General features: G+C 44.5%; 1 protein-coding gene and 2 long non-coding RNA genes across 3 annotated transcripts; 2 read left to right on the forward strand and 1 right to left on the reverse strand.

Annotated features, from left to right (window-relative positions):
- Nucleotides 1–6,819: 6,819 nt before the first annotated feature.
- On the reverse strand, nt 6,820–8,114 carry LOC311310907. The gene is made up of 3 exons (XR_014630519.1): nt 8,017–8,114; nt 7,567–7,650; nt 6,820–7,345 (listed from the first exon to the last, which is right to left on the reverse strand). It is a non-coding gene; the product is annotated as an uncharacterized lncRNA (long non-coding RNA).
- Nucleotides 8,115–15,823: 7,709 nt separating this feature from the next.
- LOC311311546 lies at nt 15,824–18,963 on the forward strand. The gene is made up of 7 exons (XR_014630547.1): nt 15,824–15,963; nt 16,114–16,269; nt 16,693–16,849; nt 17,657–17,823; nt 17,939–18,072; nt 18,524–18,652; nt 18,851–18,963. It is a non-coding gene; the product is annotated as an uncharacterized lncRNA (long non-coding RNA).
- A 3,221-nt stretch (nt 18,964–22,184) lies between these two features.
- On the forward strand, nt 22,185–26,204 carry LOC311311608 (uncharacterized protein; the record flags this gene model as incomplete). Its single annotated transcript, XM_084441358.1, has 9 exons — nt 22,185–22,324; nt 22,463–22,618; nt 23,039–23,195; nt 23,962–24,128; nt 24,244–24,377; nt 25,148–25,213; nt 25,435–25,473; nt 25,761–25,896; nt 26,128–26,204. Exons 5-9 carry the CDS (start codon nt 24,297–24,299, stop codon nt 26,202–26,204), a joined length of 399 nt encoding a protein of 132 aa, XP_084297484.1. The 5' UTR covers nt 22,185–22,324; nt 22,463–22,618; nt 23,039–23,195; nt 23,962–24,128; nt 24,244–24,296.
- Nucleotides 26,205–72,089: the final 45,885 nt, after the last annotated feature.

The following is a 72,089-nucleotide window of genomic DNA, read 5'->3' on the forward strand; positions in this document are numbered from 1 at the left end:
TTCAACTCCTTCATACTTTGAGCTACAGAAACCATTCAACTATCAAAATGTTCAGCTTGTTAAGGTCTTTATGGGATATCTTTCAGATTTTTAATATATTTTATACTTTTCAAAATATTCCGCTTTTCTCAAACAAAATTTACAATGGAAGTCTATGGCAGACCTTGAAACCCCTTGTCAGCTTTGAAACCTATCTCCTCCTTCATTTTTTGTGCTAGAAACCTCCTTCAAAGTTTAAAATGTTCAGGACCTTTAGCTGAGTAAAGGATCTATTCAGATTTTTGAAATTCCTTGTAGTTTTTATGTAATTTAAGTTTGTTTTGGACCTTTTTTAACATTGAAGTGGATGTGTGGAATGTTCAGTATTTAGAGTGTGGCAGCCTGTGTTTTGAAAACATCTACACGTTTTGTAAACTGCTGTTGCTCCTACAGTTTTAACAGCTCATACACATATTCTACATTAAAACGTTCACACAACTGTGCTGATTCGTACAATGTAAGTATCTACGCCGTGTGACTTATAGTTTTCTCTTCATGACAATTTGTTCGGCAACTGCGCTCTCCATTGAAATGTATGGGCCCACCCTCTAACTTTTGAGCTGCTCATTTTGCATTTTTACCCTTTTTCTAACTCGTCGCCATGGCTACAGTTTTTAAGCTACACGGACAATTATATATACAAATGTTCAGCATTTTCTCAGGATTCCTAGGGTGTCAATATCTAGGCTGTGACCTTCATACTTTTTGAGGGAGAGCTGTCTGAAGCCGGCATGCCTTTCCATTGAAGTGAATGAGAGGATGCTCACAGTGTCAGTTGAGATTTGAATTTGGAGACACGCGCAGGCTCTCTGTACAGGCACCCTTTTATGACTATTGTGGCAGCATTCATATTCCTTTCTTCCATCCTTCCATCCTTCCTTCCATCCTTCCTTCCTTTCATCCATCCTTCTTTCCTTCCTTCCTTCCTTACTTATATTCAAAGAAATATTCAGAATGACACTTTTTCAGGCTGTAAACTCATATTAATATATTTTCTCCTCTTTCAGCTATTGAACTCAATAAAACTATGAGTTATGATGAGTGGTCTAATCCAATTTTGAGTGTAGTACTAGCAGTACTTATAACAAACACCTACTGCTTTTCACTACTACTGCTTCTAACCTCAACTTCCATACAACACCTCCACATCTACTGCTCGGCCCCGGAGTGGGCTATAGACACATGGTGGGATGAGGGGTGCATGGGGATGGCCTGGCAATCACTGACCTGCCCCCCACAACCTCTGACCTGAGGGGGCGGAGTCTTGCCACCACGCCACTATCCACGCCACCGTCCCAACATCTCAGACCCTGAGTTGGATAAAGATGCAGTTTTCACGGTTGGGTGCATGTGGGTGGCCCGGGGAGCAGTACACTCTCCTCGACCAGCTCTGACCTGAGGGGGCGGAGTCTCGTCTCCACGCCACTATCCACGCCACTGTCCCCACATCTCAGTCCCTGAGTGAGCTACAGACACGGCTTCACTGTTGGGTGCATGGCAATTCCCCGGATGTCAGTGCATTGCCCCCGACCTGCTCTGACCAGAGGGGGCGGAGTCTTGCCATCACGCCACTATCCATGCCACGGACCTCACAACACAGCCTCTGAGGTGGATAGAGACACACGGTCCTCACTGGTGAAGGCAGGTGGGTAGCCCGGCACGGCCTACACTGTCCACGACCAGCTCTGACCCAAGGGGGCGGAGTCTCGCCACCACGCCACTATCCACGCCACGCACCCCACAACTCAGACCCTGAGTGGGCTAAGGACACAGGGTCATTGCCGGTGGGGGCAGGTGGGAGGCCCAGAGCAGCGTACACTGTCCAAAACCGGCTCGGACCCAAGGGGGCGGAGTCTCGCCATCATGCCACTAATACGCCACGCACCTCACAACACAGCCTCTGAGGCAGCTAGAGACACACGGTCTTCACTGGTGAATACAGGTGGGTAACCCGGTGCGGTCTACACTGTCCACGACTGGCTCTGACCCGAGGGGGCGGAGTCTCGCCACCACGCCACTACCACGCCTCGGACCTCACAACACAGCCTCTGAGGTGACTAGAGACACACGGTCTTCACTGGTGAAGGCAGGTGGGTAGTCCATTGCGGCCTACACTGTCCACAACCGGCTCTGACCCGAGGGGGCGGAGTCTCGCCACCACGCCACTACCACGCCTCGGACCTCACAACACAGCCTCTGAGGTGGCTAGAGACACACGGTCGTCACTGGTGAAGGCAGGTGGGTAGTCCGGTGCGGCCTACACTGTCCACAACCGGCTCTGACATGAGGGGGCGGAGTCTCGCAATCACGCCACTATCCACGCCACGGACCTCACAACACAGCCTCTGAGGTGGCTAGAGACACACGGCCTTCACTGGTGAAGGCAGGTGGGTAGCCCAGTGCGGCCTATACTGTCCAAAACCGGCTCTGACCCGAGGGGGCGGAGTCTCGCCACCACGCCACTACCACGCCTCGGACCTCACAACACAGCCTCTGAGGTGGCTAGAGACACACGGTCTTCACTGGTGAAGGCAGGTGGGTAGCCCGGCAAGGCCTACACTGTTCACTACTGGCTCTGACCCAAGGGGGCGGAGTCTCGCCACCACGCCACGGACCTCACAACACAGCCTCTGAGGTGGCTAGAGACACATGGTCTTCATGGGTGGGTGCATAGAGACTGCCAAGAGGTCACTGTACTGTCGCCGACGGGTTGTGACCCAAGGAGGCGGAGTCTCGCCACCACGCCACTATCCACGCCACGGACCACAGAACTCAGCCCATGTGGGCTAGAGACACACGGTCTTCACCGTCTGGTGCATAGAGATTTCCCAGAGGTCACTGTACTGTCCCCGACAGGCTTCCAAGCTTTTAAGCTATACATTCCATCATTTATTCCATCTTTCAGCTTTGACAGTATTACTCTATTGCTCATCTTTCAAGCTACAGGCTCAGTTCAAAGCTTTAACTACTCAGGCTGAAAAGTTTAAAATTATTCAAGTTCTTGGATTCTTTAGGTAATGCAATTCAGCTTCCTATTCTGACTGTTTCACATTTCAGTTAAGTCTCCAGGTTTTTAAGCTTCCAAGTTTTTAGCTATACATTCCATCATTTATTCCATATTTCAGCTTTGACAGTATTACAGTTTATCTTCCAGCTTCTGTTACAATATATTCAAGTTCTTAGCCTCTTTAGGTAATCAATTCTGACAGTTTCACATTTCAGCCAAGCTTCCATTATTTCAGCTATACATTCCATTATTTTCCATCTTTCAGCTTTGATAGAATTACACCTTATCTTCGAGCTTTTGTAGCAATGTTTTACATGTTTAGCTTCTTTAGGTAATGCAGTTCAGCTTCCTATTCTTCCAGTTTCACATTTCAGCTAAGCTTCCAGATGTTTTCAGCTTCCAAGCATTTTAACTATACATTCCAGGAGTTATCCTATATTTCAGCTTTGAGAGTATTACATTTTATCTTCCAGCTTTTGTAACAATGTATTTCATTTCATAGCTTCTTTAGGTAATGCAGTTTCAATTCTGCCAGTTTCACATTTCAGCTAAGCTTCCAGGTTTTCCAGCCTACAAGCTTTTTAGCAATATATTCCATCATTTATTCCATGTTCCAGCTTTGACAGTATTACAGTTTATCTTCCAGCTTTTGTAGCAATGTATTTAAGTTTTTAGCTTCTTTAGGCAATGCAATTCAGCTTCCAATTCTGCCAGTTTCACATTTCAGCTTCCAGGTTTTTCAGCTTCTAATCTTTTTAGCAATACATTCCATCATTACAGTGTAACAGTTTATCTTCCAGCTTTTGTAGCAATGTATTTAAGTTATTAGCTTCTTTATGTAATGCACTTCAGCTTCCAGTTCTGCCAGTTTCACAGTTCAGCTAAGCTACAAGGTTTTTCAGCTTCCAGGCTTTTCAGCTTCCAGGATTTTCAACCATTCAGGTGTGATGCATTTGACATTTCAGATTTTTCACATTCATGCATTTTCAGCAATGCTTTTGCTATTCCGTTCAGCTGCTCAGCATTCACACGCATTTTCTGCAGGAAATGCAATTTTCTAGTTAGTGTGAATGCTTTAGAGCATTCACACTATTGTTATCCAGTTCTTTATAGTTTATTATTATTATTATTCTTACTTCTTCTTCCGTACGTTTTTTGGCTCTCTGTAGCTCCTTCATCCTTTGAGCTATTTAAACCATTCAAGTATCAAAATGTTCAGCTTGTTAAGGACATTATCGGAATCTTTTCAGATTTTTTATACCTTTTATACTTTTTAAAATATTCAACTTTTTCAACAGTTTTTTTGAATGGAAGTCAATGGGGGAGTTTTGAAACCTTCTTCAGCCTTCAACTCCTTCATACTTTGAGCTACAGAAACCATTCAACTATCAAAATGTTCAGCTCTTTAAGGTCTTTGTGGGATATCTTTCAGATTTTTAATATCTTTTATACTTTTTAAAATATTCAGCTTTTTCAATATTTTTTTTACAATGGAAGTCTATGGCTGGACCTTGAAATTCTCTTCAGCTTTGAAACCTATCTCCTCCTTCATTTTTTGTGCTAGAAACCTCCTTCAAAGTTTAAAATGTTCAGGACCTTTAGCACATTTAACGCATTCAACAGATTTTCAAAATTCCTTATAGTTTTTATGTAATTTAAGTTTGTTTTGGACCTTTTTTAACATTGAAGCGGATGTGTGGAATGTTCAGTTTCTAGAGTGTGGTAGCCTGTTTTTTGAAAATATCTACACGTTTTGTAAACTGCTGTCGCTCCTACAGTTTTAACAGCTCTTACACATATTATACATTAAAATGTTCACACAACTGTGCTGATTCGTACAATGTAAGTCTCTAAGCCGTGTGACTTATAGTTTTGGCTCTATGACGATTTGTTCGGCAACTGCGCTCTCCATTGAAACGTATGGGCCCACCCTCTAACTTTTGAGCTGCTAATTTTGCATTTTTACACTTTTTCTAACTCGTCGCCATGCCTACAGTTTTTAAGCTACACGGACAATTATATATACAAATGTTCAGCCAGTTCTCAGGATTCCTCCGATGTCAATAGCTAAGCTGTAGCCTTTATACTTTTTGAGAGAGAGCTGTCTAAAGCCGGCATGCCTTTCCATTGAAGTGAATGAGAGGATGCTCAGTGTCAGTTGAGATTTGAATTTGGGGACACGCGCAGGCTCTCTGTACAGGCACCCTTTTATGACTACTGTGGTAGCATTCATATTCCATCCTTCCTTCCTTCCTTCCTTCCTTCCTTCCATCCTTCCTTTCTTCCATCCATCCTTCCTTCCTTCCTTCCTTCCTTCCTTCCTTCCTTCCTTCCTTCCTCATAGTTAAAGAAATATTTAGAATGACACTCTTTTTCAGGCTGCAAACTCATATTAATATCTTTTCTCCTCTTTCAGCTATTGAACTCAATAAAACTATGAGTTATGATGAGTGGTCTTATGATGAGTGGTCTAATCTATTTTTGAGTGTAGTACTAGCAGTACTTATAACAAACACCTACTGCTTTTCCCTGCTACTGCTTCTAACCTCAACTTCCATACAACACCTCTACAGCTACGGCTCGGCCCCGGAGTGGGCTATAGACACATGGTCTCCAATGAGGGGTGCATGGGGATGGCCTGGCAATCACTGACCTGCCCCCAACAACGTCTGATCTGAGGGGGTGGAGTCTCGCCACCACGCCACTATCCACGCCACCGTCCCCACGTCTCAGACCCTGAGTTGGCTAAAGACGCAGTTTTCACGGTTGGGTGCATGTGTGTGGCCCGGGGAGCAGTAGACTGTCCTCGACCGGCTCTGACCCGATGGGTCAATAGTCAATAGTAGCACTCACCTCAACTTCCATACCAACGCACCCACAACTACTGCTCGGCCCCTGAGTGGGTAGAGAGAGACAGTCTTTGCCGGGGGGTGCATGGGGATGGACCGTGTGTCTCTGACCTGCTCCTCACCAGCTCTGACCCAAGGTGGTGGAGTATCGTCACTATGAACATCACGCACCACACAACTCAGCCCTTGAGTGGGCAAGAGACACACGGTCTACACCGGTTGGTGCATGGAGATTGCCCAGAGGTCATTGGACTGCCCCCAGCCCGCTCTGACCTGAGGGGGCGGAGTCTGGCCACCACGCCACGGACACAACAACTTAGCTCTTGAGTGGGCTAGAGACACATGGTCTTCACCGCTGGGTGCCGGTGGGAGGCCCAGAGAGGGCTACAATGTCCCCGACTGGCTCTGACCTGAGGGGGCGGAGTCTCGAAACCACAGCAATATCCACGCCATTGGCAAATCTTAAATTTTTTTATTCTAATTTTATTTTCAATTCTCTTTTATCATATATTATCCTTCCTACCTTATTTTCTTATTTGTATAAATAAATGTTTTTATTCAAGATCCAAAATCTGTTTATAAGCCAAGTATATGGTTAACACATACTAGGAATTTGACTAAAATAGGAATATACTAGGACGAGGACACATACTAGGAATTTGACTAGGGTTAAGGCATACGCTGTTGCAGATGATATTGGACATGGTGCAGGACAGGACAGTGCAAAGACATAACAGTGCATATCAGTACAAAATGTATTATTTATTCATTTATTAATTAAAATGTATTCATCTTTTCTTATTCTGTAAAGCACTGTGTGCTACATTTGCTTGTATGAACATGTGCTATATACCGTAAATAGAATTGACTTACTTTATGGTTTAGACACACAGTCTAAACCGGTGCGTGCAGGGGGTTGGCCCGGAGAGGTTTAATGGCTTAACACATCATCCCTTTGACATTCTTACATATTTAATATAAAATCTCGAAGAGTTTAAGATGGCCGCCACTCGACAACAACTCAACGTCACAAACACGAAGTGAGGTCTAATTACTTATTGCATCATCCCTTTGACATTCTACAGTATCAGTTGGGATTTTAATTTTGGGACACAAGCAGGCTCTTATACAGTAGGTGCAAGCACCGTTTTTATGAATACAGTAGTAGCACTTATATTCCTTCCTTCCTAGAAAGTACTTTTGGATGGTACTTTGGGACGTAAGATCCGAGACACTGTCAATCAACTCTGACTGAGGAGGCAAATGCCATAATAACATCATCTTCATGAGGTTGCTCACAGGAAGAGAGCCCGGCCATAGACTTGTACTTGCTCTGTTTTCATCCAGATCTTCTGCTGCTGGGAACAGGTCCACTGACTCGCATCCTGGTCATAGCCAGAAAGTTTGGGAGGAGGGCTGGGGTAGGTTGAACTGCCTGGTAATGGCTGACCTGGACGGAAAATAAAGATATTTTTAGTTATAACTATAACATTGTGTTTGTGATTGTAACTTACACTCACTCACGCACGCGCGCGCGCGCGCACACACACACACACACACGTGTGTCCATCTGTCAGTCTGTCTGTGTATGTCCGTCACAGATGACATGTTCATGAGAATACTGTATCGGCTAAATCAACAAAGAAATAACATTTATAATTCTCTACTTACCATCAGAGAAGATGCTGTCTTCCCTACAGATACAATAGGTGTGGGTACGTTTTGGGATGAGCACTAGGGGCTTCACACGTGGACCTGTTGAAAATATGAGTGGATGTTTATAAAACGTATACCTAGCCAGCTAACTAAAGTTAGCATTGCTTTGCGGCGTTCTAGGCAGCATGCTAAACAAAGCTAACGTTACCAGCCTATCAGCTATCATTCAGAACCGATCCGGACATTACGAATTTAATATTATTAATCAATTGCTTGGCGTGACTGCGTGGACTTTACAGAAGCAAAAGGATGGGTTTGCTACAGTAACGTTAGTGAAATTATAGCGAACGAGCAGACAACTAAACTATCACTAATACTAAAATAAAAAAAACTGTAGACCCACTAACGTGCAGTCGGACATTTAACTAGCTAATGACATCAAACTTCTTTCAGAACACATCTCACCTTCTGTACTTGACGGTCAGAAAAAAAAAACATAGCTAATACCCAAGGAATCACATTTTTGGGGACGCTTAGCCTACTTCTTCTTCGTTATCTTTTTCTTCTTCTGTGGTTCTTTCACGGCAGTTTGCCTTCTTCTTCGTTATCACAAACGGCTTACCTCAAAGCCAATCGGGACAGCGCCAGAAGCTCATAGACACCCACTTTGTGGCCAAAAATAGACAAGTGGATGCTATCTAATCACAGTTTGCATTGCAATGTCATTGAACAATGAAAATTGAATGTGAAGTGTTTGAATCTCTCAACTCTCTTAAGTTCAATGAATGTGATTTATCATTACTGGTGCTTCTTTCTCATTTTCCTGGTCTCCCTCTGCTGTTGACTTCATGTGATGTGTCACTGCGATGCTCTCAGCCACCAACAGTAGGAGCCTGGACACGATGGGACCTCTGGAGCACCTGGAGCTCCACGGCCTGTATGAAGTGTCTCTCCTCCTTTCATCTTCCCAGATGGTGTTTCTCTGGAGGTGGTACAGTCTTTGCTGAGCTCCTCTGCTTGGACCTACAGCATTTTCATCCTCCCACCCTCTACCCTCTCCTCTGCGCCCTGATGGAGCAACGGAACCCAGTCCCCTGGGTTTGGCCAGCTGACATCTCATGATCCGCGACCTGGCCAGTCACCTAAGGTGAGTCACACCGATATCAAGCCTTTTTATCTGGTCATGTACTGAAGGTGTAAACAATCTGATTATAGGTGCTACTTATACTTGTATTGCAAATCACATATGATCACAGTTAATATATGAGACTAAATGAATGATCAAGCACCTCTTATCTCTCTCAGACATAATACTGTAGAAGAGAACCTGAAGCTCACAGAAGGACCTCAACTGTATGGCCCCTGAGCTTGAAATACAGGTGCGTGCACACACACACACACACACACAGAGAGTTTAACATGCCATTTTTATTTTATTTAATAAACAACAAAAACAATAACATTAACATTAACAAATGATTCTGCACCTTAAACCTGTTGCAGGACAACAATTTCCCCATCCTCTATGTGCACCTTAACAGGGTAGGGTGCCTCTGGCAGCTCCAGCCCCCCCACCACGCCCTCCCAGAGATCCCTCCTTATTTTTCTCATGCTGTCATCCAACAGGAGGATGGTCAGCATTTTATCATCGTCCTCATCTTCCATCACTCCAGCCACCTGGATGGTTTCGATTTTGACCTCAGTGCTCTTCTGCACCTAGAAGAGGGCAATCAAACATAGGGCTCAGCGTACAGATTAAATTCATACTGTTTCATTTCAAGCACTTTTTCTCCATATTTATTTTTGTGTGCTATTTTCAAGGACAAATAAGCATATGTGACGGACTTCATTCTGCTCCGTTGTTTTTGTCACTAGTTCCTTTGACCCATGTCAAGGGTTTGTCCAGGGTGGGAACATGTGACATTGCGCTCGCAAGTCATATGTGCTAATAACTATACCAAGAGAGATATCTGACTCGGCAGGGTCGTTAGCACATCCTTTATAGTAGGGGAGTGAGTTTCACCAGCTGCTCGCTACCACCACCTCGGAGGACTACTCACTCCACGAGGGTTTACGAGGACTCACCTTTCACTCGGTTACACAGAAGCATTGGTTAGTCAAAGGTGTACAGTTAACTAAGACTAAGATGTCCCTTGTGGACCAAGCTGATGGGTAATGTGAAATTTGTGCACATATCCCAAGACATTTTTGAAATCCCCATTTCACCACATTTACAATATAATAATTTACCTCAATTTCTGTCCAGGTTGTGCTCTGGGCCACATATCCATATGGCCCATTGCTCCCCTTCAGGTGGGACACGCTCACAATGGCGTTGAGGGGTGCCTCAAGGAGGATGGCCTCCCTCCAAAGGGAGACAACCACCCTTTCTCCGTCCTGAAAAAAGTATTATTATTTTTTTAAGTGTTGAGAAATTACTTAAAATTTAATGACAACATCACCAATGAGTAGGAAATTGGTCAAGGGTAAAAATAAAATCTAAAATATCTCAAACTCACCCTTTCACATGGTATTAATACATTTCAAAAAGGTTAAAAAATAAATGGCAAGATGCTTTGTTATTAAAAGAGTCAGATAAAATTGAAGTCAGATTTCTTTCTAAAAACATATATTTACCTTATGGAGAGTCAGCTTTCGTAAGGGGTATTCCTCCTGGCTCCCCCTGATTTTTAGAACCGAAGAGAGCTACAACAAACAGCAAGAAAATACATAAAGCATTAAGATTACATGTACTCAAGGCCTGTACTCAGCACACTGTTAAAACTATATAAAATGTATCTTGTTAGCATATGCAGTACCATCCCCCTACACCTACAGGCCTATTACATATCTCAAATACATATAATGGAAATACTTCCAATTTAATAACGAACGGCACTTTGGATCTTTTGGTTCTACTGAATTTTTGCAGCCAAAACGTTGAATAGGATGCAGTGTTCATTAATCTGTGGCTCTAACGTGTGGGGTACATGCATCAAATCAACTCTAAAAGCCAAAAGTGTAGTTAAAGAGACCTCTAGCAAGCCAAAGGGAACATGTCTTTGGAATGAGAATTTGAAAAGCCAGCCCACATTTTGACGCAGTATAAGGCTGTATTTGGGAATGAGATCTAACCTCTATGACACGTCCCTGCAGGGACATCAGCCTCCCCGTCACCTTGTCCTTCAGAGGAAGGAGCGGGGAGGCTGGCTTCAGGAGGGCCTTGGCCTGGGCCTCAAGGTCGTCAGGTACAGCCACCGGGGCTGTATTAAAGACCATTGTGGATCTGGTGATCCAAATCTTTTTCTCCTGGTCCTGGGAGGTCTTGATGGTGTATCCTTTAATAAGGTAGCTTTTCCCAGTCTAATGAGATGAAAGGAATACAGATGAGCTAGATGCATGAAGCCAACTACAATAGACTACAAAAGATAGACTGGTTTCTACAGATGTTGATGATTGCCAACAATTATGTTTTATAGGTATGATAATGAAAGAGTAAAAACCTGCAACTTTGAAGATTGATCTTCAAACAGAGTTATTTTTGACACTGTTTGGCCATCTGAAATGGCGCAGATCTTATTCGTTTTGGTGACGTCAGGGTGGCAAATCTCTTCGCTCCACCTCCAACGGACCACCTTCTTCTGCATACTCTCTGCCACCACTTTGACCACCACCGTCGGTGGGCGTTCAAAGGGGTGAGAGGCGGTGCTCTTCAAAACATTTATCAGAAGGGCCATGCTGAAAAATAAAAGTGAAAAAGATCAGCAGTGTTTCCCCCCCCACACCACCCCCAAAACACACACACACACACACACACACACACACACACACACACACATCTCTTGCTGTTGTAATAGGCATGGGTGCAGAATTAGATGGGGACGCTGGTGATAAGCTATTATGACTTCATTAATGGGGACATGTCCCCATCAATATTCAGAGACTTTTGAATAGGCTATATGTAATAGTGTATATAATATTTATAATAATATGTCAATAGTCTAAGACAGGAAATAGAGAAGTTAGAGCATGTCTAATTTCAGGAAGTACTGGAGTTGTGCATATAGCCCATTGTCTCCAGCAATAAATTGGTACACAAGCGCTTAACAGATCCCCTCCTCTACTAGTCCCGCCCCCTAGCCAAATATCACCAATAGGATTGGCTTGACATTTCTTGCTAACACACGTGAGGCTGGCTGTAGTATGTGGCTGATTCGCAGCAAGTCCCCCCCCCCCCCCCAGTTACTGTTGCCCACAAGCTGGAGCACATGTCAACTGAACAGCAAACACTCTCAATCATTCTCTCAAGGATTCCTGACAATACCGCTGTATTGTTGGCTGTTATTTGCCAAAAGCCACTACTTTGTGTAAGAGAGCTCTACAGAAAGGCATAAACTATTTTACACGAGGAAATGTCCATGAGATTTGGATTTCGGATGGAGCAGATGACTACATAAGAGTTGATGCTAGGTGTTGGAAATTTACGTTATGCGGAAGGAACAAACGCCACAGAAAGTCCAGATTGAAATTTATCAGGACAGAATCATTGAGTCTAACTGCACATGTAAAGCAGGGTGAGTAAGTTAGTGACATCCATTATTAGAAAATGGTTAATGTGTTTAAAATGAAGATAAGACTGAGAATGATCTGCTAGCTACGGGCTAGCTACTGTATATCAAGAACTAACGTTACTAGATTCGTAGCTTTTTGTGTCGGCGCTGTTGTAAACTGATGTGTGGCGGGAGGTGTGGAGTATGTACAGCTTGTTTTCTTATAACATTATGGTACAGCAGCCTGCAGGTCTGTTTTAATGGTGTTAATGACATGTTAGAATAGTGTTCACTATAACGGTTAAGGCCGTTTCAGACGAGGAGCGATATCCGCGCATTGTAATTAATTTTCAACGAGAGAAGCGAGCGGACAATTTGGGAGCCGCGGACAATCTGGGGCGGAGCGGCAAGCAGGTGCGACCCCGTGAAATTGTCGAGCCTGTGCTCGTTTCGTGCACACGCCCGCCCGCGACAAGAGCTGAATTGTAGTCAGCTTTCCCTGCTGCGCGCAGGACGCGTGCGTCCCCCGCTGATCCGAGCGAGAACGCAGGCGGAATGTCGCTCCCCGTCTGAAACGGCCTTTATGCTGCGTTCACACCAGAGCGGAAACCGCAAGGTTGCGCCGCGTGGTTCACCCTGATCTCGCCGCAGAATTCGGAATTGCATCGCAGATCGGCGCACGCATATTGAAATGTGGGGGTCACCGCGCGAATCCACCGCAAAGGTTGAGAAAATCCAACTCTGGCGTTTCGCCGCCGGCAGTGGTTCGCCCGTGCCGCGCCGCCTGATTTGCTTCGTGCCGCCCAATTCGCGCGAATTGTATAGACTTCCAATGTAAACTCGCTGCAAGAATCGGCGGTGAATCGCGTAGGTGTGAACGTAGCTAGCTGTGGTGTAGCAGTAGTCTATACAGCTGTAGCTGCTAGATATGAGTAGTGAACTGAATGGGCTACAAAGTTGTCTTCACATTCAACTGTGTATATAAACGTTTACGAGTAATTTTCGCCTAACCTAATGGCCTTTTTCCCCTCACAAACGATTCGTCCAATGTTAACCTAGCCTTTATTCATTTGAACCCGATGGCTCTCACTTTTGAATACAATTATTGTTAATACTTTAATTGACTGACTAGAAATTATAGCGGCATACACCTTTGTGATACCAGGGTTTTTCCTGCATAGAGAATTACGAGGCGGCAGCCTCCGTCAAATGTCGTGCCGCCTCACCTCTCGACAAAAAAACACTGCCAACCTGTACACATTTTGCGTAGCAAGTACAAGTACATTTTTTTCAGTGATTTATGTAGTACATTTTTTATCTGTGCGACCCCGAAATACAATTGGGAGCATTTGTGCGAGTGCACATAATTGTCAATGGTGCGACCTTTTTTCCCACAGACGATTCACTAGCTAGCTCACTCGTGAAGCAGTGCTGGTACTAGGCGAAAGCTCTCGACTTCACGAATGCATCTGAAGTCAAGTTATCAAGCTCCGGTTGTCAAACAACAGACAATGCTTTCTCTATGGCAGTGTGGAGCCTCTTCTCCATCCATTGACATACAACCTGAACCCCCACTTACAGTACCACCACCGCCTCATTCTGAGCCAGGAAAAACCCAGAATACTCACTTGTCAAGCCGCTCTTGTTCTTCAATTGGAATCTAAACAGAGATTGTGGTTAGAAAGGTTTCTGGACATTTTATAGCAGTCATTCTTAAATACAGATATCCCCTATACATGAAGTGGTCAGTATAAAATGATTCTGTAGAGTATAAACATTATTTGATAATGTTAGAGGATTTTGGTTTATGAAATATGTTAAATTACTCCTGAAATCTTACTTAAAGATTATAATACAGTCAAAATATGCTCCCAATATACTTAGAGGCGCATTACTTTATTCAATGTCACAGAATTAACAAAGTAGACTATTTTAATGTCAAATTATTTCGTGACAGCTTACCTGGAATTGAGTCTTCCTGGGAGCAGTCTTCCTTCTGAAGGGGAGAAAGTGACACTTGGAAGGTTTAACCGAGCGTCTTTTTCTCTCGTGCGCGTTATTAGTGGAGCGTCGACGCGCTGGTGGCGGCAAAATAGCCTATGTTATAGGCCTTACCGAGCGTCTTTTTCTCTCGTGCGCTTTATCAGTGGAGCGTCGACGCGCTGGTGGCGGCAAAATAGCCTAGGCTATAGGCCTGTCGGGAGCAAAGTGGTTCAGCCTCTCTTTTCTGCAAAGTTCAACTGGTAATTTCACTACAATTTGCTAATTCAGTAGTGTTTCACTGTGTTGATGTAGTCTGCTGTCGCAGTAGCCTAATGCAATGAAATAGCCTATTTTAAGACTGGCTGATGTCTGTCTGTCTGTCTGTCTGTCTGTCTATCTATCTATCTATCTATCTATCTATCTATCTATCTATCTATCTATCTATCTATCTATCTATCTATCTATCTATCTATAATCAATATCGACTCAGAAGGCAAGAACACCAGCATGTCGCCACCTGACGCCCACCTCAGCTTCAGTTAACATGATCTTACCAGCATTATAGTGTATAGTCTAACCCATTTCAAAGCCACAGTGTATTGATCGTTTTGCTCAGCATTAAGGTCACTCTTGTAGGCACTGGTTCACAAATGACAAGTGTTTGTGATCATACTTGATTTGTAGTACTCACACTAATTATTGTCATCCGACAGGCCACCAGAATCCGTATTCAAATGATTAATATTATTCAAAGAAAAACGGAATCAATATTTTACTCTTAACAGAGCTGGTTAATATTTGTTAACTATTGTAGTTGGCGCTACTCCCTCTTCATTTGTATTCCTTGCTTCTCAGAGTGGAAAAGCATACCTGTTGCGGAACTACGCGGTGAAGCTAGGCGAACAGCCCGTCAATGATAGAGACACCCTGGTGTTCATTCCAGTGTTTGAGGTGGAGGTGAGTGATGGTCAAGGTCAGCTTTATTTATAAAGCACGTTTAAAATCAACAGAAGTTGCACCAAAGTGCTGTACAATATATAAAATAAACAAAAAACAAAGGCAAGATGATGAGGCTAAAATCACGTGCGGTAACAATGCTGGCTCAAACGGCAGTCAAGATATCATTCTTGGTACTGATGGCATCTTTTAGTTCAGTAGTAGTTGAATAGCTTGTATGAAGATGAATACCCGGCTAATACACCTTTGCACACTCTACCCAGTGTGTGTTAATGTCTGCTGGTCCTAATCACAATCAATGTGACTCAGTAAAGTGATTTTACCACACCGTAGCTTCTCTCCCAGCACCACTGATTCCTGTGTTGGAGTTTATTAACTAGTAGCTGTGATGCTCTGCTCTTCTGCATGCTTACACTCCAACTCACTTGACGGACTGCCCCTCATCGTGATGTTGAGTCCTAAAGACTGGTGTTTTGTGTATTCATGTTTGATAAGTGTATCCACCCAGAGTATGTTCTAACTTGTCTGCACAGGCTGTCGGACTGTTTGGATGGTGAAGCAGACACGGTGATGCAGCGAGCTTGGGGAGACTGAGATGAAGCAGACAACATCCGCCTTGAGGCGCTCAGCTCTGCCCACCAGCTGGACCAGCTCAGAGTCCATGAACCGCACAGACGTAACACCACACAGGCACACACAGGTAACACGATCACACGCACACATACACACGTCTTCTGAGCTATGGTGTTGACTAACAGCTGTGTTCCCCCTGGGACAGATGGAGAGGCTGAAGGCAGAACGACCGTCTGAAGCTGGAGAGTCAGGGCTGCAGCCAGTCCCAGTCCCGGGCCGCTATCTCTTCCTCACCTCTGCACCACACACACCTCTGGCCCTGGGCTGAGTTTCCCAGAGGCACTAAGCGGTAAGAAGAACGCCGTAGCTTACGATGAACGTAGCGCTTGGATGCCTCTGGGGAAACTCAGCCCTGGACTGTCCCAGCACAGCGTTAACCTCACCTGTATCTATCTATCTATCTATCTATCTATCTATCTATCTATCTATCTATCTACAGAGATCAGCTGAACGTACCTTTGGGGGGAACATACCTTGAGGACATCTACATCAACCATTTAAGATACAAGACCAAGGCCAACAGGATCTTGAAAGACCCCAGCCACCCAGGCAATGGACTATCTAGAACATCTAGTGTATATAGAATATCTAGTAGGTATGTAACATAACCACATGCCCAGTGTATATAGAATATCTAGTAGGTATGTAACATAACCACATGCCCCCCCCCCAGGATTATTTATTATAGCAATAGCATGTACACAACTCACCCATCAAGCAACAGCGCTGACACGTGCGTTATGAGCTATGTGACAAAACCAAATTAGAATCAATGATTTGGTTACGAGTGTCTGAGAGTGCTAGTTGGGCTGTGCCATGCCGTTTGTTGATTCAGAGCGTAGCAAATAGCTATGTGATGATAATGCCTCCGATTGCTTTTAGCTGAACTACATGTTATATCAGATCAATAATACTGGTGTGATTACTTGCTCAGGTGCTTACCCTTTCCTCTACACCTGAGTCGGCTCAGTTATAACATACAGTGTGCATATTCTTCCCATATCTGTTTCTCCTACAGCAGAACCAGAGACCATCTGAATTGTAATTAGGAACAATGTGATGCCATTTTGAAGTCAGTGCAGCCCTTGAGCAGCTGGACTCTTCAGAAGCAGCACCTGTCTGTGTACGATATTGTATCGACCAAAAAGGCCTGTGAACAACTCTTAAAATAACAGGTAACAGGTAGGCAATCTAATCCCTTGGCTCCACTGCATCCGTCAGTGTCAACCATCAACCATCAGATGCTAAGGAAATGAATCCATTGTAATTAATGACAGCAGCTCCACTAAGACAAGATAATGTGTTTTTGTGTCTGAGAAGGTGATTGGCTGCAACCTGTCTTCCCTCGACACCCTGCATGACTCTGCCTGACCTTGTCTGTTCCTTCACACTGTTCCTTCAGACCTTGCCAGCTCTGCTTCACCAGACACGCGCCTTCTAACCCCTTGGCTCCACTGCGTCCGTCAGCGTCAACTGTCAGCGTCCATCAAAAATCAAGAAATGAACCTAGTAGATTCTCTTAATGTCGGACGCAGGCATCAAACGCAACGGCTGCAGTGGAGCCACTGTTATTAATTACAATAGATTATTTTCCTTAGCGTCTGATAGTTGATGCTAAAGGACCCAGTGGAGCCAAACCGTCCGAGTAAGTCATGAGCATCTCATCTGCATGTATAGCAGTCTCCAGAACGCTCTGAAAGAATGCATACTGACACCCTCTATATCACTTAGTAGTAATAATTTTATATACTCGCACTACATCCTTAAGCGTTTGCGTTTAGAGCACATGCTCAAGTCACCGTCTCCCTAGTGTTCTCTCTTCACCTCGCTCTCTCCTCTCTTAGTGACTGACTAGCTCTCACTTGCAATTTTTCATAGATCTTCTCCTCCACTCTCCCTCGCTTCCCATGCCTCTTACTCTGCGGTTTCATTTTGGGAGCGTATTCCTCCTTACACATCCTGTATGTATTTGTCTTCCACAGATGCAGAGCTCCTTCTTATTCAGCAAGAATAAGTATCCCAATTCTGCCTCCTCCAACTCCAACATTGAGGAGAATACTGACTCCTCCCTGCCCTCCTCCCTCAAACTCTCCCACAACAGATCCACTCCCTCCAGCCACATGCTAAGGAGCACACACTCCAACTCACTGTATGGACTGCCCCTCATCATGATGTTTTTGAGTTCTGATGACCTGTATTGGTTCATTCATGTTTGATAGTGTATCTGCCTGATGAGTTGGAACTGTGCGTGTCTGTCTGCACAGGCTGTCGGACTGACGAAGCGGAGACAGTGATACAGCGAGCTCAGGAGAAGAAGATGAAGCTGACAACATCCGCCTTAAGGCGCTCAGCTCTGCCAACCAGCTGGACCAGCTCAGAGTCCATGAACCGCATGCAGGTAACGCCACACACACACACACACACACACACACGCACTCTTAACTACATTAGTCATTTAGCTGACACTTTTATCCAAAGTGACTTACTATAATCACATTTAACATAGGAAAGGTCAGTGTACTACTAATTGCCAGAACTCACAAGTGCATCTCATTTTTTAATACAAGAGACTTGGAGCATAATCTAGTGCTGAAAGCAAAGTGAAGAATAGCAAACTAAAAATGCAGTAGGTGCTTAAGAGGGAGGATCCTGGCTGTTGTGCCAGTGAGAGGGAGAGAGAGAGAGTGTGTGTGTGTGTGGATGAGGACAGCAAATGGGGAGAGGTGAGACAGACCTTGAGGTCGAACATGTGACTCTCAGCCTCCTTCTGTAACTCGAGTCTGTCCTATAGCTCAGAGTTTAGAAGAGGAGAGAGGACTACTGCCTGAACTAACGGTTTGCTCTGTCAGGCCTCTGCCTATGAGAGTCACTTCATTGCCGACAAGAGCTGCCAGCTGCCAGACAGATCCTTCCACTAACTAAGGCTATGAAGAAGTGTACATTCCTGCCCTCAAACCCAAGTCTTCGCTGAAGATGAGGTGTGTCTAAAAAGCCAGAGATGTTTGTGGAATGTCCCTGCCCTCTCATGCCTCTTATGACTGTTTCATTAGGTGCTTTTCTCTCTCCCAGCACCACTCATCCCTGTGTTGGAGTTTATATAAATGTTAGCTATGATAACACCTCTCCTCCCCCGTCTGAATTATTGTACCTCTGTTCTTCTCTCTCCCACTTCTCAGGTGAGTGTGAGCGCCTCCATCGAGAGTGCTGACGAGACATTCCATAAGCTCCTGTACCTGAAGCAGGTGTGTCAACCAGGGAGGAACACATCCAGATCACCATCACAGCCTGCTACTGTGTGAGTATCCCACACACCACCACACAACTGTGTTTCTAATGCATCTTGAATGCCTGGATTAGCCCCTTTATTTATCACTCTCTGGCATCTATGGGAGAGAGAGAACTCCTCTCTCTGTTTCACTTTCTCCTTCTCTCTCTCTCATGCTCTGCCCATGGGCTTGACCAGCTGACATCACATGATTCACCACCTGAACAATCGCCTAAGGTGAGTCACCCCGACGTCAAGGCATTTTATCTAATCAGGTACTGAAGGTGTAAGCAATCTGATTATAGGTGCCACTTGCAAACTCCTTAAGGCCCACTATTACTCCACCCTCTAAATCTGCAATAATCTCTGTCTGATGGACCTTACTGTGGCCTCCCATCCTAAACATAATTATTGTAGTGGGGACTGCAACATCCTACCCTCCCTAGCACAGTAAGTGGCATCACCCACTAGCTCACCTGTTGAAAAAAATAAACAAACTCTCTGAGTCTTTGTCTTTCTGGTAGCAGACATGGAGTAGAGATGGAGTGAGCAGCAGAGAACCAGTCCCCTGTATTTACCGTACGATGGGAGCCCAGACATTGGTACCACCTCCTCTGGCTGTGCTGAAGAATAACCGGATGGCCCTGGACTTAAAATACAGTACACACACACTCCTCCTTTCTTACACCATGCCCTGTAGCCCCATTTATCACTATACACCTGTACACGGTCTTTGTCAGTATATCCCTGTAAATGAATTACCAAGCACTGGAATCATGTCAGTCACAGCTGCCTGTAAACAGTCTACTATGAATCACAGATTGTACTTCTCGTGTAATTGTACATTTTTTATCTGTGCGACCCCGAAATACAATTGGGAGCATTTGTGCGAGTGCACATAATTGTCAATGGTGCGACCTTTTTTCCCACAGACGATTCACTAGCTAGCTCACTCGTGAAGCAGTGCTGGTACTAGGCGAAAGCTCTCGACTTCACGAATGCATCTGAAGTCAAGTTATCAAGCTCCGGTTGTCAAACAACAGACAATGCTTTCTCTATGGCAGTGTGGAGCCTCTTCTCCATCCATTGACATACAACCTGAACCCCCACTTACAGTACCACCACCGCCTCATTCTGAGCCAGGAAAAACCCAGAATACTCACTTGTCAAGCCGCTCTTGTTCTTCAATTGGAATCTAAACAGAGATTGTGGTTAGAAAGGTTTCTGGACATTTTATAGCAGTCATTCTTAAATACAGATATCCCCTATACATGAAGTGGTCAGTATAAAATGATTCTGTAGAGTATAAACATTATTTGATAATGTTAGAGGATTTTGGTTTATGAAATATGTTAAATTACTCCTGAAATCTTACTTAAAGATTATAATACAGTCAAAATATGCTCCCAATATACTTAGAGGCGCATTACTTTATTCAATGTCACAGAATTAACAAAGTAGACTATTTTAATGTCAAATTATTTCGTGACAGCTTACCTGGAATTGAGTCTTCCTGGGAGCAGTCTTCCTTCTGAAGGGGAGAAAGTGACACTTGGAAGGTTTAACCGAGCGTCTTTTTCTCTCGTGCGCGTTATTAGTGGAGCGTCGACGCGCTGGTGGCGGCAAAATAGCCTATGTTATAGGCCTTACCGAGCGTCTTTTTCTCTCGTGCGCTTTATCAGTGGAGCGTCGACGCGCTGGTGGCGGCAAAATAGCCTAGGCTATAGGCCTGTCGGGAGCAAAGTGGTTCAGCCTCTCTTTTCTGCAAAGTTCAACTGGTAATTTCACTACAATTTGCTAATTCAGTAGTGTTTCACTGTGTTGATGTAGTCTGCTGTCGCAGTAGCCTAATGCAATGAAATAGCCTATTTTAAGACTGGCTGATGTCTGTCTGTCTGTCTGTCCGTCTGTCTGTCTATCTATCTATCTATCTATCTATCTATCTATCTATCTATCTATCTATCTATCTATCTATCTATCATCAATATCGACTCAGAAGGCAAGAACACCAGCATGTCGCCACCTGACGCCCACCTCAGCTTCAGTTAACATGATCTTACCAGCATTATAGTGTATAGTCTAACCCATTTCAAAGCCACAGTGTATTGATCGTTTTGCTCAGCATTAAGGTCACTCTTGTAGGCACTGGTTCACAAATGACAAGTGTTTGTGATCATACTTGATTTGTAGTACTCACACTAATTATTGTCATCCGACAGGCCACCAGAATCCGTATTCAAATGATTAATATTATTCAAAGAAAAACGGAATCAATATTTTACTCTTAACAGAGCTGGTTAATATTTGTTAACTATTGTAGTTGGCGCTACTCCCTCTTCATTTGTATTCCTTGCTTCTCAGAGTGGAAAAGCATACCTGTTGCGGAACTACGCGGTGAAGCTAGGCGAACAGCCCGTCAATGATAGAGACACCCTGGTGTTCATTCCAGTGTTTGAGGTGGAGGTGAGTGATGGTCAAGGTCAGCTTTATTTATAAAGCACGTTTAAAATCAACAGAAGTTGCACCAAAGTGCTGTACAATATATAAAATAAACAAAAAACAAAGGCAAGATGATGAGGCTAAAATCACGTGCGGTAACAATGCTGGCTCAAACGGCAGTCAAGATATCATTCTTGGTACTGATGGCATCTTTTAGTTCAGTAGTAGTTGAATAGCTTGTATGAAGATGAATACCCGGCTAATACACCTTTGCACACTCTACCCAGTGTGTGTTAATGTCTGCTGGTCCTAATCACAATCAATGTGACTCAGTAAAGTGATTTTACCACACCGTAGCTTCTCTCCCAGCACCACTGATTCCTGTGTTGGAGTTTATTAACTAGTAGCTGTGATGCTCTGCTCTTCTGCATGCTTACACTCCAACTCACTTGACGGACTGCCCCTCATCGTGATGTTGAGTCCTAAAGACTGGTGTTTTGTGTATTCATGTTTGATAAGTGTATCCACCCAGAGTATGTTCTAACTTGTCTGCACAGGCTGTCGGACTGTTTGGATGGTGAAGCAGACACGGTGATGCAGCGAGCTTGGGGAGACTGAGATGAAGCAGACAACATCCGCCTTGAGGCGCTCAGCTCTGCCCACCAGCTGGACCAGCTCAGAGTCCATGAACCGCACAGACGTAACACCACACAGGCACACACAGGTAACACGATCACACGCACACATACACACGTCTTCTGAGCTATGGTGTTGACTAACAGCTGTGTTCCCCCTGGGACAGATGGAGAGGCTGAAGGCAGAACGACCGTCTGAAGCTGGAGAGTCAGGGCTGCAGCCAGTCCCAGTCCCGGGCCGCTATCTCTTCCTCACCTCTGCACCACACACACCTCTGGCCCTGGGCTGAGTTTCCCAGAGGCACTAAGCGGTAAGAAGAACGCCGTAGCTTACGATGAACGTAGCGCTTGGATGCCTCTGGGGAAACTCAGCCCTGGACTGTCCCAGCACAGCGTTAACCTCACCTGTATCTATCTATCTATCTATCTATCTATCTATCTATCTACAGAGATCAGCTGAACGTACCTTTGGGGGGAACATACCTTGAGGACATCTACATCAACCATTTAAGATACAAGACCAAGGCCAACAGGATCTTGAAAGACCCCAGCCACCCAGGCAATGGACTATCTAGAACATCTAGTGTATATAGAATATCTAGTAGGTATGTAACATAACCACATGCCCAGTGTATATAGAATATCTAGTAGGTATGTAACATAACCACATGCCCCCCCCCCCAGGATTATTTATTATAGCAATAGCATGTACACAACTCACCCATCAAGCAACAGCGCTGACACGTGCGTTATGAGCTATGTGACAAAACCAAATTAGAATCAATGATTTGGTTACGAGTGTCTGAGAGTGCTAGTTGGGCTGTGCCATGCCGTTTGTTGATTCAGAGCGTAGCAAATAGCTATGTGATGATAATGCCTCCGATTGCTTTTAGCTGAACTACATGTTATATCAGATCAATAATACTGGTGTGATTACTTGCTCAGGTGCTTACCCTTTCCTCTACACCTGAGTCGGCTCAGTTATAACAGTGTGCATATTCTTCCCATATCTGTTTCTCCTACAGCAGAACCAGAGACCATCTGAATTGTAATTAGGAACAATGTGATGCCATTTTGAAGTCAGTGCAGCCCTTGAGCAGCTGGACTCTTCAGAAGCAGCACCTGTCTGTGTACGATATTGTATCGACCAAAAAGGCCTGTGAACAACTCTTAAAATAACAGGTAGGCAATCTAATCCCTTGGCTCCACTGCATCCGTCAGTGTCAACCATCAACCATCAGATGCTAAGGAAATGAATCCATTGTAATTAATGACAGCAGCTCCACTAAGACAAGATAATGTGTTTTTGTGTCTGAGAAGGTGATTGGCTGCAACCTGTCTTCCCTCGACACCCTGCATGACTCTGCCTGACCTTGTCTGTTCCTTCACCAGACACGCGCCTTCTAACCCCTTGGCTCCACTGCGTCCGTCAGCGTCAACTGTCAGCGTCCATCAAAAATCAAGAAATGAACCTAGTAGATTCTCTTAATGTCGGACGCAGGCATCAAACGCAACGGCTGCAGTGGAGCCACTGTTATTAATTACAATAGATTATTTTCCTTAGCGTGTGATAGTTGATGCTAAAGGACCCAGTGGAGCCAAACCGTCCGAGTAAGTCATGAGCATCTCATCTGCATGTATAGCAGTCTCCAGAACGCTCTGAAAGAATGCATACTGACACCCTCTATATCACTTAGTAGTAATAATTTTATATACTCGCACTACATCCTTAAGCGTTTGCGTTTAGAGCACATGCTCAAGTCACCGTCTCCCTAGTGTTCTCTCTTCACCTCGCTCTCTCCTCTCTTAGTGACTGACTAGCTCTCACTTGCAATTTTTCATAGATCTTCTCCTCCACTCTCCCTCGCTTCCCATGCCTCTTACTCTGCGGTTTCATTTTGGGAGCGTATTCCTCCTTACACATCCTGTATGTATTTGTCTTCCACAGATGCAGAGCTCCTTCTTATTCAGCAAGAATAAGTATCCCAATTCTGCCTCCTCCAACTCCAACATTGAGGAGAATACTGACTCCTCCCTGCCCTCCTCCCTCAAACTCTCCCACAACAGATCCACTCCCTCCAGCCACATGCTAAGGAGCACACACTCCAACTCACTGTATGGACTGCCCCTCATCATGATGTTTTTGAGTTCTGATGACCTGTATTGGTTCATTCATGTTTGATAGTGTATCTGCCTGATGAGTTGGAACTGTGCGTGTCTGTCTGCACAGGCTGTCGGACTGACGAAGCGGAGACAGTGATACAGCGAGCTCAGGAGAAGAAGATGAAGCTGACAACATCCGCCTTGAGGCGCTCAGCTCTGCCAACCAGCTGGACCAGCTCAGAGTCCATGAACCGCATGCAGGTAACGCCACGCACACACTCACACGCACTCTTAACTACATTACAGTCATTTAGCTGACACTTTTATCCAAAGTGACTTACTATAATCACATTTAACATAGGAAAGGTCAGTGTACTACTAATTGCCAGAACTCACAAGTGCATCTCATTTTTTAATACAAGAGACTTGGAGCATAATCTAGTGCTGAAAGCAAAGTGAAGAATAGCAAACTAAAAATGCAGTAGGTGCTTAAGAGGGAGGATCCTGGCTGTTGTGCCAGTGAGAGGGAGAGAGAGAGAGTGTGTGTGTGTGTGGATGAGGACAGCAAATGGGGAGAGGTGAGACAGACCTTGAGGTCGAACATGTGACTCTCAGCCTCCTTCTGTAACTCGAGTCTGTCCTATAGCTCAGAGTTTAGAAGAGGAGAGAGGACTACTGCCTGAACTAACGGTTTGCTCTGTCAGGCCTCTGCCTATGAGAGTCACTTCATTGCCGACAAGAGCTGCCAGCTGCCAGACAGATCCTTCCACTAACTAAGGCTATGAAGAAGTGTACATTCCTGCCCTCAAACCCAAGTCTTCGCTGAAGATGAGGTGTGTCTAAAAAGCCAGAGATGTTTGTGGAATGTCCCTGCCCTCTCATGCCTCTTATGACTGTTTCATTAGGTGCTTTTCTCTCTCCCAGCACCACTCATCCCTGTGTTGGAGTTTATATAAATGTTAGCTATGATAACACCTCTCCTCCCCCGTCTGAATTATTGTACCTCTGTTCTTCTCTCTCCCACTTCTCAGGTGAGTGTGAGCGCCTCCATCGAGAGTGCTGACGAGACATTCCATAAGCTCCTGTACCTGAAGCAGGTGTGTCAACCAGGGAGGAACACATCCAGATCACCATCACAGCCTGCTACTGTGTGAGTATCCCACACACCACCACACAACTGTGTTTCTAATGCATCTTGAATGCCTGGATTAGCCTCTTTATTTATCACTCTCTGGCATCTATGGGAGAGAGAGAACTCCTCTCTCTGTTTCACTTTCTCCTTCTCTCTCTCTCATGCTCTGCCCATGGGCTTGACCAGCTGACATCACATGATTCACCACCTGAACAATCGCCTAAGGTGAGTCACCCCGACGTCAAGGCATTTTATCTAATCAGGTACTGAAGGTGTAAGCAATCTGATTATAGGTGCCACTTGCAAACTCCTTAAGGCCCACTATTACTCCACCCTCTAAATCTGCAATAATCTGTCTGATGGACCTTACTGTGGCCTCCCATCCTAAACATAATTATTGTAGTGGGGACTGCAACATCCTACCCTCCCTAGCACAGTAAGTGGCATCACCCACTAGCTCACCTGTTGAAAAAAATAAACAAACTCTCTGTGAGTCTTTGTCTTTCTGGTAGCAGACATGGAGTAGAGATGGAGTGAGCAGCAGAGAACCAGTCCCCTGTATTTACCGTACGATGGGAGCCCAGACATTGGTACCACCTCCTCTGGCTGTGCTGAAGAATAACCGGATGGCCCTGGACTTAAAATACAGTACACACACACTCCTCCTTTCTTACACCATGCCCTGTAGCCCCATTTATCACTATACACCTGTACACGGTCTTTGTCAATATATCCCTGTAAATGAATTACCAAGCACTGGAATCATGTCAGTCACAGCTGCCTGTAAACAGTCTACTATGAATCACAGATTGTACTTCTCGTGTAATTGTGAGTTCTGTCCCAGCTAACAGCCTCTTCACAGGGTCTTCTGTGTTTCAGGACCACTACAGCACCAGTCTGGGCAGGTCTGCGGGCACACCGGCTGTACAGTGCTGGAAAGAGACGACCTTCTATAGCATCACCTTTTAAACATACTTAATGGATGAAATAAAATGTTTTATTTGCGCTACGTCAGTGGTTTTATTTCATGTCATGTCAAACTGTCTTATCTGTGCGTAATGTTATATAACATAGCCCAGGAGTTTCATTCAAGTTGACTGCAGATTCCTGCTCTACAACATCAGGATGCCCCCCTTTCTCCCTGAAGAAACGCTGCAGGTGATCATCCAGGCTCCTGTCGTCTCCCGCCTGAACTACTACTACTCCCTCCTTGCTGGGGCCCCGGTGTCGGCCATCAGACCCCTGGAGCTTGTCCAGAAAGCTGATGCTTGTCCCACACAACTTCACTTCATTCCCTACACTGGCTCCCTGTAGCAGCTCACATCCAGTTTAAGCCTCTTGTGTGTTTGTACTCCGAATAACTTGAGTGACAATGTGAATATGTTTGTGGAGCTTCAGAGCTCATACACTGTAGTTGGGAATGATTGAAAAGTCACACATTGATTTGACCTATTTTAAGACCTATTGGTCTGTTAAATTGATTTCTTGTGTCATTATTGAATTGTATTATCCTTGATGCTTTGGCAATATTGTTCACCTGACATTCATGTCAATAAAGCATATTAAATTAATTAGAACTGTTCATGAATAAAAACAAATACCAATGTATTCATATATGTACTTATGTATATATCGTTATATATCCAAATGCATTCATTATATGTAAAGCAAATATGAAATTAGTTTTCATGCATCAATAATCAGACTTGTGTTTTTTTTTGCCCTCGCGCAAGCTCAAGGTACACGCTAGGTAGACGGGTTCATTCGTCACATTCCGGTGTCATGGTGAGTTGATGTTGGCTAACGCTAGCTAGCGAGTTACACTCAATGTTCAACTAATAACGTCAAATAGGCGTATTTTTTTATTGAAATTAATTAGAAAAGTCGAATATTTTATATTGTCTGATTATTGACAAGTGACAAATTGGCTTGCTAGCTATTTTAAACAAGGGACGTTGGGTAACGTTAGCTAGCTAACGCTAACTGCCGCTAACTGCTCAACGTCCGTTGGTTTTCAAAACGAGACGGATACTGCTTTCTATAGGATAAATTAGCTATTATGCCGTTTGATTATCAAATTAGAACATTTACCCTGTGAGATTGAAGCATACATTCGCTATTTAGGGCATTATGAGCTAATTGCAGTCTATTCTATAAACAACATGTCAAGAGACCGTCACTGATTGCTTAGTATTGAGCTAACGTTAGCGACAGCTGTTTGCTGGCGTGCAGGTTAGTTCTAACTAGCCTAACGTTAATAAGACGTAGCTTGTTTATGGAATAGTCTACAGACTGCAGATATAACCTAATATCATAAATGGCGAATGTACCATTCAATTCCGAAGGTTTAATGTAGGTAAGTTTCAAAGGATGGTCTTAAAGTGTACAGGCCTATCAGAATAATGCTCACGTACGTAGGACGTGAATGCAATTGGTCCCATTTAAAGGTGATGTGTGTCTCAATGCTCTTGTTTTATATTTCATAGATTTGACTTCCTGAAAGGTGTTTCGAAGCGAAGAGGTGAGAACATAAACCTTTTGCTTTCTGTTGCCATAATCCTAACTATTTAATGTTGGGAGATTATATTTCACTCTAATACTCTGTGGCTGTCTCAGCCCTGCTGGTCCAGGGCTTTTAGATGCTGCATGTTTGCAATTTTGTTTTCATACAGCCAAGTTTAGCCATTAAAATACATTAGAGCTGAACTTTGAAGTTGATTTGATCTTCCCATAGTACCACAATGAACATAAAGGCTAGCGCCCCCTCATGGACAGCATAAAACACTATTACCACTATTAGCATTTCAGTGTATTGTAGTAGTTGCGCTAACCTGTGCACTTTGTTGTTGCCTCTTTTCTCTTTATCCCCATGTTTGACAGTGACTCTGGTAAGTTAACCATTGTGGAAGATATATTTTGATTATACAGTTGTGGGTAAGGCCTGTAGAGTGATGAGGTGATATCGTCATTTTGGAAATGCAATTTTCTATATGACTTGAGTCATATGAGTGTTTTAACTTTTAACTGCAGTGTGGGAGTCTCTATTAACCACAATGACATCAGACCTCACCACTCTATGTAATGTCTTGTAATTGGTGTCAGTAGCTTGGTCAGTCATGGTACAACCATATAAGGTCATGTACATATAGGATAGGTTATGGTTTAGCTAATTAATAGCTTAAGGAGTATTGAGAGAACTGTTTGTTTTATTCACCATGTTCATATATGGGATTTGGAACAAAATCTCTACTAGCGGTTCTCATTACTTGTTTTGCATTGTAAAGATCAAGAGATGGAGGGGACTTAAATATTGAGACACTCACACTCACTACAGAAACACTCTAACATTCACTATTGAAACACACTCACCACTGAAACAATCACCCATACTGAGACACTCAGACATACTACTGAAACACATACTCTGACAGTCAGACATAGTACTAAAACCAATCACAATCGTGTAGGGCGGAGCTAAGCCCTGTATGCAACAACGTTTGCCAGCACACTGGAGACAATAGACAATATTGTTGAAATGGGAATATTCTTCCATAAGCGGTGGGCAAACATGCAGGAATGTCCCTGTTAGATAAGATCAAGAGATGAAGGGGACTTAAATATTGAGACACTCTCACATCTACTAGTGAAACACTCTTACATTCACTATTGAAACACTTTCACAGTCACCACTCAAACACTTACATTCACTATCGAAACTCTCACAGTCACCACTGAAACACTCACACATACATACAGTACATACTGAGACACATTCACACCAACAATATATTAATGACTCTCTCTTTCTCTCCCTCTCTCTCTCTCTCTCTCTCTCTCTCTCTCTCTCTCTCTCTCATACAGGTGTACTGTTGCCGTTGCTTCCGTCGCTGCTGTTGCTACTGCTGCTACTGTTGCTACTGCAACCACAAAAACAGCTTTTCTCAAAGCTTTCTACTTGACAAGCATTCTATCTTGCTGAATCTCTCTGTCCCACTCTATCTTTTTTTACAAGACATCTCCTTTTGACAAGCATTCTATCTTGCTGAATCTCTCTGTCCCACTCTATCTTTTTTTACAAGACATCTCCTTTTGACAAGCATTCTATCTTGCTGAATCTCTCTGTCCCACTCTATCTTTTTACAAGCATTTACAAGCCTTTACAAGCCTTTACAAGCATTTACAAGCCTTTACAAGCCTTTACAAGCCTTTACAACCCTGTTTTTGGAACCCTGTTTGAGAACCCAAGTTTGAGAACCCAATTTTGAGAACCCAGTTTTGAAGAACCTCTCTTACCAGCCTTCTGTTTACAAGCATTTCCATTTACAAGCATTTCCATTTACAAGCATTTCCATTTACAAGCCTCTCTCTCCCCTATTCTGTTCTTTTCTATTCTATTCTATTCTATACAGAAGTGAATTGAGAATAATATAATTAATTTTTAATCTGAATAGCCACAGATTTACATTCTAGATTGTATACAGTACACTGAATTAGTTAATTACATTACTTTTCAACTTGTTTGTACTGAATTGTATGCTTTATAACTAAATACAAAGTCAAAACAATACAATCTGTTGCTTTCATATATTTCATAAGTACACTAATTGTATCTGATCTACATATACAGTGCATATAATTTATCTTTTTGATCAGAATAGGCATACATACACATATTGTAAAGACACATTAAGGCTGTGTTAATTTTCTGAATCCCAGTTCTAATTACTATTCCTAAGTGCTTTTAATTACTAAAAGCAGACAGCTTTAATCTATCTTCTGAACCTGCTACACAGTAATCTTTATCACTAATATTGTGTTTAACATTTTGGTTGTGTACAACATAAGTAAAACATTAAGATTTGTGGTTTTGGAGCACAACAACAATGCCAAAGAAGTGTAAGAGGTCCCAAGCTGCAAGACTGCGCTGCCAACAGTCAACTGAGCTTCACTGTGCAACAACTGAACAGGAAGAATGTGCTGGTCCTCAGAGCCCTGGAGAGGTCAAGGTGTCTGCAGTGTCTCGTGCTCAGAATGTAACACAGGGAAGTCAACGTGACGCATCGTGTGTACCACAGGTATCTTATGCAGACATTGTAAAGAGAGGACTGCACAGTGATGATCCGTGTGTACCAGGGCCATCTCATGCTTACCAGGTAAACCACAGAGGTCAAAGTGATATGTCATGTCGACCACAGGTATCCCACGCAGACAGTGTTACAAGGGGACGTGATGATCCATGTGTAGCAGGACCTTCTCATGCAGACTCTATAAACCTGGGAGATCAGCCTTCTGTAAAACATGTCCGTGCATCCCGCAGCCAGGATTCTCCTAGATACGGCCCATTTAGAAATACCCAGTGTACATGTAATTCACTAACTTTCCTTGCATTCCTTCATGAGAATGAAAACATCACCAGAGCAGACCTCGACCTCGTTTTGGATAAGGGTGATGTAATGTATCAACACGCCAGGAAAAGGTTTCCTCAACACATCTTTTTGACTACTGACGAGCTACCCCATGAAGCCCCAGCACGCAGGTTTACACACCATGTGAACATGGAACACCTTTCCAGATATGGCTCATTAGGAGACCCTCTACCTGGAGCTGTAGATAGCTTTCTGGACCTAGAGGCAGGATTGAGCTGCTTGTTATCAGATGTGCAGTATGCGTTGCTGTTGATGACAGGGTTATGTATTGCCGTATTCAGAACCAGGACAGGCAGATATGGCTTCTTTGACCCACACTCTAGAACAGCTGATGGTTTGCCCCTCCTCCCGGGTTCACGCACTAGTGGTAGGCCTACTGCTGTCATGCTGACATTCACACATCTTAGTGATATGATTGACAGGCTCATAAAGTATCACAATATTTTGGGCACACAGTCCTCCTGTAACTATGAGTTGAAGCCTGTGGAGTTTTACAATGTGAACAGAGTCAACCTGAACAATGCCATCCCAGACACAGAGAGTCGGCCTACAACTCACACTGCTGCTTTATCAACTGCTCTTCAAAATGAGTCAAGCCTGAGCGCTCCAAAGGTAAACACTGTTGACTCTGATGTATGTGAAGTATTATCCACTGATACGGAACCTGAACCAGAACCATCAGGCTTGAATTCTGTCACGTCACATGACACTCCTCAAAGTGAGTCAAACTCAACTGCAGCAAGGACAAACACTGATGCCACAGAGGGAATGTCCACTAACACCACCTCTATACCTGTGAGACACGAATCAAACTTATCTGCTCCACTGATAAATACTCTTGCCAGTGATAATGTCTTACATGACATCTCAAGTAAACTGTCAAAACTTACTAAACAGCAAATGAAAAAATTTAAAAGGAGACAATTGCTCTCTGAAAAGGCATCCCAAAGAAAGGAGAATCAAAAAATGAAAGAAAAGGAAAAGTATGCTTCAAATGAAACGTATAAAGCAAAGAAAAAATCTCTCTCAAGAAGGAAATATTCGAATGAAGAATTTAGACAAGGAAAGCGAGAGTATGTTACCAACCGCTATCGTAACAATTCTGAATTACGACAAAAGAAAATAAATAATATAGCAACACGTTATAAAGAAAACGTTGACTTTAGGCAGAGTAAAAAAATATATATTAATAACAAATACAGACAAAACATTGATTTTAAGCAGAGAAAAATGCAATATATTACTAACAGGTACAGACACAATGTTGAATTCAAACAGAGACAAATGCATTATATTACTAACAGGTACAGACACAATGTTGAATTCAAACAGAGACAAATGCATTATATTACAAACAGGTACAGACACAATGTTGAATTCAAACAGAGACAAATGCATTATATTACAAACAGGTACAGACACAATGTTGAATTCAAACAAAGACAAATGCATTATATTACAAACAGGTACAGACACAATGTTGAATTCAAACAGAGACAAATAAAGTACGTTACTAACAGGTACAGAGACAATGTGGATTTCCAGCAGAGACGAAACAAGAGGCAGCGATCTTATATCACTCAGCGTTATGTACATGACCAAGCATTCAGGGTGAGACACAGACAACTAATGAAACAGAGAATGCGAGACAGGTATAAGAACAATCTTGCATTTAGGAGTAACATGAAATGTGCAGCGAAAATAAAACATAAATACAGATGGATACATAGACAAACACGTGAGAGTGACAACCCTGTGATCAAAGAGGCCATATCTCTTTTCAGATCAAAAATAAAGGCCGGCCCCACTTATGTGTGCACTGTCTGTCATAAGGCATCATTTCCAAACCAGGTACGACCCTGCACAAGGTCATATTACATAAAAAATCCAGCCGTGGTTGCAGCATGCCTGACAGGAAAGTATGTCCATGAGTGTCATGATGACTGCAGGAATGAACAACAGTGCAAGGTGCCTGATGAGAGAAGGAGAGAGTGGATTTGTTACACCTGCCATAATCATCTAAAGAATGGAACCATGCCAACCCTCGCTGTGGCAAACAAGTTAGAGCTCGCCGACATCCCTCCTGAACTGTCTGATCTCAACATACTGGAGAGACATCTCATAGCCAAATGCATTACATTTGCAAAAATTATTCCTCTTCCCAAAGGCCGACAGAGATCAATCCGCGGTAACGTTGTTTGTGTCCCATCGGAGGTACAGGAGACAGTCAATGCTCTGCCCAGACTGAGAAGTGAGTCTCAAGTCATGAGAGTAAAACTGAAGAGACGGTTGTGTTACAGAGGTCATCAGCTGTTCCAGACTGTTACCTGGTCCAAACTAGTGCAGGCGCTGCATAAACTCAAACACATTCACCCACAGTATGAGGATGTAACTATCAGAGATGAGGCTGAGTTATGTGATCCAACACTTCCCGATGATGATGATGATGAGGATGATGATGACGATGATTATGATGAAGCTGATTTGATGGAAATTGACAGGTGTGAGAGCAATGCACTGCGTGAGGCAGAAAAGGATCCTGAAAATGAGCAACAAAACAATGACGTGCTGCCTAGTGATGACGGTCAACCTCAGGAGCAGAGAGATGATCCAGAACAGGAGGGTGACATGCCTAATGGAGGTCTTGCTCTAGAATCATGCCTTCAGCCACGTGATGTTTCAGAGGAGATATTATGTTTTAGTGAAGGAATCTACTCTGTTGCCCCTGCAGAAAGGAATACTCCAGTCAGCTTTTTCAGAACACCTAAGCTAGAAGCCATGTCTTTCCCTGTTCAGTTTCCCACTGGTCAAAACACACTGGATGAAAAGAGACCCATTAGATTAACACCTAGTAGTTATTTCAAAACAAGGCTTTTCGGTGTCGACAATCGGTTTGCCAGAGATACAAACTATTTGTTCTTTGCACAGTTTGTGACTGAAATACATTTGGCCACTTCCAGCATGACAATACAGTTACGTAAAGGAAAACCTTTCACCAGAGATGGACGCAAAATAACTTCTGGAATGTTACAAGACCGACGTGAGGTTGAGAGACTGGTGAGAAATAAAGATGCAGTCAGATTCATGCAGCCTCTGAGAGGGACACCAGCCTACTGGGAAAAAACAACCAAAGATCTTTTTGCCATGATCAGACAGTTGGGAAGTCCTACATTCTTTTGTACATTTTCTGCAGCAGAAATGCGTTGGCCTGAGGTGATTGAGGCAATAAAAACTCAGCAGGGTGAGGAGGTTAATTTTGAGGATCTTGACTGGTCCACAAAGTGTGACATACTGAGAAGCAATCCTGTGACAACAATGCGCATGTTTGATAAACGTGTTGAGGCCTTATACAGAGATTTAATCTTGTCTCCTGCGCAGCCCCTTGGCAAAGTTGTTGACTTCTTTTACAGAGTGGAGTTTCAGCACAGAGGAAGCCCGCACATACACTGTCTCATATGGGTAGAAGGTGCACCTGTGTTTGAGCAAGATGATGACCAGACTGTATGTAATTTTGTGTCCAAATACATCACAGCCCAGCTACCCGATCCACATACACAACCTGAACTGTATAAGAAAGTAACAGAAGTGCAAATACACAGCAAAAACCACACAAGGACATGTTTCAAAAGTCTAGGCTCTGGATGCCGTTTTGGATTTCCCAAACCACCCTCCAAAGAGACAATGATAACAAGACCTGGAGATGATCCGCTTGAACTGGAAACAGCTAAGGAAAAGCTTAGACCACTGAACCTGCTGTTGAATCAACCTGCCGCCGCCTCCCTGAGTTTAGAGCAGCTACTGACTCAATGTAACTTAACACTCTGTGATTATGAGGGATACCTGCAGATGATGAACAAATCCAGCGTACTGGTACTGAAACGTGATCCAAAAGACTGCTGGGTAAATGGATACAACCCCTATCTACTCGATGCTTGGGACGCTAACATTGACGTGCAGTTTGTACTCAATTATTTCAGTTTAATACATTACATTTGCACATATATATGCAAAAGTGAGAACGCTGTAAGTGAGTATCTTAAAACACTGATTCTGAACTCAGGAAACCGGGAGTATGCCAATGAATGTGATGAAATGAGGGAGATTATGCAGGCTTATTCCAAAAAGAGAGAGGTCAGTGCTCAGGAGTGTGTGACTCGTGCATGTGGAATTAACATGAAGAAGTGCTCACGCGGTGTCATATTCATACCAACAGATGACAACCCACTGAGAATGAGTCGCCCCATGGCATACCTAGAGAGCACAACATCAGAAAGTGACAATGTGTGGGCGACGTCTTTGACAGACAAATACAAAGCCAGACCTGAAACACCAGAGTTTGAGGAGATGTGCTTGGCTGATTTTGCCTCTACTTGCAGAATTGTCTATGGCCGACAGACAAAAGGTAAAAATGTTTTGCCCCTGCTGAATGACATGGGATTTGTTCAAAGGAGAAACACAGACAAGCCCGCTATCATCAGATATTATCGCACATCACAGGAGAAATATCCCGAGAAGTATTATGGCACATTACTGAAACTGTACATTCCTCACCGATCAGACCAGGAACTGAAAAGACCGTCTTTACCCACGTATGAGTCATTCTACAATGGTGGCTGGGTTCAACTACCAGGTTCTAACTATGGAGAGTATGTCCCACACGTTGTCAAACGAAACAGAGACAAATATGAGAAAAACAGTGAAGAAATTGAGAATGCAATGGAGGAGTTTGAACAGAACAGAGGCGCGATTGATGAATGGTGTAATCTGGCGCCAGAATCCGAAGCAGTGAGGTTGGAGTGTATTGAAGAACTGGAGGCAAGAGAGCCAGATCATGAACATGTACAAGATAATGTCCCAGAGTACAGTAATCAGGCTGCTGCAGCAACAGAAGTCAGAGCCATCAGAGAGCCCCCTGCAATAGACCCCACACTGTTACGCCACATGTATCAGAATCTCAATCAGAAACAAGCATGTGTATTCTATGCAGTTAGAGACTGGTGCATAAAGCGCGTCTGTTGCCTAAATCCAGAGCCGTTTTTTTATTACATAAATGGTGGTGCTGGAACAGGAAAGTCACATCTCATCAAGTGCATCTATTCAGAGGCATCTAAGATACTGTGCAAGCTGCCGAGACGTGCTGAGGAGGCTGACATATCAAACCCCACTGTCCTGTTGACTGCTTTCACTGGAACTGCAGCCTTTAATATATCAGGTACAACACTGCACTCTCTTCTCAAGCTGCCGCGAAGTCTAAAACCTCCATTTCAAGGACTTGGTAACAAATTGGATGAAGTCAGATGTGAACTTTTAAATGCTGAAATCCTTGTCATTGATGAAGTGTCCATGGTGTCAAAACCCCTTTTTGCCTATGTGGATGTCAGACTCAAGCAGATCAAAGGCAGCCAGAGTCCCTTTGGAGGTATGTCAGTCATAGCTGTTGGAGACTTTTATCAGCTACCACCTGTGAGACAGTCCAAGACCCTCTGTGTATATGACCCACGTGAGCTTGACCTCTGGCAGGAATACTTTCAGATGATAACTCTCACTGAGATTATGCGTCAGAAGGATGATGTCGCCTTTGCAGAAATGCTGAACCGCATCCGCGTGAAAGACAAGTCACATGCGTTGTCTGAAGCAGACAGAGCTTTACTGTCACAGACCATCACCGAACCAGCACTTTGTCCAACTGACGTCCTGCACATTTTTGCAACTAATAAACAAGTTGATTCACACAACTCTGCAACATTGGCTGTGCTCCATTCTCATATCACCATCATTGATGCAGATGACTATAAAAAGGACCCACACACCGGCAGAATGGCACGACAAGTCAAACCATTTAAAGGAGGCAAAGATGATTTACCAGATACACTCAACGTTGCTGAGGGTGCTCGTGTCATGCTCACCAGAAACATAGACGTGTCTCAGGGATTGGTGAATGGATCGTTCGCTACACTAGTCAGGGTAGTAACCTCTGAACGAAATGGTTTTTCACACGTCACTATGCTTGGGCTCAAAATGGATGATGAAACGGCTGGAAGGAATTACTGTAACAGAGTACCAGGAGGACCCAACAATCTAGTGTACATTGAGAGAGCAGAGGATAATCTGAAACAGAAAGGAGTGGTACGCAGACAGTTCCCTATAAAGCTTGCCTTTGCTTGTACAATACATAAGGTTCAAGGTATGACAAGGACATCAGCTGTAGTCTCGCTTAAACACATTTTTGAACCCGGCATGGCCTATGTAGCTGTCAGCAGAGTGACCTCTCTCAGTGGACTGCACATCCTGGATATGGATGAGAGAAAAATATATGCCAACCGAGAAATCACTGCAGCCCTAGAGACCATGAGACAAGTCAGCTTGGACCACATGATGCCTCTTCTTCACATCAAACAAACATTAAACAGACACGACACTCTGACCATCGTTCACCATAACACAGAAGGATTGCCATCTCATGTCAGTGACATCAAGAGCCACTATGAACTGTGTCTTGCAGATGTTTTGTGTCTCACAGAAACCCACCTACAAGGCTCCTTCGTTGCACAGAGTCTCCATTTAGAGGGCTACAACATGTTCAAACGCAATAGACACCTGTCCTACACCAATTTTCCACAAATAAACAACATAGGTGGTGGTGGAGTTGCTGTTTATGTGAAAAACCACATTAGAGTGTGTGAAAAGCGGTACATAGATAACGTAACTGACCTTGAGTTTTTGGCTTTGAAGGTTGAGGCCCCAGTGAGCGCATTGATTGCAGCCGTATACAGACCTCCAGACTACAGTGTGAGATCATTCCTGTCTAACCTGGGAAGCCTTTTGGACTCATTGGAGATCATGGATTGTCACCCCATCCTTGTCTGTGGCGATTTCAACGAGAATCTCTTCTCCAACGCACGTAAGCCAATACTTGAGCTGTTTCAGTCCAGGGGATATGCACAACTCATCACTGCTGCAACTACAGAGAAGAACACACTGCTAGACCTCATTTTCATTTCCCAACCACAGCGTTGTCTCCATTCTGGTGTAATGAAAACCTATTATAGCTACCACGACCCTGTATACTGTGTAATGTCCTCCATCAGTTCATAAAGAAGTCAGCTGAGTTTTAGAGATAAAGAGAAAATGCAAATGACTTGCGAGTAAACTTAAACATTTTCAATATTAGCTTGTTTAGCTGGTCTACTCAGTATGTGATATTTTACAATTCAATAAAAATGAAGGCTAACTTATATAAAGCAAGACATATTTGACAACAATTGCTTCAAGCAAAACTTTGTGGAATTTTGTCTAAAAAAGCATAGTTTAAAGTATTAAAATATTCAGATTCAAATATAGATTAGCAGTTTAACAAGACATAGAATGAAAGAGCATAGTTTAACAGATATTGTTTAAAAGAGTACTTTGACATAGCACATTATATCACAATTTATCAGAAATGTAGTACAATATTCTTAATGCATCCAAAGTAGATAGATCCTCCATTGCAGCAGGCCTCACTACCTGGCCTGCTGCCCCAGCCTCGCAGAGTGAGGGACATAGAGGCTGGGAGGGAGGGAGGGACGGATGGAGGATCTAACTAATATAAAGCAAGACATATTTGACAACAATTGTTTCAAGCAAAACTTTGTGGAATTCTCTCTAACAAGGCATATTTTAAAATATTAGATTAAAGTATTAAAATATTCAGATTTAAGTATAGATTACCAGTTTAACAAAGCATAGAATGTAAGAGCATAGTTTAACAGACATTATGTAAAAGAGTACTTTGGCATAGCACATTTTAATAGATCACAATTTATCAGAAATGTAGTACAATATTCTCAATGCAACCAAAGTAGGTGGATCCTCCGTTGCAGCAGGCCTCACCACCTGGCCTGCTGCCCCAGCCTCGCAGAGAGTGAGAGACATAGAGGCTGGGAGGGAGGGAGGGATGGACGGAGGATCCCACCTCACAGCAGAAGTTGACTCGGTCACCCACCTCAGCACAGAGGGGCTGCTAAGCCTCTTCCCAAGCTACCATTCGAGGTGGAACTGTCCCCAGCCCAGTACAAGCCCACATCTGTACCAGCAGCCCCCAGACGATCAAGAAGTCGTTTCAAGGTACAGTATGGAATCCAAATAGAAAATTGTGTTTTATATCATTGCCACCAAATTTGTGTATGTTCTTGGTTGTTGTCCTTGGGATGCACTCTAGAATAATGTGTCTTGTTACAGGTTGAGGTCAGTGATGAGAGAGGACCAGAGGCCCAGGTGGACCACCAAGAGAAATTGTGTTGGTGTCAAAGAGCCTACCTCCATCAGGGCAGCCTGCATCCCCCAAGCCTTCCCCAGAGCCCCCTGCAGAGAAGGCCAGGAGGCCCGCCAGGGGCACGATGAGAACCCTGCTGGCTCGGTCCTACTCATCTTCCAAGGACATGGGGGCTGTGGTGTCCCCTGCTTCCCCAGCCCCAGCCAGGAGGGGGCGGGCCCAGGAGCCACACAAGACTGTAAAAGGATTCACAACACCACTGCCCTCCTGCCTACCAGACAGTTTAAGCTCTTCTACTGCTCTCCTGCTGCAGAGAGGTTGCCACACCATGACCCCATGCTGGCCCTCCTCAATCTTCAGACTGTTATGACTTTATTCCTGACAGAACAACATTGACAAAACACAACACTGGAATTGCAAGCAAAATGGACAGGTTACCACACCCCCGCTGCACGTCCTCATATGAACTTGACAAAACACTTAACACCACTGAAGCTAAATGCACTTGCAATGCTTTGTAGTTTGTAGTTTGGTTAGTGGAGTAATCCTTTGAGGGTATAATCAGTCCCTGACTGGTCCGGTCACAATGTAATTTCTGGAAGTATTTTTTTATTTTTCATTTCAAATCTTTATACTTGTAAAGCACTGAGGTTTCCCTCATTTACAGTGTTGACGAGACACAAATATTAGCTGAACCAATGCAAAGATTACTAGCCTCAATCATTGCCTGGCTATTGACACAGGTTTGAAGCAAACAAAACAAACCAGAAACTGCTAATGATGGCATTCATGCCATTGCTGATGGACACAGCCAACTATGGTGATTATGACATTCATACCAAGTCAGTTTCCTACAATAGGCGGGTATGGAAGGCTGGTTAGCCAATGACAGGTAAAATCCCACTCAAACTTTTGGGACAACCTAAGGCAGGCACAGTCACAATTACTCAGCCAAAAAGTGAAACTGGTATCCTACAATAGGCGGGTATGGAAGGCTGGATAGCCAAAGACGGGTAAGATCCCACCTTCAAACTTTTGGGACAACCTAAGGCAGGCACAGTCACAATTACTCAGCCAAAAAGTGAAACTGGTATCCTACAATAGGCGGGTATGGAAGGCTGGATAGCCAAAGACGGGTAAGATCCCACCTTCAAACTTTTGGGACAACCTAAGGCAGGCACAGTCACAATTACTCAGCCAAAAAGTGAAACTGGTATCCTACAATAGGCGGGTATGGAAGGCTGGATAGCCAAAGACGGGTAAGATCCCACCTTCAAACTTTTGGGACAACCTAAGGCAGGCACAGTCACAATTACTCAGCCAAAAAGTGAAACTGGTATCCTACAATAGGCGGGTATGGAAGGCTGGATAGCCAAAGACGGGTAAGATCCCACCTTCAAACTTTTGGGACAACCTAAGGCAGGCACAGTCACGATTACTCAGCCAAAAAGTGAAACTGGTATCCTACAATAGGCGGGTATGGAAGGCTGGATAGCCAAAGATGGGTAAGATCCCACCTTCAAACTTTTGGGACAACCTAAGGCAGGCACAGTCACGATTACTCAGCCAAAAAGTGAAACTGGTATCCTGCAATAGGTGAGTTAGCCACAACCTAAGGCAGACACAGTCATGATTACTCAGCCTCAGGATAGCCTAAAACATGATCACGATTACTCTAGACTGGTGAGACTATCCTGACCTCACAAGCCCACATTCTGTTTCTCTCCACAGATTAGTCTGGCTTTCCCCCTATCTAGAACAATTTCCAGAAATTGCTTTGTGACCGGACCAATCAGGGGCATACAGTGTCTTAATACTTTTTAAATTGTGTTATATTTAATATTATTTTTAAATTTATAAACCAAACATTCATGATCATTTTAAATTATTTATATACAGTTTTTTGTTATAATGATTATTCATTTAATTTCACTAAATTAAAAATTTAAATATGAAAACATTTCTAAGTTAATATTTTATTTTAAACAACCACTTTATCTTATCAATTTATATATCATATCTTGTTTTGTTATTAATGTTGTTTTCTTTTTTTGCATTTTCCTTTATTATTATTATTATTTATTATTATTATTATTTATTAGTTTTTGCAATGCACTATTTACTGGTCTCTCTTGATCTCTTTTAACTGACTAGAAGAATGAGCACATCTCTCCTGTTTTAGCTGAACTGCACTGGCCACCTGTTTCTTTTAGAATTGATTTTAAGGTTCTTTTAAGCTTTTGCTTGTGGCTACCTTCTTATTATAGTGTTTCAGGCCAAATTTGACTGGTCTGTTTTAACTGCTCTTATTAACATAACAAACCATAAATCACCACCACATTGTTTCACACGTTAAAAAGGCATTAAACAAAATGTGGTGATGAGTTATGGATTTTGCGTTTAATTAGAGCAGTTAAAACAGGCTTAATCTTTTCACACCATGAAATATTCAGAATGACAATCTTTAGGCTGTAAACTCATTAATACCTTTTATTTATTTATTTTTACTTTTTGTACAGCTTTTCAATTTATGAAACTATAAGTCACCATAGTGGTCTAATACATTTTATAATCTACTGTATAATCTTTTTTTCTTCTTTTTTATTGTATTTTATTTTAGATCATTAGATATTATATGTGACTTTTTCTTCTGATGTAGCTAATTCTTAGAAAAACTACTTTCTATGTTCAGGTCATCATTTACAAAATGTAAGACACAACTGGTAGGCTGCTCAATGATGACTTATGCTTATGTATAAATATACTTTTCATGCTTTATACTCATTTAGATATTATTCAAACCGTTTAAAAATTATTTTGTGTATATATATGTATATATATATATAAATATTTTTTCTCATTAATAGTACTATTATGCCTGTTTTCACACCGCAAGGACACATTTTCTTCAGAGGGGTCAATAAACAGAATTTAAACAACTTGCAAGCTAAAGGCTCAGTTCAAAGCTTAAACTACTCTATACGTATATAAGTTCTTCTTTAGGTAATGCAGTTAAGCTTCCAATTCTGACAGTTTGAAATTTCAGCTAAGCTTCCCGATTTTTCAGCTTCCTGACACAGTGGAGATACAGATGCATTGTAGGTTTCACAAAACCAAGTTTCAACTTTCCAACAAGTTTCACTTTGTTTTTTTTATTTTCATCTAAGCTTCCAGGTTTTCCAGCCTACAAGCTTTTTATCAATACAATCCATCATTTATTCCATGTTTCAGCTTTGACAGTATTACAGTTGATCTTCCAGCTTTTGTAGCACTGTATTAAAGTTTTATCTTATTAAGGCAATGCAGTTCAGATTCCAACTCTCCCAGTTTCATATTTCAGCTAAACTTCCAGGTTCTTCAGCTTCCAATCTTTTTAGCTATACATTCCATCATTACAGTGTAACAGTTTATCTTCCAGCTTTTGTAGCAATGTATTTAAGTTCTTAGCTGCTTTATGTAATGCACTTCAGCATCCAATTCTACCAGTTTCACAGTTCAAATAAGCTTCAAGGTTTTTCAGCTTTCAGGCTTTTCAGCTTTCAGGATTTTCAGCCGTTCAGGTGTCATGCATTTGAAATTTCAGATTTTTGACATTCATGCATTTTCAGCCATGCTTTTGCTATTCCGTTCAGCTGCTCAGCATTCACACGCATTTTCTGCAGGAAATGCAATTTTCTAGTATTAGAATTGACACCTCTCTTTTTTCCTTCCGTACATACTTTGGCTCTCCTTAACTCCCTCATACTTTGAGCTACAGAAACCATTCAAATATCAAAATGTTTGTCTTTTTATTGACACGATGGGACTTCTTTCAGATTTTTAATATCTTTCATACTTTTTAAAATATTCAGCTTTTTCAATATTTTTTTTACAATGGAAGTCTATGGGCGGACCTTGAAATCCTCTTCAGTTTTGAAACCTATCTCCTCCTTCATTTTTTGTGCTAGAAACCTCGTTCGAAGTTTAAAATATTCAGGACCTGTAGCACATTTAACGCATTCAACAGATTTTCAAAATTCCTTATAGTTTTTATGTAATTTAAGTTTGTTTTGGATCTTTTTTAACATTGAAGCGGATGTGTGGAATGTTCAGTTTTCAGAGTGTGGCAGCCTGTTTTTTGAAAACATCTACACGTTTTGTAAACTGCTGTCGCTCCTACAGTTTTAACAGCTCATACACATATTATACATCAAAACGTTCACACAACTGTGCTGATTCGTACAATGTAAGTATCTAAGCCGTGTGATTTATAGTTTTCGCTCTATGACGATTTGTTCGGCAACTGCGCTCTTGATTGAAACGTATTGGCCCACACTCTGACTTTTGAGCTGCTCATTTTGCATTTTTACTCTTTTTCTAACTCGTCGCCATGCCTACAGTTTTTAACCTACACAGACAATTATAAATAGAAATGTTCAGCAAGTTCTCAGGATTCCTACGGTGTCAATAGCTAAGCTGTAGCCTTTATACTTTTTGAGAGAGAGCTGTCTGAAGCCGGCATGCCTTTCCATTGAAGTGAATGAGAGGATGCTCAGTGTCAGTTGAGATTTGAATTTGGGGACACGCGCAGGCTCTCTGTACAGGCACCCTTTTATGACTACTGTGGTAGCATTCATATTCCTTCCTTCCATCCTTCCTTCCTTCCTTCCTTCCATCCTTCCTTTCTTCCATCCATCCTTCCTTCCTTCCTTCCTTCCTTCCTTCCTTCCTTCCTTCCTTCCTTCCTCATATTCAAAGAAATATTTAGAATTACACTCTTTTTCAGGCTGCAAACTCATATTAATATCTTTTCTCCTCTTTCAGCTATTGAACTCAATAAAACTATGAGTTATGATGAGTGGTCTAATCTATTTTTGAGTGTAGTACTAGCAGTACTTATAACAAACACCTACTGCTTTTCACTGCTACTTCTTCTAACCTCAACTTCCATACAACACCTCTACAGCTACTGCTCCGCCCCAGAGTGGGCTATAGACACATGACCATGAGGGGTGCCTGGGGATGGCCTGGCAATCACTGACCTGCCCCCAACAACCTCTGATCTGAGGGGGCGGAGTCTCGCCACCACACCACTATCCACGCCACCGTCCCCACGTCTCAGACCCTGAGTTGGCTAAAGACGCAGATTTCACGGTTGGGTACATGTGTGTGGCCCGGGAAGCAGTAGACTGTCCTCGACCGGCTCTGACCCGATGGGGCGGAGTCTCGTCACCACGCCACTATCCACGCCACGGTCCCCACATCTCAGCCCCTGAGTGAGCTACAGACACACGGTCTTCACTGTAGGGTGCATGGCAATTCCCCGGATGTCAGTGCATTGCCCCTGACCTGCTCTGACCAGAGGGGGCGGAGTCTCGCCATCACGCCACTATCCACGCCACGGACCTCACAACATAGCCTCTGAGGTGGATAGAGACACACGGTCCTCACTGGTGAAGGCAGGTGGGTAGCCCGGCACGGCCTACACTGTCCACGACCAGCTCTGACCCAAGGGGGCAGAGTCTCACCACCTCGCCACTATCCACGCCACTGACCCCACATCTCAGCCCATGAGTGAGCTACAGACACACGGTCTTCACTGTTGGGTGCATGAAGATTGCCGGGATGTCAATGCACTGCCCTCGACCTGCTCCGACTGGAGGGGGCGGAGTCTCGCCATCACGCCACTATCCACGCCACTGACCTCACAACATAGCCTCTGAGGTGGATAGAGACACACGGTCCTCACTGGTGAAGGCAGGTGGGTAGCCCGGCACGGCCTACACTGTCCACGACCAGCTCTGACCCAAGGGGGCGGAGTCTCACCACCTCGCCACTATCCACGCCACTGACCCCACATCTCAGCCCATGAGTGAGCTACAGACACACGGTCTTCACTGTTGGGTGCATGAAGATTGCCGGGATGTCAATGCACTGCCCTCGACCTGCTCCGACTGGAGGGGGCGGAGTCTCGCCATCACGCCACTATCCACGCCACTGACCTCACAACACAGCCTCTGAGGTGGCTAGAGACACACGGTCTTCACTGGTGAAGGCAGGTGGGTAGCCCGGCACGGCCTACACTGTCCAAGACCGGCTATGACCCAAGGGGGCGGAGTCTCGCCACCACGCCACTATCCACGCCACTGACCCCACATCTCAGCCCATGAGTGAGCTACAGACACACGGTCTTCACTGTTGGGTGCATGAAGATTGCCCGGATGTCAATGCACTGCCCTCGACCTGCTCCGACTGGAGGGGGCGGAGTCTCGCCATCACGCCACTATCCACGCCACTGACCTCACAACACAGCCTCTGAGGTGGCTAGAGACACACGGTCTTCACTGGTGAAGGCAGGTGGGTAGCCCGGCACGGCCTACACTGTCCAAGACCGGCTATGACCCAAGGGGGCGGAGTCTCGCCACCACGCCACTATCCACGCCACTGACCCCACATCTCAGCCCATGAGTGAGCTACAGACACACGGTCTTCACTGTTGGGTGCATGAAGATTGCCCGGATGTCAATGCACTGCCCTCGACCTGCTCCGACTGGAGGGGGCGGAGTCTCGCCATCACGCCACTATCCACGCCACTGACCTCACAACACAGCCTCTGAGGTGGCTAGAGACACACGGTCTTCACTGGTGAAGGCAGGTGGGTAGCCCGGCACGGCCTACACTGTCCAAGACCGGCTATGACCCAAGGGGGCGGAGTCTCGCCACCACGCCACTATCCACGCCACTGACCCCACATCTCAGCCCATGAGTGAGCTACAGACACACGGTCGTCACTGTTGGGTGCATGAAGATTGCCCGGATGTCAATGCACTGCCCTCGACCTGCTCTGACTGGAGGGGGCGGAGTCTCGCCATCACGCCACTATCCACGCCACTGACCTCACAACACAGCCTCTGAGGTGGCTAGAGACACACGGTCTTCACTGGTGAAGGCAGGTGGGTAGCCCGGCACGGCCTACACTGTCCAAGACCGGCTATGACCCAAGGGGGCGTAGTCTCGCCACCACGCCACTATCCACGCCACAGACACCACAACTAAGACCCTGAGTGAGCTACAGACACACGGTCTTCACTGGTGGGTGCATGGAGATTGCCCGGATGTCAGTGCACTGCCCCCGACTGGCTCTGACCCCAGGGGGCGGAGTCTCACCAACACGCCACTAACACGCCACGGACCTCACAACACAGCTTCTGAGGTGGCTAGAGACACACGGTCTTCACTGGTGAAGGCAGGTAGGTAGCCCGGTGTGGCCTACACTGTCCATGACCGGCTCTGACCCGAGGGGGCAGAGTCTTGCCACCACGCCACGGACACCACAACTCAGCCCTTGAGTGGGCTAGAGACACATGGTCTTCACAGGTGGGGGCAGGTGGGAGGCCCAGAGGGGCGTACACTGTCCAAGACTGGCTCTGACCCAAGGGGGCGGAGTCTCGCCATCACGCCACTTACACGCCACGGACCTCACAAAACACCCTCTGAGGCAGCTAGAGACACACGGTCTTCACTGCGGAAGGCAGGTGGGTAACCCGGCGCGGCCTACACTGTTCACTACCGGCTCTGACCCAAGGGGGCGGAGTCTCGCCACCACGCCAATACCACGCCACGGACCTCACAACATAGCCTCTGAGGTGGCTAGAGACACACAGTCTTCACTGGTGAAGGCAGGTGGGTAGCCCTGCGCGGCCTATACTGTCCATGGGGGCGGAGTCTCGCCACCACGCCACTGACCACACCACAACTCAGCCCTTGAGTGGGCTAGAGACACATGGTCTTCATAGGTTGGTGCATGGAGATTGCCAAGAAGTCACTGTACTGTCCCTGAAGGGTTGTGACCCAAGGAGGCGGAGTCTCGCAACTACGCCACTATCCACGCCACAGACCCCACAACTCAGCCCCTGAGTGAGCTAGAGACACACCGTCTTCACCAGTGGGTGCAAGGAGACTGCCCAGAGGTCAATGCACTCTCCCCGACCAGCTCTGACCCAAGGGGGAGGAGTCTTTACACCACACCACTATCCATGCCATGAACCACAGAACTCAGGCCATGTGGGCTAGAGACACATGGTCTTCACCATCTGGTGCATAGAGATTGCCCACAGGTCACTGTAATGTCCCCGACAGGCTTCCAAGCTTTTAAGCTATACATTTCATCATGTATTCCATCAGCTTTGACAGTATTACTCTATTGCTCATCTTTCAAGCTAAAGGCTCAGTTCAAGGCTTAAACTACTCAGGTTGAAAAGTTTAAAAGTATTTAAGTTCTTAGCTTCATTAGGTAATGCAGTTCCAATTCTGCCAGTTTCACATTTCAGCTCAGCTTCCAGGTTTTCCAGCCTACAAGCTTTTTATCAATACATTCCATCATTTATTCCATGTTTCAGCTTTGACAGTATTACAGTTTATCTTCCAGCTTTTGTAGCAATGTATTTAAGCTTTTAGCTTATTTAGGCAATGCAGTTCAGATTCCAACTCTCCCAGTTTCATATTTCAGCTAAGCTTCCAGGTTCTTCAGCTTCCAATCTTTTTAGCTATACATTCCATCATTACAGTGTATCTTCCAGCTTTTGTAGCAATGTATTTAAGTTCTTAGCTGCTTTATGTAATGCACTTCAGCTTCCAATTCTGCCAGTTTCACAGTTCAAATGAGCTTCAAAGTTGTTCAGCTTCCAGGCTTTTTAGCTTTCAGGATTTTCAGCCGTTCAGGTGTGATGCATTTGACATTTCAGATTTTTCATAATATTATTCATGCTTTTTCAGCAATGCTTTTGCTATTCCGTTCAGCTGCTCAGCATTCACACGCATTTTCTGCAGGAAATGCAATTTTCTAGTTATTATTATTATTCTTACTTCTTCTTCCGTACGTTTTTTGGCTCTCTGTAGCTCCTTCATACTTTGAGCTATTTAAACCATTCAAGTATCAAAATGTTCAGCTTGTTAAGGACATTATCGGAATCCTTTCAGATTTTTTATACCTTTTATACTTTTTAAAATATTCAACTTATTCAACAATTTTTTTGAATGGAAGTCAATGGGGGAGTTTTGAAATCTTCTTCAGCCTTCAACTCCTTCATACTTTGAGCTACAGAAACCATTCAACTATCAAAATGTTCAGCTTGTTAAGGTCTTCATGGGATATATTTCAGATTTTTTATAACTTTCATACTTTTTAAAATATTCAGCTTTTTTCAACAGTTTTTTACAATGGAAGTCTATGGGCAGACCTTGAAACCCCTCATCAGCTTTGAAACCTATCTCCTCCTTCATTTTTTGTGCTAGAAACCTCCTTCAAAGTTTAAAATGTTCAGGACCTTTAGGTGAGTAAACTAACCATTCAGATTTTTGAAATTCCTTTTAGTTTTTATGTAATTTAAGTTTGTTTGGGACCCTTTTTAACATTGAAGTGGATGTGTGGAATGTTCAGTTTTTACAGTGTAGCAGCTCGTATTTTGAAAACATCTGCACGTTTTGTAAACTGCTGTCGCTCCTACAGTTTTAACAGCTCATACACATTTTCTACATTAAAACGTTCACACAACTGTGCTGATTCGTACAATGTAAGTCTCTAAGCCATGTGACTTATAGTTTTGGCTGTATGACGATTTGTTCGGCAACTGCGCTCTCCATTGAAACGTATGGGCCCACCCTCTAACTTTTGAGCTGCTAATTTTGCATTTTTACACTTTTTCTAACTCGTCGCCATGCCTACAGTTTTTAAGCTACATGGACATATCATAGCCTTAAATGTTCAGCATTTTCTCAGGATTCCTAGGGTGTCAATATCTAGGCTGTGACCTTCATACTTTTTGAGGGAGAGCTGTCTGAAGCCGGCATGCCTTTCCATTGAAATGAATGAGAGGATGCTCACAGTGTCAGTTGAGATTTGAATTTGGGGACACGCGCAGGCTCTCTTTACAGGCACCCTTTTATGACTATTGTGGCAGCATTCATATTCCTTTCTTCCATCCTTCCATCCTTCCTTCCTTTCATCCATCCTTCTTTCCTTCCTTCCTTCCTTACTTATATTCAAAGAAATATTCAGAATGACACTTTTTCAGGCTGTAAAATCATATTAATATATTTTCTCCTCTTTCAGCTATTGAACTCAATAAAACTATGAGTTATGATGAGTGGTCTAATCGATTTTTGAGTGTAGTACTAGCAGTACTTATAACAAACACCTACTGCTTGTCACTACTACTGCTTCTAACCTCAACTTCCATACAACACCTCCACATCTACTGCTCGGCCCCGGAGTGGGCTATAGACACATGGTGGGATGAGGGGTGCATGGGGATGGCCTGGCAATCACTGACCTGCCCCCCACAACCTCTGACCTGAGGGGGCGGAGTCTTGACACCACGCCACTATCCACGCCACCGTCCCAACATCTCAGACCCTGAGTTGGCTAAAGATGCAGTTTTCACGGTTGGGTGCATGTGGGTGGCCCGGGGAGCAGTACACTCTCCTCGACCAGCTCTGACCTGAGGGGGCGGAGTCTCGTCTCCACGCCACTATCCACGCCACTGTCCCCACATCTCAGCCCCTGAGTGAGCTACAGACACGGCTTCACTGTTGGGTGCATGGCAATTCCCCGGATGTCAGTGCATTGCCCCCGACCTGCTCTGACCAGAGGGGGCGGAGTCTCGCCATCACGCCACTATCCATGCCACGGACCTCACAACACAGCCTCTGAGGTGGCTAGAGACACACGATCTTCACTGGTGAAGGCAGGTGGGTAACCCGGTGCGGCCTACACTGTCCACGACCGGCGCTGACCCGAGGGGGCGGAGTCTCGTCGCCACTGAACATGCTATGGACACCATTACTCAATCCTTGAGTGGGCCGGAGACACACGGTCTTCATTGGTGAAGGCAGGTGGGTAGTCCGGTGTGACCTACACTGTTCACTACTGGCTCTGACCCAAGGGGGCGGAGTCTCGCCACCACGCCTCAGACCCCACAACTGAGCCCCTGAGTGAGCTAGAGACACACGGTCTTCACCAGTGGATCCAAGGACACTGCCCAGAGTTCATTGCACTGCCCCCGACCAGCTCTGACCCAAGGGGGCGGAGTCTTTTCACCACGCCACTATCCACGCCAAGGACCACAGAACTCAGCCCATATGGTCTAGAGACACACGCTCTTCACCGTCTGGTACATAGAGATTGCCCAGTGGTCACTGTACTGTCCCGACAGGCTTCCAAGCTTTTAAGCCATACATTCCATCATTCATTCCATCTTTCAGCTTTGACAGTATTACTCTATTGCTCATCTTTCAAGCTAAAGTTTCAGTTCAAGGTTTAAACTACTCAGGTTGAAAAGTTTAAAAGTATTTAAGTTCTTAGCTTCTTTAGGTAATGCAGTTCCAATTCTGCCAGTTTCACATTTCAGCTAAGCTTCCAGGTGTTCCAGCTTACAAGCTTTTTTAGCAATACAGTCCATCATTTATTCCATGTTTCAGTTTTGACAGTATTACAGTTCATCTTCCAGCTTTTGTAGCAATGTATTTAAGTGTTGAGCTTCTTTAGGCAATGCAGTTCAGATTCCAACTCTGCCAGTTTTATATTTCAGCTAAGCTTCCAGGTTTTTCAGCTTCCAATCCTTTTAGCTATACATTCCATCATTACAGTGTAACAGTTTATCTTCCAGCTTTTGTAGCAATGTATTTAAGTTCTTAGCTTCTTGATGTAATGCACTTCAGCTTCCAATTCTGCCAGTTTCACAGTTCAGCTAAGCTTCAGGGTTTTTCAGCTTCCAGGCTTTTCAGCTTCCAGGATTTTCAACCATTCAGGTGTGATGCATTTGACATTTCAGATTTTTTCACATTCATGCATTTTCAGCAATGCTTTTGCTATTCCGTTCAGCTGCTCAGCATTCACACGCATTTTCTGCAGGAAATGCAATTTTCTAGTTAGTGTGAATGCTTTAGAGCATTCACACTATTGTTATCCAGTTCTTTATAGTTTATTCTTACTTCTTCTTCCGTACGTTTTTTGGCTCTCTGTAGCTCCTTCATACTTTGAGCTATTTAAACCATTCAAGTATCAAAATGTTCAGCTTGTTAAGGACATGCGCGGAATCTTTTCAGATTTTTTATACCTTTTATACTTTTTAAAATATTCAACTTATTCAACAGTTTTTTTGAATGGAAGTCAATGGGGGAGTTTTGAAACCTTCTTCAGCCTTCAACTCCTTCATACTTTGAGCTACAGAAACCATTCAACTATCAAAATGTTCAGCTCTTTAAGGTCTTTGTGGGATATCTTTCAGATTTTTAATATCTTTTCTACTTTTTAAAATATTCAGCTTTTTCAATATTTTTTTTACAATGGAAGTCTATGGCTGGACCTTGAAATTCTCTTCAGCTTTGAAACCTATCTCCTCCTTCATTTTTTGTGCTAGAAACCTCCTTCAAAGTTTAAAATGTTCAGGACCTTTAGGTGAGTAAACTAACCATTCAGATTTTTGAAATTCCTTTTAGTTTTTATGTAATTTAAGTTTGTTTGGGACCCTTTTTAACATTGAAGTGGATGTGTGGAATGTTCAGTTTTTACAGTGTAGCAGCTCGTATTTTGAAAACATCTGCACGTTTTGTAAACTGCTGTCGCTCCTACAGTTTTAACAGCTCATACACATTTTCTACATTAAAACGTTCACACAACTGTGCTGATTCGTACAATGTAAGTCTCTAAGCCATGTGACTTATAGTTTTGGCTGTATGACGATTTGTTCGGCAACTGCGCTCTCCATTGAAACGTATGGGCCCACCCTCTAACTTTTGAGCTGCTAATTTTGCATTTTTACACTTTTTCTAACTCGTCGCCATGCCTACAGTTTTTAAGCTACACGGACATATCATAGCCTTAAATGTTCAGCATTTTCTCAGGATTCCTAGGGTGTCAATATCTAGGCTGTGACCTTCATACTTTTTGAGGGAGAGCTGTCTGAAGCCGGCATGCCTTTCCATTGAAGTGAATGAGAGGATGCTCACAGTGTCAGTTGAGATTTGAATTTGGGGACACGCGCAGGCTCTCTGTACAGGCACCCTTTTATGACTATTGTGGCAGCATTCATATTCCTTTCTTCCATCCTTCCATCCTTCCATCCTTCCTTCCTTTCATCCATCCTTCTTTCCTTCCTTCCTTCCTTACTTATATTCAAAGAAATATTCAGAATGACACTTTTTCAGGCTGTAAACTCATATTAATATATTTTCTCCTCTTTCAGCTATTGAACTCAATAAAACTATCAGTTATGATGAGTGGTCTAATCTATTTTTGAGTGTAGTACTAGCAGTACTTATAACAAACACCTACTGCTTTTCACTACTACTGCTTCTAACCTCAACTTCCATACAACACCTCCACATCTACTGCTCGGCCCCGGAGTGGGCTATAGACACATGGTGGGATGAGGGGTGCATGGGGATGGCCTGGCAATCACTGACCTGCCCCCCACAACCTCTGACCTGAGGGGGCGGAGTCTTGCCACCACGCCACTATCCACGCCACCGTCCCAACATCTCAGACCCTGAGTTGGCTAAAGATGCAGTTTTCACGGTTGGGTGCATGTGGGTGGCCCGGGGAGCAGTACACTCTCCTCGACCAGCTCTGACCTGAGGGGGCGGAGTCTCGTCTCCACGCCACTATCCACGCCACTGTCCCCACATCTCAGCCCCTGAGTGAGCTACAGACACGGCTTCACTGTTGGGTGCATGGCAATTCCCCGGATGTCAGTGCATTGCCCCCGACCTGCTCTGACCAGAGGGGGCGGAGTCTCGCCATCACGCCACTATCCATGCCACGGACCTCACAACACAGCCTCTGAGGTGGATAGAGACACACGGTCCTCACTGGTGAAGGCAGGTGGGTAGCCCGGCACGGCCTACACTGTCCAAGACCGGCTCGGACCCAAGGGGGCGGAGTTTCGCCATCATGCCACTAATACGCCACGCACCTCACAACACAGCCTCTGAGGCAGCTAGAGACACATGGTCTTCAATGGTGAAGGCAGGTGGGTAACCCGGTGCGGTCTACACTGTCCACGACTGGCTCTGACCCGAGGGGGCGGAGTCTCGCCACCACGCCACTACCACGCCTCGGACCTCACAACACAGCCTCTGAGGTGGCTAGAGACACACGGTCTTCACTTGTGAAGGCAGGTGGGTAGTCCGGTGCGGCCTACACTGTCCACAACCGGCTCTGACCCGAGGGGGCGGAGTCTCGCCACCACGCCACTACCACGCCTCGGACCTCACAACACAGCCTCTGAGGTGGCTAGAGACACACGGTCTTCACTGGTGAAGACAGGTCGGCACGGTCTACACTGGCCATTACCGGCTCTGACGCGAGGGGGCGGAGTCTCTTCACCACACCACTGAACATGCCATGGACAACACAACTCAGACCGGGTTAGAGACATATGGTCTTCACGGGTGGGTGCATGGAGATTGCCAAGAGGTCACTGTACTGTCCCCGACATGTTGTGACCCAAGGAGGGGGAGTCTCGCCACCACGCCACTATCTACACCACAGACCCCACAACTCGGCCCCTGAGTGAGCTAGAGACACACGGCCTTCACTAAGGAGATTGCCCGGAGGTCAAAGCACTGCCCCTGACCAACGGTGACCAAGGCGGCGGAGTCTTTCCACCATGCCACTATCCACGCCATGGACCACAGAACTCAGCCCATGTGGGCTAGAGACACACGGTCTTCACCATCTGGTGCATAGAGATTGCCCAGAGATCACTGTACTGTCCCCGACAGGCTTCCAAGCTCTTAAGCTATACATTCCATCATTTATTCCATCTTTCAGATTTGACAGTATTACTCTATTGCTCATCTTTCAAGCTAAAGGCTCAGTTCAAGGCTTAAACTACTCAGGTTGAAAAGTTTAAAAGTATTTAAGTTCTTAGCTTCTTTAGGTTATGCAGTTCCAATTCTGCCAGTTTCACATTTCAGCTAAGCTTCCAGGTTTTCCAGCCTACAAGCTTTTTAGCAATATATTCCATAATTTATTCCATGTTCCAGCTTTGACAGTATTACCGTTTATCTTCCAGCTTTAATAGTAATGTATTTAAGTTTTTAGCTTCTTTAGGCAATGCAATTCAGCTTCCAATTCTGCCAGTTTCACATTTCAGCTTCCAGGTTTTTCAGCTTCCAATCTTTTTAGCAATACATTCCATCATTACAGTGTAACAGTTTATCTTCCAGCTTTTGTAGCAGTGTATTTAAGTTCTTAGCTTCTTTATGTAATGCACTTCAGCTTCCAATTCTGCCAGTTTCACAGTTCAGCTAAGCTTCAAGGTTTTTCAGCTTCCAGGCTTTTCAGCTTCCAGGATTTTCAACCATTCAGGTGTGATGCATTTGACATTTCAGATTTTTCACATTCATGCATTTTCAGCAATGCTTTTGCTATTCCGTTCAGCTGCTCAGCATTCACACGCATTTTCTGCAGGAAATGCAATTTTCTAGTTATTCTTACTTCTTCTTCCGTACGTTTTTTGGCTCTCTGTAGCTCCTTCATACTTTGAGCCACTTAAACCATTCAAGTATCAAAATGTTCAGCTTGTTAAGGACATGCGCGGAATCCTTTCAGATTTTTTATACCTTTTATACTTTTTAAAATATTCAACTCTTTCAACAATTTTTTTGAATGGAAGTCTATGGGGGAGTTTTGAAACCTTCTTCAGCCTTCAACTCCTTCATACTTTGAGCTACCGAAACCATTCAAGTATCAAAATGTTCAGCTTGTTAAGGTCTTTATGGGATATATTTCAGATTTTTAATATATTTTATACTTTTCAAAATATTCAGCTTTTCTAAAAAAAAAATTACAATGGAAGTCTATGGCAGACCTTGAAACCCCTCATCAGCTTTGAAACCTATCTCCTCCTTCATTTTTTGTGCTAGAAACCTCCTTCAAAGTTTAAAATGTTCAGGACCTTTAGGTGAGTAAACTAACCATTCAGATTTTTGAAATTCCTTATAGTTTTTATGTAATTTAAGTTTGTTTGGGACCCTTTTTAACATAGAAGTGGATGTGTGGAATGTTCAGTTTTTACAGTGTAGCAGCTCGTATTTTGAAAACATCTGCACGTTTTGTAAACTGCTGTCGCTCCTACAGTTTTAACAGCTCATACACATATTCTACATTAAAACGTTCACACAACTGTGCTGATTCGTACAATCTAAGTCTCTAAGCCGTGTGACTTATAGTTTTCGCTCTATGACGATTCGTTCGGCAACTGCGCTCTTCATTGAAACGTATTGGCCCACACTCTGACTTTTGAGCTGCTCATTTTGCATTTTTACACGTTTTCTAACTCGTCGCCATGCCTACAGTTTTTAAGCTACACGGACAGTTATACATACAAATGTTCAGCAAGTTCTCAGGATTCCTACGAGGTCAATAGCTAAGCTGTAGCCTTTATACTTTTTGAGAGAGAGCTGTCTGAAGCCGGCATGCCTTTCCATTGAAGTGAATGAGAGGATGCTCAGTGTCAGTTGAGATTTGAATTTGGGGACACGCGCAGGCTCTCTGTACAGGCACCCTTTTATGACTACTGTCGTAGCATTCATATTCCTTCCATCCTTCCTTCCTTCCTTCCTTCCTTCCATCCTTCCTTCCTTTCTTCCATCCATCCATCCATCCATCCTTCCTTCCTTCCTTCCTTCCTTCCTTCCTTCCTTCCTTCCTTCCTTCCTTCCTTCCTTCCATCCTTCCTTCCTTTCTTCCATCCATCCTTCCTTATTTCCTTCCTTCCTTCTTTCCTTCCTTCTTTCCTTCCTGCCTTCCTTCCTTCCTTCCTTCCTTATATTCAAAGAAATATTTAGAATGACACTCTTTTTCAGGCTGCAAACTCATATTAATATCTTTTCTCTTTCAGCTATTGAACTCAATAAAACTATGAGTTATGATGAGTGGTCTAATCTATTTTTGAGTGTAGTACTAGCAGTACTTATAACAAACACCTACTGCTTTTCACTGCTACTTCTTCTAACCTCGACTTCCATACAACACCTCTACAGCTACTGCTCCGCCCCGGAGTGGGCTATAGACACATGGTCTCCAATGAGGGGTGCATGGTGATGGCCTGGCAATCACTGACCTGCCCCCCACAACCTCTGACCTGAGGGGGTGGAGTCTCGCCACCACGCCACTATCCACGCCACCGTCCCCACATCTCAGACCCTGAGTTAGCTTAAAATGCAGTTAACGGTTGGGTGCATGTGTGTGGCCCGGGGAGCAGTAGACTGTCCTCGACCGGCTCTGACCCGATGGGGCGGAGTCTCGTCACCACGCCACTATTCACGCCACTGTCCCCACATCTCAACCCCTGAGTGAGCTACAGACACACGGCCTTCACTGTAGGGTGCATGGAGATTGCCCGGATGTCAGTGCACTGCCCCCGACCTGCTCTGTCCGGAGGGGGCGGAGTCTCGCCATCACGCCACAATCCACGCCACGGACCTCACAACACAGCCTCTGAGGTGGCTAGAGACACACGGGCTGCGTTCCGAATCGCATACTTCTACTTCTTACTACCAGTACCTACTACAGCTGCCCTTAGAAAGTACGTACTTTGCAAGCAGTAGGCATCCAATTGGGACATACTACCTTGTCATAACATTGCGCCTTGAAATTAGCCCACATCCGTCGCTGTCCATAACGCGACATTCGTCTACAGCTGTCAACTCGCGCATGTGACGCACATTACCGCTGCGCAAAGGATTGTGGGTCAGAATAGCCAGAAAAGCCTGCTGGCGTGCATACTGCAAAATACGACCGGATGTAGTAGGTCATCCTGGTACTTTTGCCATACTGCATGTGGCATACTATGTATTGGGACATACTACATTCTGTTTTGGCATACTATATAGTAGGGTAGTAGGCGATTCGGAACGCAGCCACGGTCTTCACTGCTGAAGGCAGGTGGGTAGCCCGGCACGGCCTATACTGTCCAAGACCGGCTATCACCCAAGTGGGCGGAGTCTCGCCACCACGCCACTATCCACGCCACAGACACCACAACTAAGACCCTGAGTGAGCTACAGACACACAGTCTACACTGGTGGGTGCAGGGAGATTGCCCGGATTTCAGTGCACTGCCCCCGACCGGCTCTGACCCGAGGGGGCGGAGTCTCGCCACCACGCCACTACCACGCCTCGGACCTCACAACACAGCCTCTGAGGCGCCTAGAGACACACGGTCTTCACTGGTGAAGGCAGGTGGGTAGCCCGGCACGGCCTACAGTATCCACGACTGGCTCTGACTCAAGGGGGTGGAGTCTCGCCGCCACGGACACCACAACTCAGCCCTTGAGTGGGCTAGAGACACATGATCTTCACGGGTGGGTGCATGGAGATTGCCAAGAGGTCACTGTACTGTCCCCTATGGGTTGTGACCCAAGGGGGCGGAGTCTTTCCACCACGCCACTATCCACGCCATGGACCACAGAACTCAGCCCATGTGGTCTAGAGACACACGCTCTTCACCGTCTGGTGCATAGAGATTGCCCAGTGGTCACTGTAATGTCCCGACAGGCTTTTAAGCTATACATTCCATCATTCATTCCATCTTTCAGCTTTGACAGTATTACTCTATTGCTCATCTTTCAAGCTAAAGGCTCAGTTCAAGGCTTAAACTACTCAGGTTGAAAAGTTTAAAAGTATTTAAGTTCTTAGCTTCATTAGGTAATGCAGTTCCAATTCTGCAAGTTTCACATTTCAGCTAAGCTTACAGGTTTTCCAGCCTACAAGCTTTTTATCAATACATTCCATCATTTATTCCATGTTTCAGCTTTGACAGTATTACAGTTTATCTTCCAGCTTTTGTAGCAATGTATTTAAGCTTTTAGCTTATTTAGGCAATGCAATTCAGCCTCCAATTCTGCCAGTTTCACATTTCAGCTTCCAGCTTTTTCAGCTTCAAATCTTTTTAGCAATACATTCCATCATTACAGTTTAACAGTTTATCTTCCAGCTTTTGTAGCAATATATTTAAGTTCTTAGCTTCTTTATGTTATGCACTTCAGCTTCCAATTCTGCCAGTTTCACAGTTCAGCTAAGCTTCAAGGTTTTTCAGCTTCCAGGCTTTTCAGCTTCCAGGATTTTCAGCCGTTCAGGTGTGATGCATTTGACATTTCAGATTTTTCACATTCATGCATTTTCAGCAATGCTTGTGCTATTCCGTTCAGCTGCTCAGCATTCACACGCATTTTCTGCAGGAAATGCAATTTTCTAGTTACAATCGTTTTTAACGTGTTTTAACTTTACCAAGACAATTATCCACCCAGGGTTTAGGTTCTCAGGTCACCCCACCTATCTGGAGAGGAGAGTTGGCTGGTTAAGTGACTCGTCAAATAAGGCTGAAGATGCTAGTTTCATAAGCTGCAATTTTCTTTTGGGGAAAACTTGTTTATTTGTTTGCACAACAGGGATGCCCTTTTGCATGTACAGTACTTTGAATCACTTATGATGGACCTGATAGGTTTAGTGTTATTTATTTTAAGTTTTAACAAAAATGTTTTTGCATATTCTCCATATAACAGCAATCAACTTATTTTGACAGTTTTGATGAATTCTGAGCAGTGAGGAGACATTCCAAAGATATGGTAATGGTAAGGTAGACAGACAGACAGACAGACAGACAGACAGACAGACAGACAGACAGACAGATAGATAGATAGATAGATAGATAGATAGATATAGACTTATGTCAAAAACACACAGAGGTAGGTGTCGGTGAGAACTTAATAACAATTAAAGAATAACAATGAGAAATGAGATATCCCTCTAAATCTGGCTGAAAAACGACTTAAAACGGGCTTAAAAGCACCTAAACAATTTGTGTGTGCCCCCCCTAACATATTGAATGCCCCCCCTGGCATTTCATTCTGGAAACGGGTCTGTACAAACCCCTCTATGTTCCCCATCAGTTTATAAAAAGCAAACTCCACCACACTGAGTCTAGCTGCCAGCAGCCCCTTCAACATCAGGACCACCTCCTCTGAGCCCCCCACCCCTCACACGGTTCTTCCGGGTTTTCCAAATGGCTAATTTGGCCAGCCCGGACAGAAAATTAATCAAAATATGTACCTCCTCCTGCTCACAGAATAACGTGAGCCATAAATGAAAAGTACAAAAGAAAAACGCTCCCCCAAACCCTTAAACAAATCCTGCAGATGACTAAACAAACTAACCAGTCGGACACACTGAACAAAAAGATGCTGCAAACTTTCAGGTTGTGAACAAAAAAGACAGCCGTCCCCCGCGCCAGGATCGAGGTGTACTAGATATTTGTTTGTACAGGGACCGCCAACAGCCCCTCGGAGATGATCCCGTGTCAAAAAACTGAGTCCACCTCGACACCTTCACCCCTGCCAGAGCGTAAGTTTAAAACCTTCACACTTATGCCATACACCGCCCTCCTCCCCACCGAGAGGGAGAGAGAGGGAGAGAGAGAGAGGGAGAGAGAGAGGGAGAGAGAGAGAGGGAGAGGGGGAGAGTGAGAGAGAGAGGGAGAGAGTGAGAGAGAGGGATAGAGAGAGAGAGGGAGAGAGAGAGAGAGAGAGAGGGAGAGAGCAAAGCCAGGGGCGGATGGGATAGAGGGAATGCATAGGGAACCACAGCCATAAATCTCCCTCTTCTTCCTCCCCCAATCAAGTCCCCCCTCCCCGAGTGGCGTGCGGGGGCTTCGCCGGCGCTCTCCGCCCCGGACGCGCCATCTGCCTTCCGTCTGTCTTCACGGCCGTCCGATGCCCAGCTGGCGAGGGGACGGCGAGGGCACCGTGGCCTGCTGCTCTGGGAGCAGTCCTGTCACCTGCCCAAATAGATCAGAGATAACAGAGCAGGAGAGGAGAGGACAGAGGGAGAGGAGGGTGGATGAGAGGAGAAGAGGGTAGGGTGGGTGAGAGGAGGGTGGATGAGAGAAGAGGAGAGGAAGGGAGAGGAGTGGAGGGAAGAGGAGAGGATATCGAAGGAGTAGAGGAGAGGAGGGGAGGATGGATGAGAGAAATAGGAGAGGAAGGGAGAGGAGTGAAGAGGAGAGGAGTGGATAGAAGAGGAGAAGATATTGAAGGAGTAGAGGAGAGGAGAGGGAAGGCGAGGATATGAAAGGATGAGATTAGGAGGAAGGTACAGCCGACGACAGCTCTGTGTTCTAGGCTGGCCGGCTGTGGATGGATCTGCCACTCAGGGTAGAGTCCATGAAGACGCCAACAACATGGAGGATAAACAGTGTGAATCTGCAGCTCTTCACCTTCTATCCACTGTGAGGCTCTTTATTTCCCTGTTCTCACTTTTTCTCTCCCTCTCACCCCCTCTCCCTCCCTCTCACCTTCTCTCTCTAGCTCTCTCCCCCCTTCTCTCTTTCTCTCTCCTCCCTCTCTCTTTCTCTATTCCCCTTCCTCTTCTTCTTTCATTCTGTCTCTTTCTCTCACCTCCTCTCTCTAGCTCTGTCTCCCTTTCTGTCTTACTTTCCCTCCCTCTCTCATTCTTTCTCTATTTCTCTCTCCTCCGACTCTCTCTATTACCCTTCCTATCTTCTTTCATTCTCTCTCTCTCTCTCTCTCTCTCTCTCAGATCCTCTCTCATGCCCATATTGTTTCAGTGTTAGTCTGGAGGTTGAGAACATTCTTCACTGTCAGGAAAGGCTGTGGTGAGTGACCAGGGCCCAGTTTGCTGATTTCAGCAGGAAAGGGGAACAGAGATGTCTAACCTGCACGCCACTGCTACAAACCCAGCTCTTCCTATAGGGGAACAGAGATGTCTAACCTGCACGTCACTGCTACAAACCCAGCTCTTCCATATCAGCGTCTCAATAAAGACTCCACTTAAAATTATAATCTAAAAATCCAATCATGTTTGGTGGTCCGGGTTATGATGATCATAACATTCATAACAGTCATAACATTGAGACATATACAGATGGCTCGGGGTAATGTGGCATGATGAGGCATGTACGGTATGTACAGTAGTATAGTATAGTATGTTGTGTGTAATACAGTAGTATAGTATGTTGTGTAACAAGGTTATTATAGTTAACGAAAACTTACTAAAAAATGAAAACTAGGTGTGAAAAAACATTTTAGTTAACTGAAATAAAAATAAAAACTAGGCTTTACAAAAAAACGATAACTAACTAAAACGGTATTGTGTGTTTACAAAACTAACTAAAATAAACTAAAATTGTAGAGAAAATGTCCTTAGTTTTAGTCTTTTTCATTTCATACATAAGCCTAGTATTTTGGGTGGATATTAAATCTATCCTCCATTATTTCTTTATCTGTGTCCCTGCGCAGAAGTAATCTGATGTTCGCCAGATGGTTTGTTTTGCAGAGTGAAACAACATGAGCTCACGAGATCAGGATAGTCTCTGAGAGGCTAGCACAGAAAAAACTAAAACTAATACTGAAACTAATAAAAACTAAACTAAAACTAAGCATTATCAAAAAATAAAAACTAAACTAAACTAGCAAATCTGCTTTAAAAACTAATTAAAACTAAACTTGTTCAAAAATTGAACACAAAAAGTTAAAATAAAAACTAATGAAAAAAGCAAAACTATTTTAACCCTGTTGTGTAATACAGTAGTATAGTATGTTGTGTGATACAGTAGTATAGTATGTTGTGTGTGATACAGTAGTATAGTATGTTGTGATACAGTAATATAGTATGTTGTGTGTAATACAGTAGTATAGTATGTTGTGTGTAATACAGTAATATAGTATGTTGTGTGATACAGTAGTATAGTATGTTGTGTGTGATACAGTAGTATAGTATGTTGTGTGTGATACAGTAGTATAGTATGTTGTGTGATACAGTAGTATAGTATGTTGTGTGTGATACAGGAGTATAGCATGTTGTGTGTAATACAGTAGTATTGTATGTTGTGTGATACAGTAGTATAGTATGTTGTGTGTGATACAGTAGTATAGTATGTGCACACACACACACACAAACACGTGTATGCACGCACACACACAAACGTGTACGCACACAGACACATGCATGCTCAAACAAGCAAACACACATGCGCACACACAGACACACTCACTCTGTGGGGGTTTGATTGGCCCATTTATTCTATAGCCTACTGTACACATACTGTGCATATGGATGTTTATAATCCCTGTGCCCCCCTTTTTTTTTTTTACCTATCTACCTATCTATCTATTTTTACCTTGTTTTTGTTACGGCTCCGCCTCTGCCTGGGCGCTCTCCAGCTCCCACCACCGTTCCCGCAGCGCGCACGCCACGGCCTTCCACTTCAGCGCGCGCTCTGCGCGCCCTCCGACGTAATCACCCCCGCACACCTGAACACGGTTCCGCTAACGAGCTCCGAGGGCGCGGCTCACCTGCTGCCACTACTCATCCAATCACCTCCCCTATAAGAACCCGGTCTTCCCAACGTTCGTTGCCAGTTCTTCCCTAAGATTCCTTGTGATTCCGGTTTGTTTGCTGCTCTTTTCCTGCACGGCTTGGATTACGTTTTCTGGACTATGTTTGTTGATCGATTGACCCCTGCCTGAACATGACTACCCTTTTGCCTTGCCCTCTGTACTGCCGCTTTATATTAAACCGCCCTCTGGGCTTGGAACTGTCCGTCTGTGTCCGTGGTCCTGCGTTTGGGTCAGCTAGCCAACCAGCCCCCTTACAGTTTTCTTTATCTATCTATCTATCTATCTATCTATCTATCTATCTATCTATCTATCTATCTATCTATTTTTACCTTGTTTTCTGATATGTTATCTATCTATCATCTGTAAACCATCTCAGGGGACAGACAGACAGGCAGGCAGACAGACAGACAGACAGACAGGTGTGTCAGATTTTCAGCAACCGTGCTCTAAAAGTTGTTGGTTTTTTTCGATGAAAGGAGGGAGAACAGATTATGAGCGGGGCTGTCCTTAAGCAGCGAGCGGTGTGAATGTTTAGGAAGTTAGGGTCATTTCAGTCGAGATCACTTTAGTCAAAATTGACCCATTTATTAGCATGCAACAATATATACAGCATATACATTTTTACTCATATGAATTTTGGCGGTGTGATCTGTTCGGGGGGCCCAGAGGGGGGGACATCTAGATTGCTGCTTGGCCCAGAGTGCCGGAAGAGGGAACGGCATCTAGCCCCCTGCCTCTATGACGATCAGAGTGGGCCGCGATTGGGAAGAAGCTTGGAGGTAACTCAGCCCACTAAGACCGTCGAAGAGTGCCACAGGGGGACTGCTGTACATTATAGTCCCTGGCCTCCACGGGCCGACGCTTCGTGGAGTCCGAAGGAGATACAGCCTAGTGTCTCTGCCTCCATGGTGACCGGAGGGACTGCTGGATGGCCCTTCGGAGATGTTTCCGGCCCACGATCACCACAGAGACTAAGCTAGTGTAATTCTCCGGCTTCAACTGGCCGACGCATAGTGGAATAACAGAAGAATGCAGCAATACCCCCCAAAACAACACACCGGCAGCACTAGCTATAATTTAGATGAACACGCCGGCAGCTCCGGGGCCCACATGTTACACGAAGGGGTCGGCGGAGCACTCTGACTAGGATGGGTAAGCCAATTGCAGCCTGTAAGAACCTGAATAGCCAGCAGGGGGAGCTCTTAACCAACAAACGTGCCGTTTCACCATGGATGTATTAATATAAGTTTATTAATAATAGTTAATTATAATTATTAGCCAATATTAATTATAATTATATTAATAAATGTATTAATTATAAATTTACTAATATGTTTATTAATTAATACTTTCACGAGCAATTACACTATGCATTTTAAATAAGGCTATATCCGCACAAACCATGTGAAATCCGCAGTGACACAACACAACTTGGTTACGGTCCGCTCATCGCTTTTGAGCATCCACAACGGCCTGGACACTGGGCCCGAGGTAGCGTTTGTATGCCGATGAAGGGGTCCAGGCAGCGCATGTGAAATTGTACACCTGCTACGACACTTTTAACCGACTGAGGCCGCAGCCGTCTGGACTCAACATGATGGACTATAAATGCTGATAAAACCGAAATGTTAACGGGCATGAAGGTACATCAAATGGGGAGCAGAACGCAGTGAAATGAGACCATGCAGTCGTATTGGTTAATGTGGTCTTGGCTAGACCAGCTCTCATGTATCGGGCAGCGGATTACAGGAGGGAACTAGGGCGTCGTTCGGTCCAGTCTGCCGAAAGAAGGGCAGACCAGGCCAGACGGGGCCGCAGCCGGGCACAGTCTGCGGAACTTCTGTAAATCAAACCGGGACAGCGAGTCAGCGATTTGATTGTTGAGGCCGGGATGTGAATTGCTAAGGTGCATCATCATTGCTGTTTCCGAAACTAGTTTCGGACACGGCTGAAGGCAATTTGGCTAACGAGACTGTCATAGAATTTACCACTGGCCTCAAGACCTTTCAGATCTCAGCTTTTGTTCTTAAAACCTATTGATCCAGTCCCCTGCCTTTTGCTATTCCAAACACCTTAAAACCTTTGTCCTCTCTCTCCTTTTGTAATTCACCACCTCCCTCAACCTTACACATAGCTGTGCTAACCTAATTCATGACAGGATGACCTCCAGGAGGTCCACACACCTAGAAATCTGTCTACTCCAGAATAACCATCCTTTGTCCCTGTGTCCCTTTGTCTCCAAGAAATTACCGCCTTTTCGCATGTCACGTGTCTGTATTCTCTTAGCCAATCACATCCTCAAAGCCATACCTGTGTTTTGCTTGAATATAAAGCTGACCAAGAGGCGGCACTTCTTTGGGATACCACTCATGTGTTTGTCCGGAAGTCTTTGCGCTCGTATGTTTTCTCAATAAACCAGACTTAACCTGTTTGAGCGAATCTTGGTAAATCCTTTTTGAATAGATCAGTTAAATCCATTACAAGACCTAGCTAGCATGAGCTACACCGAACGGCCAACGCCAGCTGCGTGGTGGCACTCACAAACCATGGGCCAGCAAATAGAGCAGCAGTTCCGCTGGATTCCTCGGGCTGCAACAAAATTGAAACGTGAGAATCATTCAGCTAGTATTAGCAATCTACATATAACGATACCCCCATGTGCAGTTTAAGAAACCTTGACGAACGATAGCCAGCTAGCAAGCGAGCAGTACAGCCTGTCATGTAGCTAGCACCAGCCAGCGACTCACGAAACAAGCCGAGAGGGGGTATTTTGAGAAACCGAGTACATTTCGAGAATCCACATAGTTACGTTCTCACCTGAACTGTTAACATTTCAATAGTGAATGGCACCCGCCGTACGTATACGAGTCGAGCAATTGCGGAGGACGAGGCATGAACAACCCGTGACATCAGCGGCTCATATATGAACCCAGTGCTGGCGGCGGAGGTAACGCTTAAAATATGGACTTTTCCCAACTCAAGCTACGCGAGCAACGCGACCCAACTGAACCATAACGCGACCATATCAAATCATGGCACTACCGTCGGCTTCCTCGGCCTAGGAATCCGCCCGCTCCACGACGCCACTAAACGGACCCCCAAACCACGGACCGGAGAGGACATCGCGGGCAGTAGGTAGAGCACGCAGATACAAGCGATCAGCAGTAATGGCAAGAGCGAATTATGACATGTTTTGACAGCTTAAATACATGCGGTCTGCGAGCTGAACCAATGCTATGACAGCTGACAGTCAGCTGGTGGGTTGCATCATACAGGGTGTGACTGATTAGCCTCTGACGATTAGCCTGGCATTGACATCCGTGCCTCGCCTGAAGTTACGTCAGAGATTTCATTCTGTGACAATGATTTTTGCCGCTGTCTTTACAGTCAGCAGTCAGGCTGCCAAACCACACTGTGATACATACTCTCAACGGTTTCACACCAGCCTTGGGACTCGTACTAACACTAAAAGCCTCTGCTGTACTTCCCAGCGTGTCAGATCAGATACTGGGAGAGGGTGAGTTCTCTGCTTCCTCACGTCAGGTAGAGCCAACCCGGCCGGCGGGCAGAGTGATCTTGACTAATCGCCTCCCTCCTCAGAACGGAGAGGAATAAGGAATTGTCTTCAATTACTTACGCCTGGCCTTTTACTGGACTGGACCAGGCCGAGCTGTTCTCTAACCTTTTACTGGTGATACATGGCTGGGCCCGCCAGTCACAGCTCAGAGCATCTATAACCCCGCCAGAGCAGGAGGAGGGGGGGGAGAGGGGAGGAGGAGGGGGTGGGAGAGGGAGGAGGAGAGGAGTGGGAGAGGGAGTGAAGGAGGAGGGGGGAGGAGGGAAGGAGAGAGGAGGAGGGGGGAGGAGAGGGAGGGAGGGAGGAGGACAGGGGAGGAGGGAAGGAGGGAGGGGAGGGGTGGGAGAGAAAGGGAGGGGTGGGAGAGGGAGAGGGGAGGAGGAGAGGGGTGGAAGAGGGAAGGAGGGGAGGGGTGGGAGAGAGGCCACATCTCTTTGACCTGGGCTCTGTTTAAATGTCCTCCTGGGTCCAGACCCGGGTCAAATACTATTTTAAATCCTCTCAAGTATTTGATTGAGACTGACTGGAGCGTCAGGTGGACGTTTGATTGGTTTCTGTTTAGTTAGCTAGCATCCGTAGACAGACAGACAGACAGACAGACAGACAGACAGACAGACAGACAGACAGACAGACAGACAAGATAAGCTGCCCATGTCATGTCACTGCCCATCTTTTGCTGCAGGCTCAAAAGTCATCTCAGATTATGCTCTTAATCACTTGTTTAGAAAGGAGATGCACTTGTGAGTTCTTGTGAGTAGTAGTACACTGACTGCCTATGTTAAATGCAATGATTATAAGTCGCTTTGGATAAAAGTGTCTGCTAAATCAGAATCATCCTGTCCTGGGGCCGGTTGCACAAAACACCATAAGGTAATATTTCCCTTAAGTTCTGACTTAAGGTTTCCTTAAAATAAAATCTGTTTCACAAACACCCTTAAGTATTCCCTTATGGTTTCCTTAAGATGTCCCTCAAGTATGTAAGGTGTTCTACTTATCTCGGTCTAATACTAAGGAGTCTTAAAGTCCGTTAAGGTGTTGCACAAAAGACCTTAGCAAGCAAAATAAGGGAAAAAATGTAAGGGACCTCTACCCCAACCTTAGCTAAGTCACATGGTTGCGTTTATGAACATAAACGATGGAAATCGCGTCCCAAGAAGAGTGTTCCGTGACAGGGAGAACCCACTAGACACTGTTTCATTACAGATTTGATTGACAGTCCATTTTTGACTTGTCGGACCGCCTGGGCTTGGACCACCCAACCTTCCGAAGCTGTGTGCTTCCAGCCGTGTTGCAATTGATGATTGCGCTCTGATTTTATTTACCTCCGGAGTGGTCCGTTTGACAAGACTGCGGGCATTAATTTGCGCCGCAATCTCCTCCCACTTTTTTTTTTTTATGTTGTGTTATCTTGGGGTCGAACAGAGCTTGAATTATTTGTTGTCTCTTTTTGTACTCCTCAAGGAGCACAACTTTTTCTTCCTCAGACCAGTTTGGTTTTCTCTTTTTCTCCTCAGCCATTTTTCCTCACACCGTCGCAGGACGTTCCAGTGTAGTGTTGTGACAGATAGCCAGTCACATGGAAGCAAACCAATGGTCACCATGGAAACTACAATTTTACTGCTGTAAATCTCTTTCCTTGTATGAAAACCCTTAACGTTTCTCCTTAGCTAAGGGAACCTTGTAAGGGATTCTGTGCAACACCCTTAAGTAATTCCCTTAACTAAGGGGAAATTAACCCTTAATAGAACAGCCGAGGGTGGGTCATGTGACCCATGCAACTACGTTAATTTTTTTTTATCTGCAACCGTTCAAGTTACAGCACCCTGCTTTCATGACTTTTCCTAGATATGTGCGTTTTACGTGTCAGTGTTTTTGAAACTTCAAAATCCAACCAGGAAAAGGTAGGTCTTTTTTCCCCCCGCGAATTCTGGCTAAAAGCCGGTCGGCCATCTTTTTTACCTGACTTTTAGGCTGCAATGCTACTTTCTCCCAGCAGATGTCACCTAGGTTCATCAATACGTTTTTTTATAGGAATCAAGGTTGAATGAATAATCCATATTACATATGGATATAAGAATGTGCACAGCAATAATATTTTTGTGGTAGACTATATGTGACTTTAACAATGAATGCAAAATTTTACACTCACACAATGGCTCATATAGAGAAAACTGTGGTAACCCTTTAAATTACAGGTCGGTAACAACATATGAACTTTCATAACAATTGATGAACTATTTTATAATTTACTAGTAAATTGGAGTGAATCTCTGTTCTACAGTTCTACAATAGTTCACGTGTAATTACGTGTTACCGGACCTGTAAATTAAAGTCAGGCGTTCTACAGTAGTTCACGTGTAATTACTTGTTACCGGACCTGTAAATTAAAGTCAGGTGTTCTACAGTAGTTCATATGTAATTACATGTTGCCAGACCTGTAAATTAAAGTCAGGCGTTCTACAGTAGTTCATATGTAATTACGTGTTAACGGACCTGTAAATTAAAGCCAGGTGTTCTACAGTAGTTCAAATGTAACTACTTGTTACCGGACCTGTAAATTAAAGTCAGGTGTTCTACAGTAGTTCATATGTAATTACCTGTTACCGGACCTGTAAATTAAAGCCATGCTCTTTTCTTAAGTTCTACAGTAGTTCACATGTAATTATATTTTTCTAATTGCACGGTCTACAAATCATACTCTGTGAAAAGGATTATTTTCTTTATTAGCAAATTGTACAATCAAAAAGAACATAGCATACATTCCATAAACAGCAGACAGGGTAGCCTAATCTCAGTTTCTACAACGGAGAGTTTGGATACTTGATTCTGAAAAATACCATACCAACCCACGGCTGCGACCGCATAACAATTAGTTTAATGCGCCGTCAATCTCATTGGCGCGGCCATTGAAAAATCAAGCGGTAGGCTATGCTTTGCGTCGCAACCACTTGCAGCAACCATGCCTTTTTTGTATCCTATTACAATAACGCACTCATCAGTTCGACTCCAACACTTCCACACCCCTACCAGCAAAAACGAGTGCTCTGGAGAACTGTTTAAATAACTGCAGCATAGCTGGAAATATCCAAATAAACGTGAACCACCCGAATTATGCCTAATGGCTTATGTGAACAAGGCCAAAAATAGGTTAGATGGCCTATGTTGCCTGGCAACAATTTAATTCAGAACTATAGCCTATCGCGTCGGGCCTAACAACGCCCCGTAGCTGTAGTAAAATCCCATGTAACCCACTGCCTCTCATGGTCAATTGCTTAATCCTACATTCTAGCTTTAGCTTAACCACCGTGTGTGACATTCGAGGAATTTGGATTCAACGGGTATGTGCATGCGATTCTGTTTGAATCCTAGCTAACAAGCACAACTGTCTAGAACATGTGCTGGAATGTCCCCAACGTGGCTAGCTAGCTCTGCGGGTTTGCCGCTTAGCTAGCTTGAGAAGTCTTGCTCTCCAGACTCCACTGCGAAGGCCGTCGACTTGTTGGATTATTGAAAGCAGTGGATAGAGTTGGGTTGAGCAGCCTCCTCGTGGCGTGCAGGTAGCTGACTCTGGTCTTCTACGGCGCCGTTGCGAGGGAGATTTGCTCTGACAACACCACTTCCGCCAAATTGTACTAACAACTTTATTGTTGAATCCAGTTGAATTGAACACTGCATGTATACACTGCCGACCGAGGTCGAAGTTAAATGAAGTGAAAAAGTTTGTTGAACACAATGTGTTGAGTCGTTTAGCCTACTAGCTATTGTGTCCAGCTAGCTATTGAAGCTATTTCACGAAGTTGTGACAGGTGGTGTAGCTCGTTTACAGGTACCGCTAATTTTCACAATAAAAGTTTGCTTTCTGCGCAACAGTGACCATCCACTTCCGGAGTCCAAAAGTGGAAAATCCCATTCACTTCCCTCAAAGACATTTCTTATAAAATCCTAACTACTTTTAAGCCTGAAATCAAGCCAATCCTCAAAACGCTCAAAAGGGCTTAATACATACAACAAACTGATTAGGCTAATCAATTGTTAATGAAATAAAATGACCACAACACAACATCCTGTGCATAGTTGAAATGGTAGTGGGATACGGTGATAAACTGGAGTGATCATTTGACAGCAAGTAGCCTTTTCCAGAAATGGACAGAAACTGGATATTTTTAGAATAACAGGAATTTATTCACATACAATAGAAAGGAGTTGATGTGTAGGCATAAAGATGAAATGATACACTGCCATTTTCAGTCAATGTTGGCATTGTTCTAGCTTCTATATCGAATGGCCGACTGGTGGATGGATAGCCTAATGTTAGAGAGATAAATGTAGGCTATGGTTATGTTAATAAAGCTAACAATGATGTTGTAAAATGCATGCAGCACTGCCGATCTGAACGATTGATTCATTATTACCATGGATCGGTATTGGGATTGATCAAGGGCGAGTGTGAAATAGTAGCCACGAACTCAGCGGGTTATCCGAGATGCGGTAGCTGCGGCCAAAGCTCCTGCTGGCGGGGAGTGAAGCTTTTCAACTAGCCTGTCACTGGCTCCCTGAAGGAATTTAGCCTGGCGATAAAAAGCGGCTTGCTTATTAATCTACTTTCCTCAAATATATCAGTTGGAAAACTTTTTTTTTTTATCCAGGCATCTTAGTTTTAACAGTATAATTGTGACTGCACATGTTTTGTTTGCTAGTAGGTGGTATTCATTCTGTTCACAACAACGCGATGTGCAGCCAGGCGAAATAGCTCCAGGGGACCTGGTCCCAGGCGAGTTGAACAGCTATCCACCCAGAGACGGGATCTCTCGCTGTGGCATGAAGTTCGCAGCTAAAGGCCGTTTCAGACGAGGAGCGATACCCGCGCATTGTAATTCATTTTCAATGAGAGGGGCAAGCGGACCATTTGGGAGCAGCGGACAATCTGGGGCGGAGCGGCAAGCTGGCGCGACCCCATGAAAGTGTCGCGTGCATGCTCGTTTCGTGCACACGCCAGCCCGCGACAAGAGCTGAATTGTAGTCAGCTTTCCCCGCTGCGCGCAGGACGCGTGCGTCCCCCGCTGATCCGAGTGAGAACGCAGGCGGAATATCGCTCCCTGTCTGAAACGGCCTTAACATGCCGAGCTCAAAACAGAATGAATAGCCTACCACCTACTAGCAAACAAAACATGATCAGTCAAAATTATACTGTTAAAACTAAGATGCCTGGATAAAAAAATGTTTTCCAACGGATATATTTGACGAAAGTACATTAATAAAAAATGTAACTCAGAGCGGGGAGAGCAATCTGTTCGTGGACTACAAGAACGCATCATTGATACCTTTGACTGCGCATGTCAGAGGTATCAGTGACGCGTTTTTTTCAAAGATGGCGCGGTTCAATAGGGCTTCACTCTAGATTTCGAATCCTGGGGGTCTGCTCAAAGTGGGGAGAGCCGGGAACGTGCGTCTACATTTCACATAAACGTGAACCTATGGATGTATTGCGTGAACCTGTTTGTGGACGCGCGTAGGTAGGAAAGCACAACTACGCAAGTACAAAATGCACCGGAAATAGTCAAATTGACGACAAATTTGCCAAGATGGCGCGGCTCAATAGGGCTTCACTTTAGATTTCGAATCCTGGGGGCCTGTACACCACCTGTCACAACTTTGTCAAATAGCTTCAATAGCTAGCTGGACACAATAGCTAGAAGGCTAAACTACTCAACACATTGTATTCAACAAACTTTTTCACTTCATTTAACTTCGACCTCCGTCGGCAGTGTATACATGCAGTGTTCAATTCAACTGGATTCAACTATAAAGTTGTTAGTACAATTTGTCGGAAGTGGTGTTGTCAGAGCAAATCTCATTCGCAACAGCGCCATAGAAGACCAGTCAGCTACCTGCACGCCACGAGGAGACCGCTCAATCCAACTCTATCCACTGCTTTCAATCATCCAACAAGTCGACGGCCTTCGCAGTGGAGTCTGGAGAACAAGACTTCTCAAGCTAGCTAAGCCGCAAACCCGCAGAGCTAGCTAGCCACGCTGGGGACATTCCAGCACATGTTGTAGACAGTTGTGATTGTTAGCTAGGATTCAAACAGATTAAGCCGATTCCTTATGAACCAGCCGTCAGCAATGACCAGCATTCACTTAGCTAGTAGCTAACGTTAGCTAGTAGTACCTGGCATTAT

Source organism: Borostomias antarcticus (assembly GCF_949987555.1).
Source record: "Borostomias antarcticus genome assembly, chromosome: 7".
Taxonomy (NCBI): Eukaryota; Metazoa; Chordata; class Actinopteri; order Stomiiformes; family Stomiidae; genus Borostomias; species Borostomias antarcticus.